Source organism: Ictalurus punctatus, chromosome 27 (genome assembly GCF_001660625.3).
Source record: "Ictalurus punctatus breed USDA103 chromosome 27, Coco_2.0, whole genome shotgun sequence".
NCBI lineage: Eukaryota > Metazoa > Chordata > Actinopteri > Siluriformes > Ictaluridae > Ictalurus > Ictalurus punctatus.
In genome coordinates, this window is record NC_030442.2 from 8,469,902 (window position 1) to 8,541,990 (window position 72,089).

At 40.1% G+C, this 72,089-nt stretch overlaps 2 protein-coding genes across 7 annotated transcripts in view; both read right to left on the reverse strand.

The window, feature by feature from the left end:
• Nucleotides 1–11,035: 11,035 nt before the first annotated feature.
• Nucleotides 11,036–50,055, reverse strand: cgnl1 (cingulin-like 1). The gene is made up of 19 exons (XM_017458778.3): nt 49,897–50,055; nt 42,878–44,472; nt 42,581–42,675; nt 40,956–41,061; nt 40,381–40,482; nt 39,990–40,138; nt 37,497–37,638; nt 36,907–37,119; nt 28,108–28,314; nt 26,532–26,636; nt 26,244–26,396; nt 24,717–24,887; nt 20,583–20,741; nt 19,779–19,868; nt 16,690–16,773; nt 16,166–16,290; nt 15,971–16,079; nt 15,663–15,826; nt 11,036–13,111 (listed from the first exon to the last, which is right to left on the reverse strand). The coding sequence occupies exons 2-19, from the start codon at nt 44,417–44,419 to the stop codon at nt 12,952–12,954; spliced, it is 3,876 nt and encodes a 1,291-aa protein (XP_017314267.1). The 5' UTR covers nt 44,420–44,472; nt 49,897–50,055; the 3' UTR covers nt 11,036–12,951.
• A 5,171-nt stretch (nt 50,056–55,226) lies between these two features.
• Nucleotides 55,227–72,089, reverse strand: part of tcf12 (transcription factor 12) — a 95,880-nt gene continuing 79,017 nt past the window's right edge. For 4 of the 6 annotated variants that reach the window (XM_017458280.3, XM_017458279.3, XM_017458282.3 and 1 more), the window contains 10 exons: nt 71,954–72,089; nt 71,598–71,668; nt 68,266–68,407; nt 64,842–64,915; nt 63,202–63,393; nt 59,865–60,003; nt 59,573–59,738; nt 59,170–59,402; nt 58,601–58,754; nt 55,227–58,318 (listed from right to left, as the gene is read on the reverse strand). The exon at nt 71,954–72,089 is cut by the window's right edge and continues 9 nt beyond it. In XM_017458280.3, coding sequence (XP_017313769.1) covers nt 58,612–58,754; nt 59,170–59,402; nt 59,573–59,738; nt 59,865–60,003; nt 63,202–63,393; nt 64,842–64,915; nt 68,266–68,407; nt 71,598–71,668; nt 71,954–72,089 — 1,296 coding nt within the window. In that variant the 3' untranslated portion in view covers nt 55,227–58,318; nt 58,601–58,611. 6 annotated transcript variants of the gene reach the window in all.

A 72,089-nucleotide genomic window follows, 5' to 3' on the forward strand; every position in this document is an offset into this window, starting at 1 on the left:
TGTCTTTTTACCATTTATTGTGTTAGCTAGTTTGCTATCAACCAACTGGCTGACAGGCTGACAAATAAGGTAGATTGCCAACAAACATTTCCAAAATGGTGTTTATAGGGGTCGATCCATCTCAAGTGGTCCAATAATTGCAAAGTTGGTTGCTCGACCGCTTTTACTTTTTCTTCATTTTTTTGAGTGATTATCTCTATGTATTGGTATTGCAAAACCCGCAGTTTAAAAAAATTATATTTTAACTATGATGGCCATCTTTGTGTCATGGCACAGAACAAATTTATACAATTGTTTACAGAAATCTCAATATCTTGGCTCAGGGTAGTCCTAGCTCTGGGGAGCAAAAACTGATCTCTATAGCACATTACAATGTATATGTACATATATAAACATTTTGAAAATTCATGTTCCTTAGACTTAGATTTTAAATACAATTGTAATGCTCAAATTACTCTTAGGGTCACTTTATAATGGGAAGGGTTGAGTCTCAGTTTTTTAGGGGTACCTAGGTAAGTATATTGTACATGAAGAACATTTCATGTCTGAGACTTTTATAAGGATGAAAAAGTGGGGTTCAATTCAGGCTGAATATCTCTGTTGGGGAACCAGATACAAACCAGAAATTTTCACAGAAATAATCTAATAATATGTATGTAATTTATATTAGCATTGTGCTGTATAAATTGTGAGTTTGAGATTAGAGGACTCTGCAGGACAATGGACCCTGAGGGCCAGATTTGAAGAACCAGCCTGATCTATCATATTGGTACACTGTTTCAAATGAACGGTGTCATAAACAGAGCTGTGTTGTTGTTTCTCCTGTGATAAAAGCAGTGAGTGACTAAAGCTCAGAAGTCACTTGCTGCTTTTTTAATCTACAAACCTGATCTACCTTTTAAAGCTTTTAAGTGAGATTTCCACTAGTGATGAGAAGTGTAATTGTGCTGGTTAATAATTATACAGCACCACAGTGTTCTGTTTAATGATTTAGTTAATGAGTAGCCATCTAGTGCGCAATGACATATCTTGCAAATCAACAAAAGTCAGTTAATCAGTTCAGTTCTCCTTTCCATGTATACTGAGTCTCCTGTATCCCTCAGAGTAGTTAGAGCCATGAGGTCAAGATAAGCACCAATCCTAGTTGCCTCACTGTTGATGATACCACAACATGAATCTCACAGGAAAGACTCTCAACTGTTTTCTCAACCGAAGTTGAAGTCTAACATGTGGTTTTGTTTGAGCTGGCACTTATACACACACACACACACACACACACACACACACACACACACACACACACAAACCCAGAAAGCTATTTTATGCATTGTAAAAAGATTTGTGGTTAATCCTACTAACCCACTGACTAACCTCACTAATAATCTGTTAATGCATATAGTGAAGACACTGACAAGGATAGAAATGATGATTTCTACCTGAAATAACAATTTAGTGCTTTAAACTTTGTTTTCATTAAAGAAACCTTTATTTGCAGCAATAACAGCCTTGCAGACCATTGGCATTCTAGCTGTCAGTTTCTTGAGATAATCTGCATCAATATCCCACTCTATGCTTCCTGAAGTACCTCCCACAAGTTGGACTGGCTTGATGAGCACTTTTTTCATACCATCTGGTCAAGTTGCTCCCATAACAGCTCAATAGGGTTGAGATCCAGTGGTTGCGCTGGAAAGTCCATTACACACAATACCATCTGTCTGCTTCTTCCCTAAAGTGGTTTTGCATAATTTGGAGCAGTGCTTTGGGTTATTGTCCTGTTGTAGGATGAACCTGACCCCATCAAGCGCCATCCACAGGGTATAATGTAGCATGGCTTTGCAAGAAAGAGTGATAGCCTTCCTTGTTCAAGATTCCTTAAATTTCCCACTTCACCAACACATCCCAGACCATCACTTTTCCTCCACTATGCTTGACAGATGGCATCAAGCACTACTCCAGCATCTTTTCATTTGTTCTGTGCCTTACAAATGTTCTTCCCTGTGATCCGCACACCTCAAACCTAAATTCGTCTGTTCATAACACTTTTTCCCAATCATCCTCTGTCCACTGTCTGTGTTCTTTTGCCCATTTTAACTTTTTATTGATCGGTCACAGATATGGCTTTTTTCTCAATTTTGCCTAGAAGGCCAGCATCCCAGAGTCGCCTCTTCACTGGGAAACTGGAAGATGAGACATTGTTTAGCGGGTATTATTTAATAAAGCTGCTAACTGAGGACCTGTGAAGCACTGTTTCTCAAACTAGAGGCTCTGATGTATTTATACCTCCTGCATAGTTGTGCACTGGGGCCTACTACTCCTTCTTCTAGTGGTTAGAGCCAATTTGCGCTGTTCTGTGAAGGGAGTAGGCCCCAGACATTTCTTGCCAATGTCAAGACATTGTCAAGATGGCCAATGTCAAGACATTGTCAAGTCATTGTCAAGACATTCTCAAGACATTTCTTGCCAATGTCTCATGGAATAACCTTCATTTCTCAATAGACAGACAGATTTCTGAAGAAAGCTCTTTCTTTCTGGTCATTGTGAGACCATAATAGAACCCCCAAATGCTTATGCTCCAGATACTCTAGTAGTCCAAAGATGGCCAGTTTTATTGCTTCCTTAAACAGCACAATAATTTTCAACAATGCTAACATAATTGCACAAGGGTATTGTAATGATGAATTAGCCTTTTAACATGATCATGTAAGATTAGCTAACACAATGTGCCACTGAAACACAGTGATGGTTGCTGAAAATGAAGAAAATATAGTACGGTTGCTAAAAATGGTTGTTCCATGTACATATAGGCATGTATTGCTAAGTATTGCCTTCCTTGGGAAGATCTACTAGCTAATACACCTTAATCTATTCTAATAATTCTAATAATTGTTATAATGGTACAAAGCAGCTGTGTCAAATTAATATAAAAGAGCGGTTAGACTCAGCAAATAATGCTTAGTTCATAGTGAAATCCTACTAACATACTGAGTAATTACCTAGTAGCTCCTAATAGTTAATAGGTGTAACGTAACTGTTAATATAGAACTATTCCTGCTTAGTTCCTGCATAGTTACCAATGAGTTATGGAATAGTATTGTATAGTGTTTTCCTATTGTGGTTACATTTCTGTTCTTTGGTGTAATATACTGTTTAGCATAAAATACTGGTGGTAATAATTATCTACAATCATTTTGCCATATTAGTTGAGCTAGTCAGTTAATTAAGTATTACCTTAATTACTATAGATGTGACATTTAGAAGCTATACATGTTTGCTCCCAAGATAACTAACACTAGGTAAACTACTGTACTTTGCATTTAATATCTGTAGCCAGGGTTGCTAGCAAACAAGCTAGTGGTGAGTAAATGGAGTGTAAAAAGTAGAGAAAATTACATTTATGTGAAAGTATGAGCTGTTGCAAATCAACATTTTACTCAGATAAACATGAAAACAGCTGAAAATTGACAATTAAAATGTGTTCACAATAAAATCCTGTCAAGTAGGCTTTACTGCCATTGCTCATATTACAGACAAATGTAATGTTAGGAATGAAATATAGTTCCCTCAGAATCCCACTGATACACATGAAGCAATATCTATCAAGAGGACAATGAGCACAGAGACAGACAGTAAAAAGTCATTAACTACAATTCAGACAATAGACTATACAATAAAGCACTGATCCTGGTTGCAAAGTAGCACTGACATTGTAAACACTGTTAGTAGTCCTTTGCAGCAGCATGAACATGTAAAGGAAATGGCTTGTAGGAAGTTAAACTACAGTGCTGTGAAAAGTATTTCTTCTATTATAGATTTCTTTAACTCAGTTATTGAATCTGTACTTGAATCAGCAAAGAAAGGCTGCCTCAATGCAACAGAGAGTATGCTATGCCTGCTGTATTAGCCATTGTATTTTAGCCATTAGTTACTAATTCCCCAAATGTATGACTAGACGCAACCAGGCCTGGTTACTGCAAACTTTGTTCAATGAAATCAACACTTAAATAAAACTTTCAACAGTATGAAGTTGGTTAAAAGGTCTTACCCAGTAATAGACTATGCTAAAATTGAAAGAAATTCCAGAAATGATGAGGAAAGAGATTGAAATGCATCAGTCTGGGAAGGGTTACAAAGCTATTTCAAAGGCTCTGGGACTCCAAAGAACCGCAGTGAGAGCCATTATCTCCAAATGGAAAAACTCAGCACAATAGTGAGCCTTCCCAGAAGTGGCCGACCTTCCAAACTTCTTCCAAGAGCACAGCAACTACTCTCCACTATCAGAAAAACATTGGCCAAAAATGACATGAAGAGTGGCGAGGCGAAAACCAATGCCAACCCAGAAAAACATTAAGGCTCATCTGAATTTTGAAGTATGGGGCATAGGTGCAGAGAACACTGCTTAAGATGGAAGGAACACAGCTTGATGGACTGATTAACGAACTGGTGGAGGAGCACTTTAGGAAGGAAAGTTGGATTGGACAGAGGACAACTCCGGTACCTTCTAACCTTCTAATAGGAAGTGTAGGAAGTGTCTCAGGGCTAGAAAAACTGCACACATCTCCAGCAGCTTGATGTGATCCATAGACCGCTCCGTTGACCATTCGCCACCGACACCCCTGTGGTTCCAAACTGCTCCCCAACCCTTGAGGGATGCATCAGTTATTACCACCTCCCAACAAGAGGGAACATTCCCCAACGCCTGCCGTCAAAAAGGCTGGTGAAGTCCACCGTCAGAGGGCACACACACAACTGTGAGTCACTACGATCCGCCGATGATGTTGATGGACTGGATCTAGCAGAAGGCTGTTGCTCCACACCTGCAGGGGCCACAGGTGAAGCAGTACCAGAGGAGGTGGGGGGGGGGGGGATTTCTGCTTAATGGCTGCTCACTTCCAGTGTAAATTTTTAGCATTGCAGAGATTACAGAGATTACAAACGGCAGTTTTGTCATCATTCTACACAAGAGACACAATCTTTACACACAGCACAAAATCTATGTGTTTTCCTGGCCTCTTTTGATTGACAGGATATAATCGGCCCTGACCATAAGTTGTTTTTAAACTACCGGCCGATAGCCGATAGCGGGGAAAAATAGCCTTTATCAGCAGATACTGATTATCGGTTAATACAGATTATCGGCCAATACATCGGTGTATCTCTACTAAAAAGTAAGGATTTTAATTTAAATTAGAAGTCATGGCATGTTCTTCTTTTGAACATGGTGTCACAATAGGGGTGGAGTTTGTGTTCATACATTTCTTATAGCTTCATCATGGAAAAACTGAATAAGGTAAACGAATAAGAGTACTGTATTAATATATATACTGTATGGATTTTTGATTACACTCAGGTAAATGCCAACCCTCTAAAACTATACTTAGGTATGGTCACAAAGTACAATTACTTAAGTTTTTTTTTTCTTCTCTGGTAAATTATTATATAAACTTCAAGCTCAGTAAGTACACTAACTTTTATATTGCTTTTATATTGCGTCATTGAATCCAGTAGCAATGTTCACTAGCAAGTTTAGAAACCTTTTGTGAACTATTGTAGGGATAATATCAATATTGCAACTGGATGATCAAATTTCATTTACGCTCCATTTTTGTCACTTAGCAAAATCAGGATACACATAAATACTGGCGTTCTCCCTCTCATATGGATGCTAGCAAGTCACAGCTAGTAACAGCTACAAAAGATTTTCGAGGAACAACACATGCACAATAATTTGCATTATAAATATATGCTTAAAGAAGATGCACAAAGTAACATTAACCCTGTGGCTGGATGGAGTTGCCCACCTTATAGGCCAACTGCACTTGGAAATTCTTACCTACTGCCAGCATGTTTACCATCTGTGTCATCACATTGTTTAAACTGGGGGTGGTTTATTTTTCCGTTCCCTTCACATACTGGAAGAGCAAGATTCCCAGAAACACAGCTCATAGACATCAGAGCTCAGCTATGAGACAGGCAAAACAGATGAACACTGCAAAAACTTCTTCAGCTGAGCACACCTTTGATCAACAACACCATTAATGTAACACTTATGTGATTCTCCTAGTCCTGTACACAGTAACAACTAAATACCAGTGGGGTAAATGCCAACACATAACATATTCAGCATCCTGTTTTCTTAAGGTTGTTGCCTGTATTGTCTCATCACATCTTCTCCATGTGGGAGCATGTGGAATTTGCTAGAAATGTTCACCTGCTGTTTTTACTAACTCTGTTTGTCCAGGTGTACATTCACAGTAGAGTTTTAGTGTTTAAATAATATGACAGTTCTTTTCTCTCTTGCCTCAAATGGGCTATGAAGTTTTCTTTTTTGGAGTGTCACACTGCTGGCTGTTTCATAGAAATACTGTACACACAGAGAGAGAAAAACACAGTTCCTTATGTGACGTTTGACCATGAAATTGCACACGGCCTTGAGGCATTCAGCAGGGTGCTACATCAAATGCTAGACATTCTTTCTTGTTGATAACAACTTTTTTTTTAAAAAAAAACTTCCTTCAATATTTCAGAAGGTCATTTTACTTCAGAGCTCAGTATAAATACTGTACACTGCCAGTCAAGTTTTGAACATTCATAATTGATCAGTTTTGGTTAAAACCCAGAAAAACTCATTTTAAAGCTCTTGCTGTATAATCCAGTTATGCTTGAGTTTCAACTTACGGACAAGACCAAACACTCTCCTTTAGGATTTTCTGGCAGAGAGCAGAATTCATGTTTCCCTCAATTATTGCAAATTGCCCAGGCCCTGAAGCAGCAAAGCATATCTACACCATCTCACTTCCACCACGTTTCTCTGTAGGTATGATGTTCTTTTTGTGGAATTCTGTGTTTAGTTTATGGCAGATGTAATGGAACACCTGTCTTCCAAACAGTTCCACTCTCGACTCATCAGTCCACAGAACATTCTCCCAAAAGGTTTAAGGATCATCAAGGTGTGTTTTGGCAAAATTCAGATAAGCCTTAATGTTCTTCTGGGTTAGCAGTGGTTTTCACCTCACCACTCTTCCATGGATGCCTTTTTTACAGAGTGTCTTTCTGATAGTGGAGCCATGAACAGGGGCCTTTATTGATGCACAAGAGCCCTGTAGTTCCTTTGATGTTGTCCTTGGCTCTTTTGTGACTTCCTGGATGAGTAGTTGCTGTGCTCTTGGAGGAATTTTGGAAGGTCGGCCACTTCTGGGAAGGTTCACAACTGTGCCGAGTTTTTCCATTTGGAGATAATGGCTCTCACTGTGGTTCTTTGGAGTCCAGAGCCTTTGAAATAGCTTTGTAGCCCTTCCCAGACTGACGTATTTCAATCACCTTCTTCCTCATCATTTCTGGAATTTCTTTCAATTTTGGCATAGTGTGTTACTCAGTAAGACCTTTTAATAAACTTCATGCTGTTGAGAAAGTTCTATTTAAGTGTTGGTTTGATTGAACAGGGTTTGCAGGAATCAGATCTGGTTGTGTCTGGTCAAGCTAGATTCATAGATTTGGGGAATTAGTAACTATGGGGGCAAATACATTTTCACACAGGCCCAGTTGGTATTAGATAACTTTTTTTGCTTCAATAAATAACATTATCAATTAAAACCTGTATTTTGTGTTTACTCAGGTTGCCTTTGTTTTATCTTAGATTTTGTTTTAATCTCTGAAACAGTTTAGTATGAGATGTACACAAAAACAGAAGAAATCAGGATGGGGCAAATACGTTTTCACAGCGCTGTATAATGAATATTGTAAAGTAAAAAGTACAAATAGAGTACAAATCAATCCTAACAAAAAACAAACAAACAAACAAACAACAAAGTCTCTTTACATGTAAACATTTACAGTTACAAAAAAAAAAACTTTTCCAAACCAGTGCAAATCTTTTCCATTTGTTCCATTCTTTTTACCCTCTAATATCTGACCCACTGGGTTTTTTTTGCTGGTATCGGCCTTATATTCATCCTGGGTCAGTGCCATCTCTAGTTTTAATGACAATTAGTGTATTAATAATAATAATTGATATTTCTGACTTTATATTTTGCTGGGAAATCACCAGACCTAAATCACTTTTATAGCACACAAGATTTTTTTGTACCTACAGTTGATGCTAGGACTGTTTATAAGTAAGTTCACCTGACTTTAAAAGAGTTAATAAGTTCAAGATTTCAGTCATTTGGTTAATATTTTTCCTTAAGTAATTGCTATTATGTAACTTTTCATTTGATCTAAGGTAGTAATCGTGATTCTGTAATACTGCAATACTGACTGACAGTTAATATTCAGTGTGAATAAATGTTAAAGAATTATGTGAGTGACATTTTTCCAGTAGCTCAACAGAGAAGGCAAGCGCAAATTCAGAAAAAACTTGGCACAAATAGCTACACCCTGTACTACATAAAGGTTAAGTAGTTATAAGGAAGCAAACATTCTCCTTTAGTAGAGTCAGATCAAGGACAATGGAAAATAAAGAGGAAATATGGAAAAAGAAAATGAAAAATAAAGAGGAAAAGTCTGAGGCAAATGTAGGCAGATGGGGAGGGTAAGCAAAGAGAGAGAGAGAGAGAGAGAGAGAGAGAGAGCTGAGACAGTGAGACAGGCAGAGAGACCGTCAGACAGTCCAAGAAAGGTGAAAATCCACAGTAAAAATTAAACAATTAAAAGAAGGAGAGGCATAAGACAGAGGTGAGGAGAAGGAGTCAAGACATCGTCATGGTGTTTCCTTCCTCATTGTGTCTGTCATGAAGCAGAGAAAGGGAACATAACTCACACTGAGAGCTGAGACACACTTCACACTCTGCCAGCAGTGAAATGAATAGCAGCTTTCAGACACAATGCATGGAAGACAGAAGAATAGTGATGTCCTGCAGTTCTGCTTTTCTCTTTCCATTCACACTGCTGACAGACAGATCAGCTCTAAAGCCCACATGTTTGGGGCCACTGCATTCCATCGAGATTCATTTGATTGTTCATCAGAAACATGTCCATGCACTGAGAGACACACTTTCTTTCATCAATGTGGCAATGAATCAGCTAGAGAGTTTTCTACTTAGTAGTAGGTCAAATAATAAAAACGGACAAAGTTTTACCATGTTGCTGAATGCTGTAACATGGAGGCAGCCATCTTGGACACCTAGAATCACTTATTTCCTTTTCATAGATTGTCAACATTCTGCTCAAGACACCTTTGGCCTTGGTGGTCATATTTATTGTATTTATGAGAGCCCCACCTCTTGCCATTGGCAGAATTGCAAGATGGAAGTTTAAAATAACATTCAAAAGCTCATATACTTAGTTTTGAACACACTTGGCAATAGCTATGTGAAAATTTGAGTGTTTTACAGAGATTTTGAGTGAGAAACACTCCCATTTACTTCTTAGCCACTTTAGTCTATTGCAAATTATCAAAAACCAAATATGTTTTGATTAATCAATCTGTTAGTGAAGTGCTATGCTACTAATTTTCAGCCAGAGGGCAGCAGAGAACTATATAATGACACCATATTGAAAGCTTAAAAAAACAGGAAACAATCTCACTGCTTCCAACTCTAGGAATGTATTGCAAATCTATTCAGATGCTTGCTTGCATTTCCTGATCAACAGAACCATCATGGTCGTTCGCTCTATATACATATATGTGTGAGAAGACTAGAATTTCAGAAGTGGGGGCATGCAGAAATGTAGGAAATGTTTTATCCACGTCAGCAGGGTTGTGAGTTTTGTTCGTATAAAATATCCACCACCCATGCTGCCCAGGCCTGAACAATAGCGTCGGAGCTTTTGTTGACTGGTTAAGAATGCCTTGTGTATCTGTCTGCTTTTCTTTTTCTCTTCTCAGCTGTAAAGCGTGAGAGAAAAGGATGAGACCAGAGTTCCTAAAGGCAGTCCCGCCTTACACACCCCCCTGCATTCCAGCATGTGGCTGAACATGAGGGGTTCATTTGGCCCTCCCTGATCCTTCCTCTATCTCTGTCTGTTTCAGGCCTCAGGCTCTCTGACCCAAAATATAGATCACACATGGAATATAAAGAATATTAGGACGCGGGGAAAAAAACACAGACTTTAAAGATGAAGCACTGTTTACACAGCTGCATAAAATGGGACAGAGGGAGAAAGACAGAACTGGTGGGAAGTGGATTGCAATAAAATTGCTCACATTGGTGTAAATATTATTACAGTTAAAAATCATTTTCTCAGATAATCTTAGATTGAAGATACACTTACATCGTATCTTCACTGATTGGCCATTTCTCAGCCTCTTCCCCATCCACCACTGACTAAATAATGTTTGGGTTGTGGTTCATTCTGAGCACAAAGCTGTGATATGAGTGCATCAGGTACAGCAGTTGTTTCGGTATTTGAAACACTGAAGGACTGTAGGATGATTGATACACACTGTGTGTGGAAAAAGTCAAGCTTCACTAACATTGCTGCACTTGATGCACATGAACCAGCACCACACACAATTCCACGTTACTGCCAGGTCAGTGTAACTGCTGTGTACGATCCACATATCTGGTCACTGGTGATGCTACACTGATCCCTTCTCACTGATGGGCCTGAAACACCAAAGTTCACCTGCAGGGTAGGTACACTGGTGCTTGAAAGGTTGTGAACCCTTTAGCAATTTCTATATATCTGCCTCAATGTGACCTAAAACATTACCAGATTTTCACACAAGTAGACGAGAACCCAATTAAACAAATAGGACAAAAATGTTATATGTGGTAATTTATTTATTGAGGGAAATGATCCAATTCACATACCTTTGCCACTCACATATATGTAATATTGGATCATTTTCCTCAATAAATAAATAGCCAAGTATAATATTTTTGTCTCATTTGTTTAACCCGCTTCTCATTGTGTACTTTTGTAAAATCTGATGATGTTTTAAGTAATTTATGCAGAAATATAGATCTAAAGGGTTCATAAACTCTCAAGCACCACTGTATAGTATATGGGTATTATGTACACTTATAATGTAAAAGAAGCAATAATTTGCCAGTGTGTGGCTTAATAAAACATCAAATATAACCAGACACAGAACTGTGATTAACTATTTGTAGATTTATTTCCTTTTTCCTGTTTTTAGTCTACAAATTATAAATGCATACATAGAGGTAGTGGCAGGATTCATTCCGTTTTCCTCCCCATTAAGACTAACAGTATTTTGTTCCATTAAACGATCATCATAGATGGTACAATTCAAACAAAATCTATTACATAAGATGTGATTCCTTGAATTCTTAACGTGGAGGAATGTGGCCAGCATTTATCACACTCTAATAGATGAGCAAGAATGAAATACTGGCCCCATACCTAACTGGCTTTATGCAAAGCAATGCTTTACAGAGTAAAAAAAGCAAGGTGTGAGTTACTCAACTCAACTACAGAGTGAAATGTATAGAGCGCTGGGCAAATTCCTTCACACAGAGGAGTCACAAATTAGGGATTTTACACAGAATGTTCCTTTAGGCCTCAGAAGTAAAAAATAAACGGCTTGATACAATGTACAGTGCAAATAATCAGTGTATTGCAAAAAAAAAAAAAAAAAAAAAAGCCGATTGTCAACACAGAAATATGTAATAAAACTGACAGAGGATGACTCCCATAATAAATCACGTTAGTGCTTTAGCAGTAGATATGTATAGTGGACCACAGTCAAGCCAGATCAAACAGAAGAATTTATACTGCTCAGGGATAAAGTTTGTTCAAGTTCATTCCAGTCCATCATTGTTTAAACCGGGAGTGTCAGACTCCAGTCCTACAGGGCCACAGCAATACTGAGGGTTGTGTTTTCTCTATTCCAACACCTACTCACCCCACAAAGACCTAAGAAGCTGAATGAACTAGTGGAGCTCTAGGCTAAATTAATAAATCACAGTGATTACTCATGAAGATGAAAACTACTCTGAGTCTCTGACATTCCTTCACTGTTCCAAACATAACAGCATTGTTCCCAGCTGCACACCCGAGCTATCAATCTGAGGCTTTCTGTTTGTTTCTCTTTCTCTCTGTTCTTGCTTATGAATAAGAGGTGGGTACTGTGCTTCATAATGTACAACCACTCCATAGTTTCATATTTATCACACATACCCCCCCCCCCCCCCCCCAACCACACACACACACGCGCGCGCGCACAACTAGCTTGACTGAGAAGGGGACTATCGTATCAGCTGTTTGAACTGACTTGATAAATGATTCAAACAAATAAATCACTAAACATATCCTCTGCTTTAACACAAATGTGGATTTTAAGCTCCCATAGATACAGATAAATACAAAAGGAGTCGAATATGAAAACCAACGTGTGAGATATGAGTCGAGATGTTTATATTACAGTCATAACACTGTTTTTTTTTTTTCAGCCTCAGGAACAAACCTGGTTCCCACTTCATAACACGATGTGTTGAAACCTCAGTTCACATCATGGGCTTTTATTATTTTACACTTTTCATGAGTGTGCACTGGAGATCAGAGGTTAAAGGGGAAATTAATAAGGAACAAAGCAAAAAAAAGGACAAAAGAGGCAGAGCAGCATAAGACATTTCCATTCAGAGAGAGAAGTAACATTAAAACTGTTTTATAAAAAAACAACAACAACAAAATATAGTTGTATAAGAACAAGGAACTGTCTGTTGGATACACTTGATATATGTATAAAAAGAGTAATATAAACCCATGTAGATTTAAAAGTTCAGTGGTATTTCAATTTCCTTCAATATTTCATTGCTTCATATTCCCACTGATTAATAAATTACAGAATTTCACACTTTAAATCATCCTTCTCATCATCATCATCATCATCATCATCCAACATTTGACCTTAACGTTGTTGATTTAATAGGCACAGCTTCAAAAGGATGCAGTTTGATATGGTATAAATGCACTTACATTACATTACATTACATTACATTACATTAAAAACACAGGAGCTGTAGAATAAACCTTCTCAGTCCTCACTCAGAGAGAGAATGTGTTGATGATAGCGTCCTGGCTGCTGGAGCGTTTATACCCTGACGACGAGCTGAAGTAGGTCTCTCCGTCAGTGCTGATGTCATCATCATCATCATCTTCATCCTCATCCATGTTGTTAATGAGGGGAGCCGAGCTGCTCTTTCGTCTTTGGGAGGAAACAGAGGCACTGCTAAGGTCAGCTTTCATGTTCTGCTAACTTTTTTTTTATCACGGGTAGCCATCTTTAACACTGTTACGGTTTACTTTCTCACCAAGCAGTGCTGTGTGCTGAAGCAGCATTTGTCATGAAGTACAGTTCTGTGAAAAAGTATTTGCCCCATCCTGATTTCTTCTAATTTTGTGTAGATCTCATATGAAATAGTTTTAGATCTTAAAGCGAAATACAACATAAAACAAAGGCAACCTGAGTAAACACAGAATACAGTTTTTATTTAGTTATTTTTTAATTGAAGCAAAAAAAGTTATCCAAGACCTATCACCAATGTGAAAAACTAATTGTCCCCTTAAACGTAAAATCTGCTTGTGCCAGCTTTAGCAGCAATAACTGCAACCGAACACTTCCGATAACTGTAGATCATTCTTTCACTTACTTCTAGGACTAGGATTTACTCCTGTGCTTTGGATCATTGTCTTGCTGCACAATCCAGTTATGCTTGAGTTTCAACTTACAGACTGAAGACCAGACATTCTCCTTTAGGATTTTCTGGTAGAGAGCATTCATGTTTCCCTCAATTATTGCAAATTGCCCAGGTCCTGAAGCAGCAAAGCATCCCCACACCATCACACTTCCACCACCATGCTTCACTGGAGGTATGATGTTCTTTTTGTGGAATTCTGGGTTTGGTTTACGCCAGATGTAACAGGACCCGTCTTCCAAATAGTTCCACTTTCAACTCATCTATCCACAGAACATTCTCCTAAAAGGTTTGAGGATCATCAAGGTGCGTTTTGGCAAAATTCAGATAAGTCTTAATGTTCTTCTGGGTTAGCAGTGGTTTTCACCTCACCACTCTTCCATGATGCCATTTTTGCTCAGTGTCTTTCTGATAGTGGAGTCATGAACAGTGACCTTTACTGATGGAAGAGAGGCCTGTAGGTCCTTTGATGTCCTTTGATGAAGGTCAGCCACTTCTGGGAAGGTTCACAACTGTGCCGAGTTTTTCCATTTGGAGATAACGGCTCTCACTGTGGTTCTTTGGAGTCCAGAGCCTTTGAAATAGCTTTGTAACCGTTCCCAGACTGACGTATTTCAATCACCTTCTTCCTCATAATTTCTGGAATTTCTTTCAATTTTGGCATAGTGTGTTACTCAGTAAGACCTTTTAACCAACTTCATGTTGTTGAGAAAGTTCTATTTAAGTGTTGGTTTGATTGAACAGGGTTTGCAGTAATCAGACCTGGTTGTGTCTGGTCAAGCTAGATTCATAGATTTGGGGAATTAGTAACTATGGGGGCAAATACATTTTCACACAGGCCCAGTTGGTATTAGATAACTTTTTTTGCTTCAATAAATAACATTATCAATTAAAACCTGTATTTTGTGTTTACTCAGGTTGCCTTTGTTTTATCTTAGATTTTGTTTTAATCTCTGAAACAGTTTAGTATGAGATGTACACAAAAACAGAAGAAATCAGGATGGGGCAAATACGTTTTCACAGCACTGTATAATGAATATTGTAAAGTAAAAAGTACAAATAGAATACAAATCAATCCTAACAAAAAACAAACAAACAACAAAGTTTCTTTACATGTAAACATTTACAGTTACAAAAAAAAAATTTTTTTCCATTTGTTCCATTCTTTTTCCCCTCTAATATCTGACCCACTGTTTTTTTTTTGTTGGTATCGGCTGGTAATGCTGGTATATTGCTCAGTCTCTTTCTGATAGTGGAGCCATGAACAGTGACCTTTACTGATGGAAGAGAGGCCTGTAGGTCCTTTGATGTCCTTTGATGAAGGTCAGCCATTTCTGGGAAGGTTCACTACTGTGCTGTGTTTTTCCATTTGGAAATAATGGCTCTCACTGTGGTTCTTTTGAGTTCCAGAGCCTTTGAAATAGCTTTGTAACCCTTTCCCAGACTGACGTATTTCAATCACCTTCTTCCTCATCATTCCTGGAATTTCTTTCAACTTTGTGTGTTACTCAGTAAGACCTTTTAACCAACTTCATGCTGTTGAAAAAGTTCTATTTAAGTGTTGATTTGATTGAACAGGGTTTGCAGTAATTAGGCCAACTCTTCTGCTTCAATAAATAACTATCATTGAAAACCTGTATTTTGTGTTTACTCAAGTTGCCTTTGTTTTATCTTGTATACGTATGTATGTATATGAGATATACACATAAACAGAAGAAATACTTTTCCACAGCACTGTACAAATGGCTTCATCTCATTGGTGTTTTAAATTGATCCAGGATCAGTGACAGTAGAAAATGTATTTAAAGTAAATTCATTTTTCCAGGAGCAACAGCAGGCCTGCTTCAGTTAACCTATCAGCTGGATGGGTTATACTGCTTCTACATATTCATCAGGAGATTATTACATTACATTGATTGAAATTTGTGTAATGTGGTTAAAGTACATCTCTGTCTTTGCAAATTTAGTCAAGTAAGATAAAAAAAAAATATCGTCCTTAAATCCACTTCTAAAAGTAGAGCTTATTTAAAAGCCACCTCTTTTCGATGCATTTCTGGTTACCTCATCTCATTGCGTAATGCTTTGAGCTGATTCTGGAGCTGCTCGTTGGCCTCCTGCTGCTCCTCCAGGTCCCTCTGTAGTTTCTTCTTGCTGTGCTCCAGTCGGTCGATCTCCTCCTCTGCCTCATCCATCTGCCTCTTCAGAGCCTTCAGACGCAGGTTCAGCTGCACACACAGTGCCACATAAGATCAACCCCTGTACACCACGACTGAATTAACCCTTCTCATGCACGCACACCCACTCAATCCTACAATAACAAAAGACTCCGAGAGACTGGTGTGATGCGAGGGTAGGTTTGTTGTCTTCACCTGATCCTTCTGATCCTGTAGCGAATGCTGCTCGTCATCCATCTGCATCACCATCTCCTTCACTTTACGCTCCAACCTACGGTTCACCAGCTGCAGGTTTGCACGGTCCCTGTCCAAATGAAAACATTACACAGGTAATTATACTGCATCCTGATTTTTTTCTATTGTTATAGCTATGATACTGTATCTTCCAACCTTTCTTCTGCTTCCAGTCTCTCCTCCAGTTCCTGGATACGGCTCTCTAGCTGGGCCACTAGCCCCTCTTTAGTAGACTTCTGTGAGCTCTCCAGATGAGATATTCTGCTCTTCAGGTCCTTATTCTAACAACAACAGTGTAAGGTCAGTACTCAGCAAAAGCTAACATCATGTTTATATCCATGCTAAGCGTTGTAAATTAAATCAGAGATAAAAGAAAAATCTATAAGTATATAGCAAAAAAAAAAAACTAGAATAATCATAATAAGATGATAAATAAAATATGACTTCCATTTCCATTTGTACAGAGATTTGATATGTTTGGTTAAGTGTGAAATTTTTTTCAACTCAAGTTTAGTCCAGGTACTGATCTCTGGAGAATCCTGTCGAATATTAAGTTTACCTATGTAAGAGTGCTCGGAAATTAACTCTCATATAACGCGAATGTAAAATGAATGGGGCTTTCTGTAACCCCCCTGGGAATCGCTGTGCTCTATAGCATGAAAGAGGCTTTTCATGTTTACCTGTCTGTCCAAGGCAAGCTTATCACACTCCAAGTCTTGTTTGCTGGCTCTCTCTTGCAGCAGCTCACTCCTCAAATGCTCCATCTGTCACACACCATCACACCACCATCAGACACACACCACAATCAAACACCGCAAACATATTGCACTGTAAACAAATGATACACAGGAAACATCTCAGGCAGTTGCACGTTGACACTTTAGAGCTGACGCCAGGGCGTATGTATTGTACAGTGCTGTGCAAAAGTTTTAGGCACCCTATCTGTTTTATTACAAACTTTGCTATAGATTTTTTTATTTTATGCCTTCTACATGATCGAGTCAGTACAAAAAGCATTTTAGATTTCCAAACAAAGTTTTCCAGCACAAAATGAAATGCTGCATGTCAGTAAAGAAAGCAGCGTATTATGTAATTATGTAAGAGACACTTTTCAGACAAAAAATATAATGAAGGCTGCTAGGATTCGCTGCAAAAATAAGAAGCATGTGAGACAGTCAAAATCTTGCAGAAGAACCGTGGCTGCTTCTGCAAGATGCTGAATAAAACTTACAGCTCATTTCCTTATAAAACTACACAAACTGCACTGGAGACTACTAATAATTTTTTTTAAAGCAAAGCGTCGTAAATAGCGGCTTTGTTTCTTTTATTACTTGTTACTGCTCTTTATAGTACTTTTTTTTAATGTAGAAACATTTTATTTAATTATATTTGAAGGCATCTTTGCTCTACAGCATTTCTTTGCATGTGCCTAAGACTACTGCACAGTACTGGATAATGACTGGAACATTCTCAGCAATTTTCATTTTTCAGTTGAAGAGAAAAGGTCAGGTTTCAACTGAACTGCTCTTAGAAATTCTTGCCAGGCTACATTCTGAAACACACTTCCCCTACGTGAACTTCCGTGAAACAGCCAAAGTGTCTGAAACGCCGATCGCCGGGATAACACTGTCTGCAGTGCTCTTACGCCTCCATCATTCCTCACCTGGATGGACCTCTCAAAGCATGAAGAGTAATCACTAAAGACTAACCCTTGGACTCTGTAGAGCTGAGTCACAGATCCCACAATGCTACTGCTTATTAAACTATAAATCACAATGATTACTTAAGCATATGTAGTATTTAAAAGAACGTCTAAAAGTGGAAGAATGGCTTAGATGGTTTGACGTCAGATTCACACTATTTTCTGATCAAGTTTACCTCACCCAAAATCTGTACATATCTGTATCACATCTGCTCACCCAGTTTATCAGTAATGTCACACAGATGTTCTGATGGATTCAGGACACAGTATGACTTAATGTAGTTTATAATCACAATTAAAACTTCACCACATTAAAGGAGCAGACATCTCTGATGAACAGAATCATCTTTTTGGCATCATCATGCCCATTATGGAGTTATGTGAATGATAATATAGCTCATTTTGAACTTGAAATTTGTCAATTTGGGCATGACATACAGTAGCTAAACAACGTTGTTAAGTATATGAACATTTGGGTATGCTTTAATGAAAAACATTTTAGGTGAGGCAGACTTCCAATTGTGTACATTTTACCAAATAATCAATTTTACGGCAAGTTCATTTTTATAGATGAGAAACGAAATCAGTAATTATATATAAATAAATATCCTGTACAAATATAAAATGAACCCTACAGCTGTGCTATATGATAAAGAGGAAACAGCCGTGCCTGTCCAGCTGAACAGTACAGGAGTGCAGTGAGTGATGCAGACAGAGGGAATAAAACATTATGAGAGGGAGATTGATAGGGAAACAACGAGAGGACGACTATCTGCTGGCATGAGGCAGTAATGGAGGATGATATTTTATGCCAATTAGTGTGTGACAGCAAGGCTCAGCGGTGAGCGATGGGGTGCGTGTATTGCCCTGCGCTGCGGGGCGCCGACTCAGCAGAGCACAGCACACTAATACACACACACACACACACATGTGGAAACTCATCAGAGGGAGGGAGAGAGAGAGAGAAGAGCAGGAGATTACTCTCATTTAGACATTCCCATTTTGCACCTGGTGCCATGGGTCTCAGGTGTGCTCATCCTGATGCCCCCCCCAACCCACCCCCACTGCCTCTTTAATGCCCCTCATTCCCTTAATCTACTTCCCTCTAAACCTTTACAGCGCTCCACCGTTTCCACGGAAACTCACCCTGGCCTCTCGGAGCACCATTGTGTCATTTTTTTGGGCTCCATTCTCTAATTCCAGACCATCTATGCTACTGCATTCCCTCATCTATTCATCATTAGCTCAACTCGGATCCAGATTTGGCACATCTTAGCCACAATAAATGCCTCTCTACAGGTGTGTAAGTGTCTATGGACCTGATTATGTCATGGGAAAAGGTGTTTCTCCAAAAACAATAAGCAAGAAAAACCATATGAGGCTGAAACAGGGCAAAAGTTTAGGGTGTAAACATGCCCTTCCCATGTGATGTATGAAGCTGAAAATAAACAGAACTTTCCTTGCACACACACACACACACACACACACACACACACACATTTTCTATGCTCCTAAAAGTACCAAGCTACCAAGTACTAAACTTCGAATGAATTTACATGACACTGTTCCAAAAAATCCTCAGCAGTTGAACTTTATCTGAATTTCAGATTCAAAAGAAGGAGAGTAGGTGGCGTGCAAACATTCAAACAATAAAACCTCTGCTCTGGGATTCCCGAATCCTCTGTCTCATAAATGGAGGTAGAGTGAAGCCTGAGAAGCCTGGCAACTCGGGTATTTTGGCTGAGGCACTGCATTAGAAAGAGCTCCTAACTGATGCAAGAAAATTGGACAGGCAATGTTACATGATGGGACAGCCTGCCTGAGCAGCCGATTACGCAAGATCCTCTTACAATACAACATCCCATCATCCAAATCCCTCTCACACACAGCGCTGGCAGAAAACAAGGCTGGACAGACCCATTCACAGAGCAGCCTGTGTGGTGTTTTAATGTGTTTACATGTTAAATTTGTGAGAGTATAACTGACTCTAATTCCCATTTTCAGTTCCTTCAGTAGTGTTAAACATCTGATACATTCTAAAAAAAACGTGTTGTCAGAAATGCTCACCTGTTCTCTAGTTCGATCAATTCTGTCCATCAGCAGGTCCCCATTCTGTCTTTCCTCATCCAGTTCCACCTCCAGACGAGATATCTGCTCCTGCAGGAACGTAGTACACTCATCATTATCACCATCATCTTACAGTACTGTTAAATGTAGTCATTTAAATCATTAAATCAATGAATGTTTCTAATGCCCCAGACACTAATGAGCCTAACAGCATCTCTGTATATTTACCCTAAGAATAACAAATGCCATCAGTGAATATGTACAAAAATGCTAATTGGAAATGCCCTCTCATTCAAATAGCTAACATCTAGAGTGTAGGGAAGCATAACGGGGACTTCAGAATAGTATTCTTGATTTGTATAGATTTGTCAAATCTGTAAAAATGAACTCTTATGACTCAATACAAAAACAAACCCCAGCAGAAACCTCTTCCTCAACGAGTTCTGATCTAAACACATTCTAGGACTTCTACTCAGAAATCATGGAGGATTCAGAGTTGAAGGACCGCTCCAATGCACTTTTCCGTATCGGGGGTGATCCAGGTACAATGGACTGCACAATTAGTCAAATGTGCTACTTAACATTGATGCTTTAACTAGTAGTTACTATTAGCTGTTTCTGTGCAAGGGAACTCTACAAATTTATAATTAAAGACTTATTAAGAGCCACAGAATGGACAACTAACAGACAACAGAGATATTATTATAAATACATAGGTCATGTTAAAGAAGTTTCTATTGATTATAAAGTTTAACATCTGAACTGGGCTGATTTGTGTGTACGTGAGTTTTTTTTTGTGTGTACCTCTAACAGTTTGATTTGTCTGGCTTTGTCGTTACTCTGCACTTTGGTGTCTGCATCCACTTCCAGCTCAAAGACCTTCTGTTGCAAAGCTGTCGCTCGCTCTTCTGCCTCATCTCTCTCTCTCTTACAAAGCTGCAGGTCTTCTTCCAACTGTCCCACCTACACACACACACACACACACATACAAAATACAAGTGCTTAGACAATCAGGCAATTATCCCTACCAATACTTGCAGCCCAAATAATATGGCTGCTAATATTGTTCTTATATATATATATATATATATATATATATATATATATATATATATATATATATATATATATGTGTGTGTGTGTGTGTGTGTGTGTGTGTGTGTGTGTGTGTATCCCTGTATAAACCTACAATCTCCTCCAAAAGTCCTGTAACAGCAAGGCCAATTCTTTTGTTTTTGCTACACACACACACACACACACACACACACACACACACACACACACACACACAAGACAATCGAGTTTGAGATCAAACGATGAATACGAGATGATAGATCAGAATTTCAGCTTTCATTTGCTGATATTTACATCTAGACATGTTAAACAGATTAGAACATGGCAACTTTGGTGTTAGACCACCCACTCTTTAGGTGTGCAAAAGTATTGGAACAGTTAGTCAACATAAATAACACTTTATATTTGGTTGCATATCACTTGCTTGGAAGAACTGCCAATGACACTTGACGGATGTTTTAGATCACGAGCAGATGCTTTTGTTCTCCCCTTTGGCCCTTCCATTACTTTGGTAAAGGTTAATCTTTGTTCCAGAACTTTCGTGGCTCATCTCTGTATTTCTTTGTGAAGTCCAGTCTGGCTTTCTGATTCTTACTGCTGATGGGTGGTTTGCATCTTGTTGTATGGCTTCTATATTTCTGCTCTCAAAGTCTTCTTTGAACAGTGGATTGTGCTACCTTCACCCCTTCCCTGTGGAAGTTGTTGATGATGTCACTGACTGTTATTTTGGGGTTTTTCTTCACTGCTCTCACAATGTTGCTGTCATCAGCTGCTGTTTTCCTTGGCCGACCCGTTCCATGTCTAGTTGTTAGTACACCAGGGGCTTCGTTTTTTTTTCCAAGACATTCCAAATTGTTGTATTGGCCATGCCCACTGTGTGTTCAATGCCTCTGATTGATTTTTTTCTCTTTTCTCAGCTTCAAAATAGCTTGTTTTTCCTTGCATAGACAGCTCTCTGGTCTTCATATTGGCTTATCCCTTTTAACAACAAATGCAGTCTTCACAGCGGAAGCGGAAGGGCTCAAAACAAGAGTAGACATTCAGAACTATTAATTGTTTAAACAATCAATTTAACAGCGCACGCCTGGGCAACAAGAAACACCTGTCAGTCACATGTTCCAATATTTTTAATCACTTGAAAAATGGGTGGGTTCAATCAAAGTCGTTTAACACATCTAGATGTAAATATCAGGAAATGAAAGCTGAAATTCTGATCTATCGTCTCATATTCATCTTTTGATCTCAAACTCAAATGTCTTCCTGGTCCGATACTTTTGGAGAGGACTGTATGTGTATACAACTATGCATGTGTGAGATTTGGGCAATTTCATGCAGTTTGCATGTTGCTAAACTGGTGGCTATAAGCTTTCCTTACATGTTGACAACATTAGTCTCTTGGCTGTAAACAAAAAACGTAGCAAATTTCAGATTATAAACATATCTTATATCTTGGATAACTACATTTGGGATAAGATGGAAACTTTATATAACAAATGAGTTACATTTTCAATAATATCGTAGTCTGGAGCACATACTGTACCACATGTTTCAACTTAACATTCTTGCACAACACACATTCCTGCCAAATAAGATCCTTCACAGATTCCTTCATCAAGAACACACACACTTGATCTTTCAATAGGAGGGAAAAAAAATTCTCAAAGGCTTCAAAAAGAGATGAAAAACCAAAAATAAAAACCCCAAAGCAAACAAGGGGCGTGTGTAACAGAAAGACAGCAGATAATACCAGTAGTCTAAACGTATTATGTGTAGTGGGAGTGTGTCTGGTGTAAGTATGTGTGCATGATAAAGGTTGTGTGTTTAGGGAGTAGAAGCAAAGTCGTATCAGAGCTGAGGATGCAGCTGCATGAACAACTTAGAAGTATGTGCATCAGAGCAAAGTCTGTGTGTGTGTGTGTGTGTGTGTGTGTGTGTATTATAGGGTCTCAGGGGATGAGGAGTCAGCAGGTCAACACTCGGACTCTCCCATCTCAGCAAAACACATCCTCCTCTTCCTACACACACAGCTGTGTACAGGGGAAGGGCCTGCATGTTACATCTCTTCTGTTTGTTTTTTTCTTCCTTTTCAACAGTCTCATGCAAACTAGCTTTAGAGTATACATACACACACACACACACACACACACACCTCACTCTCTAACACACACACACACAAACACACACACACATAGAACTGATTATGCGAAGTAGCTATCTCTCCACTTCAGTTTTGGGCACCTTGTTCCTCACAGCATGCTCGTTTGAAGAACTCACTATTACCATATCAAACAATAACATTCCACACATGCCAGAGTGCTGATGGGCTAACTGCATCCCATCAGCTGAGGTCAAGGGTCACTGGGTTTTTTGAGTGTGAAATGGGTTAGATCTTTGCTTTGTTGAAGAGCCTGAGCTTTTAAAGGAATACTTCAGCAGTATTCCTACCCCCCCCACCCCTCAAACTAATCTACTATATCTGTAGTGTATAAAGGATGATCATGGACAGGAATTTGGACACATTTCCCTATAACCGAGAAAAGAAAGCAAAAACCTGTTTACTCCAAACTCAATTATGCTGGAAACCTAGAGGGAGTCACTAAAGGTTTTTGCTAAATGTATTGTTGTTAAACATATTCATTAATTCTTCCGTTAACGGTGTTTGTAGATTGAACTCTAAATCTAAGTCCAAGAAAACATTTCAAAATTGTTCACAGTAACCACGCATACATTGATCGTACTATATCCACACATATATTGATACACACATATATTAATCGTAATCGCCAGAACTCTGGGCACAGAAACCAAAAGAATACAACACCCAAAGTAGAAGGTAAGGGAAGAAAATGAAAATATTTAACTTATGCAAAATATGTGTGGTCACGATATCAAGACTATGTGTTGTCACATGATACTTGAGTATTTATATTGAAATGTTACTTCTAAAGAACTCTTCTGCTCTTCCTGGTGGTGTGTTGTACGCTGTTATATACAGTAGTCTTGATAATAGGACGAACTTTTTGAAACGACAGTAAAAAAATGTCTCTAGATACACAGTATAGAAATAAGCTTGAGCCATTTTAACATAAACAACAAACTATACAAATTCTGACAAACTGTCAAGGATGGTATTACATTGTGTGTGTGTGTGTGTGTGTGTGTGTGTGTGTGTGTGTGTGTGTGTGTGTTATTCCAAGTCACCTCACATTTCAATAGATATGACCTTGCAAGCCAATTCAAGGCTTCTGAAGGGGAAAAGGGTTCACACACACACACACACACACACACGCACACACACACACGCACACACAAATGCACACACAAACGCACACACACACACATCTGCTATCCACATAGATGCTTCATATTTTATTTATATTTCCCATTTATTAGTTTTCTTCTAAATGCAAGATATCCTTGCGTTTGTCAGAACTTACAGTGTCCCCTGCCTTTTGCCCCGAGTCCCTGGGAGAGGCTCAGGACTCTCCGTGACACTGTGTAGGATAAGCCATATGGAATACGGATGGAAGACGGATGGATGGACTCACTCACTCACCCGTGTGTGCACACACATATATACAGGTGCGCAGACACGCACACACACACACAACCATGGAATCCACGCTGACCGAATAGCTTGTACTCCAGTCTATCTATTGCAGTAAGGTTTCAGTAATCTACTGTATGTGCAAACACTGCTCTCGATCATATAAATATCTCTGGTGTCTGTGGCTGGTATTTCTGAGAAACCGTCAAACTGCACAGCAAAACATGCAGGTTTCCAGGACCCTTCATATGACATTTGTTTACAGGTGAACTGGGGAGTTGTTAATGATGAGTAGTTGCGCGTCCCGCCCAACCAACCTCCTCCTGCAGAGACTTGGCAGTGATGCGAGATTTCTCCAGCTCCAGACCGCCGTCTCGCAGCTGCCTCTGGAGCTCAGCCAGCTCCCTCCTGTTCTTCTCTTTGTAGGTGTCGATCTGCTCCTGCAACTCCTGCGTGGAGCTCTGAGATGCCTCCACGATCTCACACATCTACACACACACACACACACACACACACAGTTAGTACAATATAGCTGGTGCTCAGGGTTGCATAGATATTCGACTGTTATATTCACTAGTGACCTTTGTAGGGAGGTTGACTAGAGAAGAGAAAAAACAGAGAGGCAGACGGTAAAGAACGCAGCTAAATCTACTACATTAATCTGAAAATATTTCAGACTAGATGAAGCCAATTCTACAGTCAACTGGGTTGGGAATTTTTAATATTTTTTTAATCATTTCCACATCACTTTTGCTGTTCAGTGCAGAGATGTTCTGACCAATCCCTTCCAATCCAGCAGTCATTTTTGTTGTTCTTTACAGCTAGATAATAATTTCATAAAAATCCTTGCATGATCCAATTCCCTCGGGCCACATTTGATACTGTAGCGTCATGCCTGGAAAAACTCCCAGCCAATACTGTAGATGTAGCATCCTCTATCCAAGGAAGGTCACTCACTGGGCTATAAGAAGGTTCTGCTGATGGACATGTACTGTACAATCTTAGTTCCAGAATCGACTGATTTCAGCTGAGCCACCACAGCATTTTAAGAATGGCTAGTGTGATATACTATGATATATGTAAAATATGATATACAATATTATAATATTATTTTGTGCATTAATTACACGGTGGTATTTATTTTGATTGTTAACAGTGTAGCGTAAAGCAGCATGGAAGCTGGAAATTTGTTGCCTGTGCATGGTTAACTGAAGTGCAGTATGAAGTGTTCTTTACTGTTGTTTATAATAAACTGCCTCAATGTCCTCAATCAGTTTTATCTTTAACTACGGAAAAGACGACTAGTAGATAAATTTTGTATTACTGGTTAACTAATAAATGTCGAGCAAGCCCTAGTTGGTATTTTATAGTCTATAGTTAAAAATCTATAATGTTTTATGTATAACGTATGTACAATTATGTATAACGGGTAACGGAAGCGATCATGACAATATTAATCCGAGCATTTCTGTATCACTAAAGTCTGACACTTAAAACAAACATCTTTTTATTACGAGAAATCATGCTCCCTGTGAAGGAGGTGTGGCCTACAACCCTTTAAAGCGAAAACTTTTTTTCCTGAAATGTTTGCATAATGCTGAATCCTATTGTGCATATTGTATTGTGCTGACAGAATTCTAAATTGTGTTATATGAAATCACTGGATGTTATCATATGACCACAGACCACATATGAAGATGCAGGTCATATCAACTCTTATGATGATGATGATGAAAAATGTTTAAGAATAAATTCCGTACTGTTTATAATGATAAAAAAAAAAACTGATTCTGAGAATTGTACTGACAAACTCCACAGTAAAGTACGTGTTCCTTGTGTCTCACCTCCCTCTGCAGCTTTTCCACAGTCCTGTCTAGCAGTCTCCGCTCCTCCTCAATCTCGTTCTTCGTGTTTTTAAACTGCTCCTTCTGAATCCTTTCCTCCTTCAGACGTTCCTCCAGGTCTCTGTGCTCCTGGGTCAGTTTGGTCAAGTTTCTCTGTGGAGAACAGACACTAAAATGTTAGGATATTTCTACAAACAAAACGTAAAGTGCAGGCTGTGCATCCTCTGACCAGGCACTTTAGTGTGAGGTATATCGACAGCGGATAATGTTGTAAGAAACGTGACCCACCTGCACGTCTTCCAAGCGTACGGTCAGAGCTCGATTTACACGGCTCATTTCTTGTTCTTCTTCCTTGACCTCGTTGAAAGACTCCTCGACTTGCCTCTTCTCTTTCTGCAGTGGCACATAAACAAATGACTTGTTTCAAAAGTCAGAGATGTTGTGGACCTGGTTTGCGTTTTCATTGCGCTGGAGGAATTGTGGCTAATGTAAAACAACAAGCGTGATAGAAACTTGGTGATGGATACGACATTTCAGCACAGCGACACAGCAAACATGGAGACAACCGAGACTGAAGAAGATTATATATGAATGGTCTACTTGCAATGTTTATCAGATTTTAATTTCGTTAACATTTTCTGAAGTTTATGAGCATGTACAATTTCTCAATATGGCAGAAACCATGTTCAATTAGTGACTGATGCCAAGTGCAACATCTGAGGGAAATGTTGATATTGGAGAAGGTTTTGTCTTATAGACAGTACATTGTCCTTATAAAGGACTTAATAGTTATATGCTAGCTAGCTAAACATTTAGTCTCAGTCATTGTGTTTTCACTATAACGTCTTGAATGACAAGTGTATCATGTGTTCGCCTTCACATGTTGCACCGTATAACAATAGTCGTACACTTTACTGTTTCGATTCATTGTGCGCATGTAGGTTTTTAAGCCCTAAGCAGCCATGCATTATTATTTAAAAATTTCTTTCTTGTTTTCATGACAAAAAACTTCTCACGACGTCATTTTATCACGAGAAAATGTTGCGCCTTGTGAATGGGACTGGTGTTTCATGCACGTTGACATCTTTGCCATCGCCATCATAAATTTAATAACTGTCCACTATAGAGATGGACTTTATCTCCGCATTAAGAGAGAGGGGTGTCCACTTCTCAAGTGTCAGACACTAACGAGGAAGTTATTAATCATGACAGACATAAAGCTACTTCAGCTTGTCCCTGATCAAAGTAAAAATGAATCTGCTCAACCATGCTGCTAAGCTTTTGCTGCCTCCAGAACAATAAAAACAAACATGTTATTTCGAGTACACAGAAATATTAAGTCGTGATCATGAGAAAACAACTATTTTGTTATGCAAAGATCACGAGAAAACAAGAAACAAGGAAAATAATAATACATGGCCACTTAGAACATCCGATGAGCACACATTAAGTGCAATTTCATGTTGCAAGACTTGTTTGACGTTTGTACAAAAGACACTGCTGAGACATATTTTGACTGGCCACAGAAGTAAGAACAGTGGTAACTAGAAATTATGCTTTGCCTGTTACGCTGTGTTGTCTCTTTAGTAATTGCTAGGTAGCTAAATGCAGGACTTTAAAATACCATGTTTGACCTGTTAGCAATGTTCAATACAGAAGCTACACCCCAGTAGTTCACAGTCTACAGGAAAGTACCTACTCTGGATCATTAATCTTGTCCGAAATTCCTCTGCTGGAAGACTGGGTACTTTCAGTTCCCAAAAAAGTTCCTGTGCTGGAAACGTGTACACTAACACATAGTCATTCTTTCTCCATGGCCAGTCCAATTTCCCATAATATCTGTGGTTTAGTGCGTGACTCTCACCTCCAGACGTCTGGCTTTCTCCTCTAGCTTGCTCTCCTGCAGCTTGGCCTCGTCGATGATGCGGTTGAGTTTGGCCACCTCGTTCTCCAGCTCTTGCACTCTCCTCCTCAGCCGCTCGACCTCCTGAGAGAGCCGACCTGCCTGACCCACTGCCGCCCCCTTTGCTGCCTCCACCTCTGACTTCTCTTTAGACACCGCTACATTACTCTGTACAGAGAGAGAGAGATGGAGAGAAAGAGGTTCATTAATAACCCTACAATATATTTACCAGGCTGAACTCAGGAGGTTTAAGCACTGATTTTATCCCAACACACAAAAAACAAATCTCCCAGGCTTTCAGTGACCACCTGAGCCCCTGCTTGAAGTGACGCTGGCCTACACAAAAGCACTGCTGCCAGGAACAGATCGAGGAGATTTAAGTGAGCGGTTCAATCCAGATAATCTGTCCAGTCCATTTAGAGTCACTTGAGCATGACCACTACAGTTTCTCAATGGCCCTGCATATGCTTTGTTAAAGACTGTTCTTGGCTCCTTAAGCTTGAGCACTTATTGCTTGTTAAGTGTTTGTCTGTAAACAAATTGGGCCAAGTTCCACTGGTGGATTCAAGGCAGAATTTAGGGTTTGAATTTGGGTTAACTCTAATCTATCCATGCCAACTTTTAAGAATGGAGGAACCTGTCTTTTCGGGTCTGCTGTATGAGTAATGCTTTCTGAAACTAAATGCTATATTCATGTGTGTTTATTAAAAGATTTCGCTTGGGGTGTTTACTAATTTGAAATTGTATCTAAATGTTCTGATAGCTCAGAGTCCAGGGGCTGTGATTAAATGTTGACGCTGCTCAATCCTTGACAATTGGTGAGAGATCAATTGTTAGTGCAATTACAGTGTAATTTTAGGCACATTGAGTATGCACATCTGATGGAAATGTTAATAGTCCAGACAGGTTTTTTTTAATTTCACAGGTATTTTTTATGTATCACCCTTGTGAAGACAAGACTTAATAGTTATATACTAGCTTGCTAAATTGTTAATTTTAGACATGTAGCTAGTTTCAGTGCTTGAGATCCATACATTCCAGTTGCCTAGCAACAGTCTTCTCACTAGTTTAACCACTTGTATGGTGAGTGTATTGTGTTCGCCTTCCTACGTCAAACCACACATGATCTTTCTGGTCTCCCAGTGACTTTGAATGACAATAGAATATTGCAAATCGACTTGAAGATGAGATTAAGCAATGCTCATCCTCTTTTTAGGGCACATCATGAGGAGCCAACAATGACACTTTATATGTCAAGCGAGAATCTGTTGGTATCCTGTCACTAACAGCAGGAAACTTATACATGGCACTGTTTGTTTTAGAACTAGAAGAACTGGTATAATGTTAGTTGCGTATCCAGTCATGTTAAACAACAGGTTTGGCAATCTACAGCAAGAAAACAAATCTTTTCACCAGACAACTTTGTGATGTTGTATATGTTGTGACCTGGATAATTTATAATCACAACCTCAAATCAAATCAAGATATTGTTGGCGAAACAATAATGAATATGCACATGGAAAAAAGAACCACACAAGCAGGCTTACAGTGTCTGGTCTGAGTTTTTATTTAAGATCTACATTGCTTTAGCCCTTTACCTATAATCTAAAATTAAAAACAGAAACGTGGCTCTACAATACAGGCAGGATTGCGGGTTTGTCAAAGCATTGTGTGCAGACATTCCTCTGGGGAAAAGATTAAGAGGCAACAGTGCTAATCAATGTTCTATTATACATATCTGGTAGACTTGGGCTGAAATGAGAATAGTCACACACACCCACTTACACAACCGTATAAAAGACTCAGGAACAGGAAAACAGGAAAACTATCTGCACCTACAAAACCTGAAATACGTCTGCCCTGTTGGAAGGAAACTGAAATTACAAACCCAACGATCCTATGTATGTTTGCATTTTGCAAGTCTGTGTTTGCCATTTCACAGCAAGTGTAACAGCTACTTATTAGCAAGATTTATGTCTGTTCTGTTTATAGTCCAAAGTCCTGAAGCCCCTTGTCCAGTTTGTTTGTTTCAGTGTGTTTGTGTGCGAGTTGTAAAAATCACACTGCAGACAGAAAGAGATAGATCATTAACGACCACACATCCCAATCTCACCTCTGAACTACACAGGTAGAAACAAGAAAGCTGGATAATACAGACATACCACCTACATGATATCAAGACTAAACAATGTGTGAAATCATGCTTTCGACAGGGAAGGCCATACAAATGTTAAATCTCTTGAGAACACTTTTGCTCGGACACCAATCATGATCGCTAGCTGATGACTGCTGCTAGCACATAGCTGCCAAAAAAAGTACAACCATAGTAAACACAGAAAGAAGACAAAACCAACAGGAATATCAACATTTCTCTCAGATATGTTGGTAAATTCCTAAGAAAGGACTCTGCGCTAATAGAAATACACTGAGATATCTTGCATCGACTGCAAACCAAACGCTCATGAGTTCCACTATACTGGGTCATTCATAGTGAAAATTCCTAAAATGCCCCCATTTAAACACATCAACAGCTAATTTGTAACCCGTTAAACTGTGCTGAGCTCTAGAGGGAACATTTAGTACACTCTAGAGCTCAGAGGCTGACACTGAAATCTTGAGTTATTTGGTATTACTTTAAATATAATATTTATTATGTATTTAAATATATAAAAATAATAAAATGGACATATTTTATGTTTACAAACATACTGTGAAGATATGATAACCATGATAACCAACAATTATACACCTGTACACACCTGTTGCTCCATTAAACCACAATTGTAACATATTGTAATAATAATATAACTACAATTATAGTCCAATATAATGTTCTTCCTTCGATTTCTTTTATTTTACATTACATTTTAGCTTATGTAATGCCGATTCATTATCTTATGTACAATGTATTATGACTAAAAAAAGCCTGCATTGTGTTTTTACGCGAGTGGGATAGTAGGGGGGGAGGGGGGGGGGCATACTTGCGTCCTTCGTGACCAGCCCTTATCAAAACCAAGCAATAAGGATATCTTATGCTGACACTTATCTCACCAATTTTCTACTCAGGTAGACTGGGGGAAAAAGTAAACACTGCCTCTGAATAAACGTTTGCCTATGACCTTTTGGTGGCCTGTAATGAATTCAGAATGAAGGACATTTTGTGCTAGTCTCAGTGAAGGCATGCCTCGCCTTTTCACTGATCACTCTGTGTCCGGACACAGTTTATCATCTCAAACAGCTAAGGACAATCTACAGAGAATGATTCAAACAACTTCTAAACAACTAAAATAAAGCTGTGTCTAACTATTACATAAAGGTAGAAAAAATAGAAGGCGACATTGTTTCCTGCAGTGGAGACCCTTTAGCATGACTGAGACAATGGGACAAAAAAAATCCACCCCAGGATGCATAGAGGGTGTTGGAGCCATTGTTGCAGTGATGAGGGATGTGGGGGATACAGCGGGAAGAGCTGGGACTCTGGACTCTTGCTCCATTTGATCAAGCTTTGCTTCCTACCCTTCATTCTTTTACACAAATCTTGACCTGGGCACATTAGAGCTTGCTTAGACTAGAAAAAAAATTGAATAAAGAGAGAAAGCAAGGAAGAAAGCTTAAAGAAATAGTAAATGACAAGGCTAAAAGACTGAGATAAGCAGGTAAGAGAGAGACAGTGAGAGAGAGAGAAGCAGAAAAAGACTGGGAGAGATTAATAAAAGAGAGGAAGGACAAAGATAGATAAAGACTGAGAAATAACCGAGTGGAGAACAATGAAAGTTATTCAGAAAGAGAAAACGTGTGTGAGAAAATTACAAAAAAATTTTTAAAAAAAGACAAAGAGAAAGAACAGAAAGTGAAAAAGTGACAAACTATAAGGGAGATCCCGATTCTGAGTGTTTTTTTATCGCCCCCAATTCAGAGAGGGAGTGAGAAGTGGTCCAGCTGAAGGACTCTCCAGTTTACACACCCTTTTATTCATAGTTGGATATTAACCAGCATTGTGAGAACTTTACAAAGCTGAGCACCAACAACACTGGAAGCCATGTGAGACTCAGTAAGTGTGCTTAATCAAAATCACAATGGTTTTCTGAAGGTTTTCTCCGGTCAGTAAAAAACACTCTACATTCCTGTCTAAATCGGATGCAGAGCCAAGAGTCTTAACAATAAAGTTTACAATAGTCCTAAATACATAGCAGGGACAATAAACCTGTCTACAGCAATCCACAACCAAAACACGCAGGGCTTAATTCTTCTGTGCTTTCACATTCACAATGCAAAATCTGCTTAATCCACTCTCAAATCATCAAAGCTGAAATGTAAAGAGCTGCAATCGGAGTGGAAAAATTTCCCAAAGCCATAGTGAACTGAGGACAAACGTATTTTAATCCTAGGTGTGTAATATAGTGAAGTCCTCTGAGGATTAGAGTCAGAGTCACTCTATCCATCTCACTGATGCTGTGTGTTTGTCCAGGAAACAAAAGCCAATGTCAAACACCATCCTGTTGCCTGAAGCTTCATATTCTGAACTGCTGTGATTAATTTCAACACACAAGCACATGACTTAATTATCAGTTACACAGCAGAATATAATGTTACGAGCAGGAGATAATGTTGCACAAAGTGCACATTCAACACTGAAAAACAGTCCAGCCATCTATGTTTGTCCAGTGTCCTTATATAAACATAGACAATGTTCAAGTGAACTGATAAAGCACAGGATCTTTCTGCACATTCCGCACACTCGAAGACATTGCTATGCAGGATCTGATGCGATTCATTAGTTAGGTCAAGGCACTACAGAGCTGTAGTGAGGAGCCAAAGACAATTCAATGACTCAACCTCAGGATGAGCATTTTGGCAGGATATCCTGCTGGTCTGTCCTCTCTTCAAGCTGTGTATTCCAGTCCCATTCACAGTTCCTGTGCATCACCCCAGGGCTGTCTATTCATATGCACATATAGAACTGTTCAAAGTTACCTCTCTTTCTCCAACAGATGGACGACAACAGAGCATGACTTCACGGCAAGATAAAGGTATAAACTCAAAAAGCAGGCCGCCCAAGGCTTTGGAAACTTTATCAGGCGCTCACAAAGTACTCTCTCTTTGACTGGGGCAGCAGTACCAAAGCCTGAGCTTCTCTCCAATTCTCAGAATAAGCCTTGGTCTGTTCCTTCATCCTGGCCGTATGCATTACAATAGGCCTCGCCTGGAACAAGAGCCTTACAGATGCAGAAGAGCAAGAGAGCAAGCAGGAGCAGAGGGCGGTGAAGAAGAACTGTGGAAATTAAAGGGCGCTGCTTGAGAGCCACTGGCTTCTTTCCAGTCAGGATAAGTCTCTTGGAATCGGTTCATGTGCATGGAGACATGAGAGGAGAAAGTCCTCCGATTGAGGAGTGGTATGTTGGGATTTAGAGTGAAGGGATTCAAAAGAGGCCCGAAAGGCCAACGTTTTCCACAAGTGAAGGGTCAAATGAAAAGAACGACTGCAACAAAATCTGGATATTTTGAGCCTTTTACACCACACACAAAGAACCAAAGCATATGGTACTTGGGGGCAGCACAGGTAGCAAGGTTCCTTCCATCAATTCTGCACCAACCTCATAGCAGGCTGAAAATGTTCGGTCAAAACCTTTGCTTGTAGCTGATTTTGATGCTCTGCTAAAAAATACACTTAGTCTCTTTAGTTCTAAGACCATTCTAATAGCCTAAGCACAGCGGACAAACTTCTTCACTTTTCAAAACGCAGATTTTCAAAACAGTTTCGAAATGAACTGACTGATATAATGTAATTCATTCCAGTCCAAGAAGCAGAAATATCACCACACTCCATCTGTGATATTAAGCCAAGCCAAGTCAAGCCAAGCCAAGCCAAGATACGACTGCCCAGTGCAGCACAGACATCACTGCTGCTTCAATTAGCAATTGCTATTAAAATGTCTGGCTTTTCTCCAAGCCCATCCAAAATACGCCTAGTTCTGCCAGGAAAGTCAATCTTGGTGGGAATCTAAGGGGAAATCCTCAGTTTTTAACCTCTAATCTTAATCCTTCAAAGTCTCAGACTAGATGCACAGAGCTCTGTGAGGGGTTACTGTGGAGAACCTCAGCCTTTGCACACAATTTAGTAGTAGGGGACCATGGATTCAATGGTCATACCAGACACTCATGGAGGAAAATAACGAGGAGAAAAATCCAGGCCAACAAATAAGCCTGTCCTTGACCTGCTTTAACCCCAAAACAGCCCATTTTGCATTAACCAGCTCACATCTCCAATAAAGCCAATAACAAATGACATAACAAACAAGTAATAGCAAAGACTGCTCCTATACTTGATAGAGAATACATATGCAAAGGTTATACTGAAAGAATCTCGAGATGAGCACTCATGCTCCAAAACAGGGCAGGTTTTTGATAGAACGCAGATGGAAGATCAGATTTGTGGATTCTGGCTGAGCTCCAATCAAAAAGATAACTGATTTTCATGTCCCTCATTCTTTCTCTCCCTTCTTCTGTTTATCTCACTCCCACCTTTCTCTCGCACCATGCTCATGATATTCGATTCTCATTCCACCTTTTCTGCTGTTCCCAAAGAAAGGACTGGAATAGCCCAAAACAACATGCTATCATTAGCTGAGGAAACACATGCCGTCCTGTGGGACTCCCCGTTCCCCAAACAGCAAAGTCACCTCAGTCACACTTCCGGAAATAAGACCGACACACAGACAGGCGGCTAACACAGAACCAAATCAAATCACATCATATATTCCCCTCAGGGAAAAGAGGATATATCTGAGACTGGGCTCCTATCCAGCCTACGGAGGAGACTGTGGAGCCTCTAATGTGAAGCCTCAGTCTCGGTATGGAGAACAAGGAGCCTTCTGCTGAAGCGGACACAGTGCCATGCCTCACTGCCCCCTGTGCCAGTGTTACTTAGATACAGCCAGTGTGACGTACTGGAGCCAAACCATAACATATTGTTTCATTTTCCACTTGCTTAGTAACCAGTTCCCTAGTTATCAGTGTTTCCTTATTTTCAAACTTCCCTTGATTTCAGTGTCACTTTAGTTCTTTGCTTCCCAATTTCCACACTTTCCTTATTCGATTGTTTCCAATATTCCCAAGTTTCCAATATCACCTCATTACCATGTTCTCTATGAATCTCTAATTCTCCACTACTTCCAATATCCAATATCGTTATCAGTGTTCCTTCTTTTTTTGTTGTTATCAAGTCTTTTCCAATGTTCCTTATTTTTCAATGTCCTATTGTTTTTTTGGTTTCTAATGTACTTTACTTGTTGGCTAGTTCCTAATGTTCTCTAGTTTCCTGTGTCCTTATTTTCACTGCTCCCTCATTTCCTAATTTCCTTGTTCTAATGTGGGTTTTTTTCAGTTTCCTTATTCTTTAGTTTCAAACGTGTCCATGTTTCCAGTGTCTGGTTTTTTTCTTATTTCCTATCTTCCAAATTTCCTTTGTGTCTACTGATCACACACACACAAAAAAACGCAAATGCATAATAAATTTTCTTCAAAAGCACCCATTTCAATTTCAACAAGTTAAACCTATGTACTGCCGTCCTATCCTCCTCTTTTTCAAGCCTGTGTAAATTGGCACTGCCCCACTTTTCATTTGTGTATATATGTCCCTTCACAGTAGGGCATTACAACTGAGTAAGAAGAGCAAGAGCAAGCAAGCAAAAGTGTACAAAGAAAAAAAAAAGAGTAATAAAGAAAAAGAGAGGCCCAGGGCAGTGAGTTTCCCCATCAGCACCTCATTATATTAGTGACGGCCTGCCACTGCAATTAAGCAGAAAAAGATGGCGTTCAAAGTGTTCCACTTTCCAGCATTGTTCTCGGCATGGGGCCGACTTGTCAACAATAACAAAGGCACATAAAGGAAGCACTCGCTAACAAAATAAAAATTCATCCAATCAGTCTGGTGGTTAGTGAATCTGTTTATAGCACTGCATCAACAAAAAAGCCACAGCTGAGCAATGCAGTCCAACATTCTGTATATTGCATAAACTACGATAAATGCATATGATTTTGTATGGCGAGTGTGTTTATCCTCCTAAAAGTGATCTGATTACAACTGAATCCTATGGACAGGAAGTGCTTTTGAACTGGAGAGGAAGTGAGCTCAGCATCGGGGGCCACAGTGAGAGGAAAGCCTTCATGTTCTCAGAGAGCTGAGAACATGAAGGAACCCCACCCTGCAGAAACAGGATGCTTACAGGCAAACAGACACGACCAACGGCTCCCCGCAGATCTCTCATTCGTCCCCTTCTCAGTATTTGGCTCGTCTTTGCAGTTGATGTTGTCACCTGTTGCTGTTTTCACGTTCTTTCCTTTGGTCTTGTCCATCGTCGGGTTCCTTATGACTTCTAAACATCTACGACTCATTATCACTTTGCAAAAGGTTAAACCATCAAGTTCCCTTTATCAGAGTGGATCTCCTGTCCATGCAAACATGGTGATAGTTCCCATGAAAAATGATGACGATGCTAATAAGCCGTCATCAGCCAGTAAACAAAAGAGAAAAATCATACAGAACTAAATATGAATGAAAGATGATTGTGAAAATATCTTTAAGATTCCTGCACACATTCCTTTAATACCTGAAGAAATAATAATGCTACTAATGCTTTGTGGGTTTCATGACAGGGATGTGAATGTGACACAACCACATTACAGATACTGAAACAGAGAGCAATAACACAAACAACAACAAAAACAACAAAAACTAAAAGGGGGATGGTGGTACATTACCTGCTTAACTTCCTCCAAGGTTGACTGCAGTTTACGGAGCTCTTTTTCATATTGCTCCTTTAGTTTATCCACCTCCTGGTCGTGAGTGGACACCTCATCCTTTAGCACCCCCTTTAGAGCAGTCAGCTCCCTCTCGCGCCTCCTCAGCAGGTCCTCTTGTTCCTCTTTCACCATCACCGCTTCCTGTAGATCCAACTTCAACTGCATGAGGTCCTAAGGAGGTGCAGAAAGCATTATGTTACATCACTACCAATGACTTAAATTCAATAATAATCTGAAAAACAGATGACCATGATGAAAAATATACATGAAAATATAAACTAATAATAAAACATAAATGATAATACAAATGCGTTAGGAAATACATAACATAGAAATATGTGAAAATAAAGTATGCTGTAAATATCATGTATTTATTCAGATCCATTTTCCTACAATAAGTAACGAGGGTCATTTGGCAAATTTTTTTTTTTTAAAGTCTAGGAAATGCGAGTTTCTACAGAAATTGTACATTAGGCTAACAAAAGATCTGAAACATTCAGCCCTTATGTGTATTAATAATATGATAGGCTAGTTTATGTGCAGTTCACCTCCATCATGGACTCTTTCTCTGCACTGTCTGATTGCAAGCATTTGGCTCCGTCTAGCTCATCATGCATCTCTGAGAGCTGGTCCTGCAGGTCCCGGATCTCTGTCTGATACTGTTCTCTCTCCATCTTCACTTGGAAAAGCCTGCAAAACACACACACACACACACACACACACACACACACACACACACACACACACACACACGCTGAACACCTGCACACTGTAATATCTCTGACTGCCTACTGACTGAGTATTTACAGCCTATTAAGCATTGACTGCGTCTGTATCACACACACACACCTGTACCCTCTTCCACCTGCCTGAGAAATTGCAGGTAAGACATCTGCAAGGGGCTCTGTAGTGAAATAGTACTCACTAAATGACTAAACAGACAGGCCATTATGGCAGAGAGACAAAAAAGGACTGTGAATGGGATAACTGCTCTTTGTATATACAGCAACTGGTTAGCACAATCCAACATCTGTTTCCTTAATACCAATAGTGATATGATTTTTAATCATATCAATTAATGTGATATGACTTTCTTTTCTCTCACAGGAACTAATTGAGGGCATTTTCACACTTGGCCTGAATACTCAAGCCAGTCTCTTTTGTGGGAGGGTGTCATCATTGCAAGTATAATTCGCTCCAAATTCTAGATTGATCGCACAATTCTTGTCATTTCTGTCAAACACACTGTTTTCAGACTATTGGCAGACTATAAGTACAAACAGACTTGTTTTTTGTTGACTGTCTCTATAAAGTGTGAATCTTTCCTTCGTACCTTCAGCAAAGGAAGTGTGGTTCTATGAGAATGACTTGGATACCTTCTACACATGCCGAGAGCTTCCAAGAAAATCACTAAGTTTCACAGTATTTACAATAAATACTGATGTCATATAGCCACTTTTCCCTGAAACCATCTCACGGAGTTCACACCTGCTCAGCGCTCGTTCCAGAGACAAGGAACCCTAGCGTTTACCCAGGGTTCAAAGAAGCACATGCATAACTAGTGTTCTAATTCTCCAGTCCTAACCACCAAGGGTGGTGAGAATCAACTGGATAACAATGTCATGAGCACCTGGACACAACTAGAAAAATGTTAGGAGATGACTGTTGCAGCCATGCCACTGGGAGGAACAATGCTAACTGTGTACAGCCTGGAGAAGGTGCACGGTGATGCCTCGGAAGCAAGCATGCTGCAGTGGCTCCCAAAAACATCTGTATTGATTCTTTACACATCTGCCAAACACATCTGTAGTGTAGGGACTTGCTGCTGACTAGCAGTCCCTGAAGAAAAAATAGTGCTTTTGGGAATTGGGAAATGCAGTTGATGAAGTAAACTCCACTGGTGGAACAGGTTCCACCGAACGGTAAACAAGGCCAGTACTATGGGCTCTTGCTGTCAATCCAAACACGTCTTTATAAATCTAAATAAAATCCTTGCATTGAGAATTCAGTTGCAGCCAGCATTGTGTGAAATATTGCATTCAGTGCTATCGCATGCGTAGCGCTATCAAACCCCACTCGACCTGCTGCCATTTTAAGAGTGGGAGCCGGGGAGCAGCGCTTGCAAGCTCACAGAGAACTACCCAGACCCAGTTTCATGCCTTGCCAAGGCTGGAATTGAATATGCCGGTTCAACTACTTCGTCATTATCAGCAGTGAATTAACTGCTAACTACTAATTTATCTAGCAGTTAACGTTTGTTAGCCAGCTAATGATTGCTATATTGCTGCAAAATAACTAAATAAGCCATTATCTGATATTCAGCTAATTATCAGTGACCGATACACCAACTTGTAGCTAGCGAATGTTAGGTAAGTTAGCTAGCTAGCTAACATTAATGTTAGATCAAAAATAAACTGCTGAGTTTCACAGAAAATTTTTAACAAAATACTAATTTAATATTAGTATTCCAGTGTGGGTTAGCTATTTAATGGTAGCTTGGTTAGTGTAATTCTATACTGACAAAAGCAATTTACAGCTGCCAAAGCAGGTAATCACTGGATTTTATTTTAAAAGAGCAATTAACCAGTCCCTCTAGTATTTCACAAGTTTGCTAACCCGTAAATGAACGCAAAATCAAGCAAACTGCGCAATATTCGGAGGAGCTTGCAAATTTTCAAAATTACCGCAGATTTTCCGATGATTTGGGCCAAGACGTGTCGTGTGATGTCATCACAACACTCATTCACTCAAAGCACTCTTCGATTCATGAGCATTGAATGCGAGTACAGCTAAACGATCTCATTAACCAACAAACATCACTGCAAAAGACTGTGGAAAACTATTTCATATACCAAATAATATATGCGTAGGCTAGCCAATGACGTGAAACGTGAATCAGGAAACAATGTGAAGGTTAGACCAGGTTATTTGACACCAAGTCTAAGGCTTGACAAAACCTACTGAACTTAGGGCAAGCAACTACTGCAAGCATGCAAACATTTACTTTAGTGCTTCACAAAGCCATTCAAAGTCAATCTTACTCTTCCAGCGTGGTGCGTAGATCAGCCTCCGCTTTGGCTAGGTTGTCCTGCAGTTTGTCGCATTCAGCTTGATTCAATTCCAGCTCTTTTTGCAGTTTCTTGACACCGGCTCCAGCCTTTTCCTGCATCTCACTCAACCCCTTTTGTTTCTGTTTAAAATGATTTAATATTAGATATAATGCATGCCTACAATATGCTATTTTGTTTACCCTGTATTATTCCTAATCCAGTATAATTGCTTAACGTGGTTATTCCCACCAGAAGAGATGATAACAGCAAGCTTTTAAATACACACGAAGAAATGCTAGTGTAAACAGACTAATTATGAGGACCAAAGTTGCAGCTGATGAATTTCAGATTTAGTGTATGAACTACTTCATGGTTAAAATACCTTGTTTTCATCCTCCAGTTGTTTTTTGAGACTTCCGACCTCTTTTTCCAGTTCCGCTTTCTGCTCCTGGAGGGCTTTGGCCTGGGCTGAAAGGTCTGGAGACTACCAGGGGAAAGTTTATATGTGACTAGCTAGTAACTTCGACATTACGTGATAAACAGGCTAGTGACTAGTATGCAAATTTGTGATCTACTATAATATGGGTTTATTACAGAACTAGAAGATGATTTTTGCACAACTGGTATGCATTCACATGCACGTTTATCTAACTTCAAATTAAAAAAAAAAAAATTCGTTTGCTGTTTAGCAATCCGATTAACAAAAAATAGCAGAATCATTTTTCTTGGCAAGAAGCAGAGGTTTGGATTTTGGCAGCGTGTTGCTACTCACAACAGTTGCACTCTAGAGCTTTCTCATTCAGCATGCACATGTTTAAACATTAGCCACGATCGCAGCGCTGCCTGGGTAAATACAGGCGGTCAGGTGAAAGCCTCTGTGAGTGGACAGCCTGTGATAAGTAGCTCATAGCTTTGTCTTGTTCTAAGCCCAATTACTGCAGTACAACAACGGCTTACTTTGTTGTCCCCTTGCGCGCTTCCTGTGGCCCGTGACTTCAGTGTCTGGATTTTTTCAAACACCAGGTTGACCTTCCTCTTGGTGGTGTCATCACTGTCACTGCTCCTAAGAAACACACAAGGACACATGGTGTTCTCATACACGTCACCACCACTATGAAAGATTCGCTGGCCTGCCCTGGGTGTGTGTGTGTGTGTGTGTGTGTGTCTGTGGACAGAAAGGATCAGAGTTTAATCCTTAACATTTCTTGGAAAAAAGGAATCTGGCTCACAGCCTGAGCAAAGGGCAAAATGCTTAGCTTTGATGTGCCACATTATGACCTGCCCACCTACCCACCCTCATTACCCCCCACTCGTCAGGCACATGGCTGCAAATATGTTTGAGAAGCAGAGAGTGAATGTTTCAGAGAATAGAGCACAATACTATGTTAGTCACAATGCTTAGGGTTTGCATTCATTTTACGTTGTGACCTTTTGTGTTTATGGTTACAGAGTGGCCTCGTACCTCTCCATGCACGCCTCGGTGAACAAGATTTAATGGCGTCACCTAATAGGGACTCAGATGCTCAACATCACTGAATAAAACATGGTTTGCCTGACGCAGGCAAGACACGTGCGCATGGATGCTCTCTAAGAAATTTGGAGTACCAGACACCTGAGCTTTCTATTAAACAGGAGACATCGGATCCATGTTCAGCCTCTTCGTTAAATGCACATCTATAATCGCTGCTTCATCTTTCGACAGCGAGCACATCAGGAATGCAAAGGGGGTGGAACTTTTGACACGAAGAACACGACATTGGGTGAGTGTACGGTTACAGACTTGTATTCACTAAGTATTACAGTACTATGGGACTCTTCTGCTGCACCTTCGATGCAGACCAACAATCGTACATAATTACACAGGAACAGGAAACAGGAAACAGGGAATTTTAGCCCCTTGTTAAGCAGGACAGAACAAATCTCCAGAACAGGTATTAGGAGATGCCTGGTTCCAAATCTGACTCCCTGGAACCCTCACACACACACACACACACATCCACCTCCCTTAATTCCAGAGAATGAGTCATGTAGGGAGTAGAATAATAATCAACATGGTATCTGCAGGAGGTGAAAAATGAATCATCTGGGGGAAAAAAATAACATCTTACATTTTTGTATACGGTGCCAAAATTTTTTTAAAAAAATAATCAGATAAGCCGAGATAACCAGAATTGTGCTGGTATGTGTCATGGACCACTGATTGGTCATACTGACCGTTCTGAAATATCAGGGAATTTTTGTACATCATGTTCTCAGAGTCAGAGACTCCGAAGCAGCATGTTTTGTGTGTGTGAGTGTGCGTGTACGAGCATTAAACAGCCGAGTCCGCTCTTTTGTTCTTTACTCGTTCCGGAGTTGAGCCGTCAGAAATCTTGTACATTGGAAACTTCTCTCTGATAAGAACATCTGGACATTTTAATAGGGACATTTTTATGTCTAAAACTTTAGAGGGTGTTGTGCTTAAACATTTCAGCATCATACCAATAAAGCATATAGTGCTACTGAGAGAGCAATGCCAAGCAAATAAACACACAAGACGTGTTTCACCTGTCAAAATAAAACGTGCCGTTTGAAAAACTCACCCATCTTTGAGGTAATTAAATAAGATCTGCTTAGCAGTCTCTTCATGCGTTTGTTGTGACAGCTCTTGTTGGCCTTTCAGAAGATCAGGTGTTGTCTGTTCCCGGATTTTAAAAAAAAGCAGAAAACATTAGTGCACAGCTGTTCACTGACATATTTTCTGCTTTAGACCACGAAATCCTATTTAAGTGAGCTGTTTAATCAACACACAAGCATTTATTCCACAAAGATTACTGCCACGGTGCAACCTGATAACGTCACATCGTTAGATGAAATGATGAGATAGAAATCTTACATACCTCAGCAACCATTTCATTTGTCTTCTTATTGTAGTTTGGAACAGCTCTAGACAAAGACGTTGTAGCCACACTGGTCACGGTCTTAGTGCTTTGTGTTATTTTTTTGGCCTCTGTTCCCTTGTTCTCCGCAGGCAGAATGGAGGGACGATTCGGTGGTTTCTTAAAGCCTAGGATGGAATCTGCAACACTTGGCATTGCTCCTTGTGGAGAGCCTGGCTCACTGCTGATCCGTGCCACATTTCTGTAGGTTGTTCTCCGTCCAACAGTGGAAAAGGGGGACTTATTCAGAAGTTGTGAGGGCCTGAGCACATGCTCGCTGGAACTTCCTCGGTTACGGCTCACCTCGTCCACATACTCGGAGTCTCCCTTCAGGCCAAAAGGCAAGGCACTGTCCACGCTACGGGAACGTTTGCGATCTTCTAGGTTGATACGGTTCCTCCGACCAGTGCGTCCTCGCCTCTGCTGGCCTTCTTTTCCATCAAACTTACTGATGAGCTCACCTACGCCTGGGATGGAGCCTGTGTCAATGTCTCGGCCTGTTCCAGGCAGGAAAGGGATATAGCGACGGTTCTCATGGCGATTAATGCTGTCCCCATATAGTGCCTCAAACAGCTCTTCCTTGGCAGTAGTGGTAGAGGATATGGAGGAATTACGCGAGCGTGATGACTGGAGCACAGGGCCGCTGGAGTCGGTTCTTCGTAAGGGAAGTATGTCTGGCTCTCTGTGACTTCGCTCCAGACTGGAGTTTGTGCTGCTTGTTGTGCTTGGAGTCCTGTAGGAGGACTGCTCACTGGGAACACTGGTGGTAGAAGATACCTGAGAAACCGAGGATTGTGCTTGGACTTGAGGTTTTGCTTGAGTCTGAGCTTGGCCTTTAGATAAATCTTTTTGAGGCTGCACTCTAGATGGGAATGTTTGAGGTAGGGCTTGTGGCTGAGCCCTTTTTTTCGTGTCCTGTGCTGGTGGATCTGTGTTTTTGGGTTGTTCTAGAATTAATGATTTGGAACCTGGGCAGGCTGTTCTTGGTAGAGAACCTGGATGTGTATTTCTACTCTCAGCAGCAGAAAGAGGCTGAGGTGAAATGCTGTGGAAGTTCCCAAGGGCATTGCGCTCTGGGTCATAGGGCTTGAGGATCTCTGGATGCTTCTGGAAGTTTAGCAGAGTGGACGGCTTCTTTGCCTGAGCGTCTCTGGACTCAGAGAGATCATTGTGAGGGTTGACATGTGGAGCCTGATGCTGGGCTCGGAATTCAGCAAAGGGGTTATCAGAGAGATTTTCACTGGTTACTCTGAAGTCATATTCCTGATAGTTATCAATAAAGGACCCTTCAGACTCATTGTATCCATTATTGTTGCTGGGGGCTGCATAAGGGTTGAACCTTCTGTCTTGATTATTCAGAACAACATATGGGTGTCCATCTATGCCTTGGACCCTGATACTGAGGCCATAGCTGCTGTTATTTTGGCCTGGTGCCCGTGCAGGGTGAGTGTAGCTCGACTGTAGTCCAGTATTTGGAAGGCCACTGACTTCATAGGACTCCATCAAGAATACTGAGGGAAGGATTTCAAATCCTGCTCTCTGGAAATGGCCCACGTCTGCAAACAAAGCCATAAGCTCATTATTGTCCAAAAACAGATACCTTCAAATCCAAATGACTTCTGTAAATGTTTTGAAATTCTAACCGGCCACTAATGAGATTTTAACGTCTGGTGACCTTTGATTTGTTCATTGAGTTTATTGGGTTGCAACAATGAATGGAGTGTGTGCAAGTGTAGCCTGTATTAAATCCCTTCCGCTGGGCATTGCAATTGACAAACCTAGCTGAATAAAAGTTGCTGAAAGACAACAGTTAAACAGTTATTAGCTAAACAATAATTACATAGCAAACACACCTGGCTCTGTACATTTACTCTTAAAGTGTCAGCAATGATTCTTTCAAGGTTTTCATAGGTACAGTACATTACATAAATCCGCTGGATTACAAGGGCATGGCAAATACACAGGCAGTGGTAAGTAACCAGAATTTCAGTTTTGTATAATTCTTAATGAAATTTTTTTTTCCTATCCCACATGTGTACCATAATGTCTGGCAGCCTGGAAAAACCTGTGGTATATTCCTATATTGCTAAATGGCTGTATTCCATTAATAAATGTATTTCAACAAAACATTATGTTGAAATTTTTTTCTTTACTTTTTAATCTTGCACAAGCTATCGTGTTGGACATAAGCATAATGAATTCAAATCATACTGGAACTTTCAAATGCAGTTATCTCCCGTTACCCTTGAGGTAAACATTTTTAAATTGCCATAACTGTAATGGTTGAGTGAAACATATTTCATTTCTGAGGAAAATCAGTTTTCAGAACTATATCTCAGAAATGTAAAGATTTCACCGTGTCTAGGATTTTTCCCAGGCCACTACACATATGCAATTTCCTTGGACAAAAAATTCTGATAGAATTTCTGAGAAAAGAAACGTGTTTACTCAAAGTCTAAGCATATCTGCTGTTGAGGTTTACACATGCAGAAACCTTTATGCATAACATATTTCATAGAAGCGTTCATAAGGTCCAATTCCATAGAATTAGTTTTTTTTAAATGCATTTCTGTAGTGTCTAAAACGAGATAAGAACAGCTTTGCGAAGACATTTTTCATGTGTCTCATAGTAAGACTGTTAAAGTGTAATGGAGGTTTTGAATTCCTGTTGTAAAGCATAAACATTTATTTGAACATTTATTCACAGAATTAAACGCTTTTGTTCCCAGAATTCAACAAGTGCCCTTAGAAAGTCAAAGACGTCCACCTCAGCGGAGCAATCCAGAGTAGACGGTATTATTCCAAGGGTATTTAAATGTTGTATAACCTATCTGCCCTACATGCCAACCATTCATGTATCAAATTACCCCTCTATCAGTCAAAAAAGGGCATTTTTAATACATGTGCTTGTTCCTGACACAAAGCAATATACATATCATCCCCAACCAGGCATCAGAGTGGCAAAATGCCTTTATCAGAGTGACTAAAGCCCTTTATTGTTTATGTTATCAGCAGACCCCAGTGATAACACAAACAAATAAACACATTTCGCACTGGTTCACCTCGGCCCACATCACACAGGCCTTTGACTGAAAGGTTTCCATGACGAAGAACCACACTGGCCACAACAAACAATCCTCACCTCCATATCTGCATATTAATACCCCGGCATACTCTCCTTACTCTGCTTCAAAACACAAATGCAAAACATGCAAAACAGCATGTAAGCAATTTTTTTCTGGTTTAATACATGATAAAACATGAAAATCCCAAATCTTCCAGCACTTCTTCCAGAGAAGAAAAGCACAGATCTTCCAGAAGAAAAGCCAGAACAATGAGCTGTGACGTGTCCACATGAGGAAAATGGGATACGCAATATGTTTCTTTTAGACTCAGGATCACGTTATTCAGCGCACAGGAACTTCAGGGTGATACCACAGCTTCTTTCCTTTCATTGTGTCCTCTGGAAGTGGTCAAGTTCTGGTTTCTGACAGGGAGGAAGGCCACATGGCCTGTGCCAGCTTACATTCACTCCCCATTAATCTCTCATCCAAAACACTTACACTTCACTAGTGTACACTTCTTTAGTATATACTTCTCTAAGTGGTGTATGCAGTCACTGATCATGCCAAAGCTTAACCATCAAACTTAAAACAATGACCAAAGCTTAACCTCACCCTAAATGAATCCTGAAACATCTGCAGGAAATTCCAGCATTAACAATGTGATATTTGAGCCTACACTGAGCTGCAAAGTGTCTCACTGCTTACACAGCAGCACTGGTGGAGTAATTGTACTTCGTTATTATATCTAAGTATTACTTATATATTACTTTGTTATTACCGAATTTGAGTAATTGTACTCTTACGTAGGTACATTTCCAAGAAAAAGAATACTTACTTTTTACTCCTTACATTTTTGTTTAGACCTTCATTACAACTAGTGAAGGTCTCTTCTCTCATCTAGCCAGTGACTGTACGCTATATATCAGTCGAATGGGCTCAGTTTATCATCCAATCATTTCCACTTTAGCATCCAATCAAGTTCATCAGTGTAGAAAAAAATCTAACAAGAATCATAAGTCATTATCTGCTGTAACCATGTCATGCTACGCAATGTGGAAAGAGCTATAACTATCTATGTGCATCTGAAGATAGATAAGTCACAGGACAGAAGTGTGAAACTTGAGAATGAGTACCTCTGGCCTTCCTTACCTCAACAACATTTCAATTTCCTTCTCTAAGCAAAGACGCATATACAATGAGATGTCACTTCTGTGTGCCTAGAAATCATTAACTCCAGCGTGAGTACGCTGTACATCTTTTTAATTCGCTAACGCTAACTGGATAGCCAAGTTAACGTGTTTTCTTTGCTAACACCAGGTTTGACTTGCGCCGTTTCCAGAAGCTAATAATCAGCTAGGGAGCAACTCACAAGCTAGTTAACAGTATATACAGGTTATTTACAGGACATTTTCAGATTCATTTAGTAGCAAACTACATAGCAATAGTTTTGCATATGGCAAGCAAACGTACAGAGATTGAATGATGCTTTCAGGCGTAAAGAGTGCAGCTGTTTTAAAAGGAAAATTATCTTCGAACAGTTTATTAAAAATAAAAATGACTAAAACTTAATTTATACATGAAAACATTAACTTAATTTCATCAGTTAAAACATTGATTTTTTACCTGTTAGTTAGTCTGTACAGGAATTTGGAGGGGTTTTTTTTGTGATTGTTGCAGCAAAAAAAGTTGATTTGTTTGCGGCTTTTTTCTAAATTTGCGATGCAATTTTGAGGAGATTTTTGTACTTTTATTTTGCGGAAAACTACTTTCGAATTTGCAATTGCAGGATATTGTTTTGCACAGTCTTTTCTTGGTAAATTAGACTTTTTAGCTGTAGTCATGTTTGACAAATGTGAATGGAAGAGGGCCTTGGCTGAATGTGCGTTGTGATGACATCACATGATGCGTCTTGGATCAAATCTGCGGAAAGTCTGCTGTAATTTCCAAAAAAAATCGCAAGCTCATGCGAATATTGCAGAGTTTCCTGATTAATACTGGAGTACAACTTATTTGTTTACTTACTTACTTAAAGTAGCAACTTATTTGCTTTTACTTGAGTACATTTATGGCTGGATACTTGCAATTCAAATTGAGATTTTTGACAAGTTATCTAAACTTTCACTTCAGAAGAATTTTCCAGTACTTTTTCCCCCCCATCCCTGAGCAGTAATGAGACAGGGTGTATATCCACTCAAGCGATCTTTCAGTGATAATGCAGACCAATAATCAAAAGCGGAACTATTTAGTGATAGAAAACACACACACACATATTTATAAAATAGAACTGACTGAATTCACACTTGTGTGTGAAACAGTATCCATGTATTTATCAGTGGAGGTGTCCGTGTCTAGTATCCGGCTCCCTAAAGGCTACTCTCAACACACTGAACACATCTCAAAGTGGTTAACTATGAGTATTCGTTCACTATTGACACCAAAGTGTGCACTAACAAGTATCAGGCATTTATAGCCTGCAGTCAACAAAACCGCATACAGACTCTTAAAACAACAAACTGGTACAGCAGCAACCGAGAGGAATATTACATATTACAGGTAAATAGCAGTTTATCGGCTAAATGTGATGTGAAGTCACACGGACAGTGTGGTTTGTGGTGTCTAGAAAACTGCATGAATTTTAAAGACTTTTGTAGATAACATGAATAGGCTTGAAAGAAAGAGGCTTTGAATACTATACAAAGCTGTGTAATTATGTGAAACAGATCTTACCGATCGCATGCTTCTTTAATAATTAGGGATGAACTAAGAATAAAGAGATTTCAGAGGCAATATAAAAGTGCTCACTAGTTTATGTTGTCATTACAGCTACGGCGGTTATTTATAGGAAACTGACCGTGTACAGCTCATGTCACTAATCTGATGCGGAGTAAAGTTTACACGCTGTATTCATATTAAACATTTCTGGATGATGAGAAGGTTGTTCATTTGACTTCATTTCTTTCAATTTCAATTGGAACAAAACTGAAGACCATCCATAAATACCGTAAACCCAGAGATCAAGACCTACCTGGTCAGGATGTCTTTTTTTTTTTTTTTTTTTTTTTGAAAGATAACTCTTTATAGGTTCACATCGGATTTGTGATGCTCTGTGAGTCATATCTGAATGATCAACAGTTTGAGATTCATAAACAAGACCATAGTTTACAAATTTTTCAACTGGGCAATACCTATCTAAGAGAAAGTTTGTACACATTTCCTCACCTAAAGACAGAAAGCTGAAGTATCTTGTAGGGGATCTTGATCAGTTAAGCAGAAGGTTCACATACAGCCAAGAGAAAATAAACCGGTATGTTCTGTTTCTTCAACAAAAAGCCCAGTGTAAAAGTTACTCTGTCTGTGTTACACCTGATGTTTTGAAGTAACTCTTTGACCTCTCTGAATCAACTTTAACTCTTAGGGTTTATACATCTTCTACTTACCTTTTATTTAACTCTTAGGGTTTATATATCTTCTACTTAGCTTTTACGTCCAGTTGGACTTAAATAAGCATTCTGTGGGAGATAAATAACTCTGGGGAGTTGTTGTTGTTGTTGTTGTTGTTATTGTTATGTACTATAATCCGGGCATGACTTTACTCAGAAAAGAGAAAGAGATTAACACTGATGCTTTCAAGAAAATGTGACCAGCTCCAAACTCCTACAAGATGTTGAAATGATAACAGGTGCTACTCGTGGTGCTTGAAGTACTCCGAGTACTGTTTCTAAATAACAAAAATCCTTAAAAGACATTCTTCACATACCCCAATTTGTGAGTTTCCACAGACTCTGACTAACCTGCCGAGTTTGTTGTAAAATAAATCTCCTGACTCGACTGCTGTCTAGTAAAGTTCCCACGCTCAGGTTCCTGAGAAACAAGTTCAAATAGAAGAAAAGCATTCAAAAGTAAGACCAAACTTACCGAGAGCAGATATTTAACACGCGGAACACGCACTTGTGGCTTTATCAGCTTGTGATAATAACCGCAAAGGAAAACACAAGCCCATGCTCCACTGAGTTTTTCAAAGTCAAACTTTAGTGCTTAGTCTTGGCGGTCGGGGGGCAGTTCCACTTAAAGCAACAGCTACGCACCGCGGCCCTAACCCCGCCCCTAAAACAGAGACACACCCCACCCACTTCAGGCCTAACCAGACACTCTGCCTTTACTGGTCCGCGTAACCACGCCCCATAATAAAACCCAGATGGGCTACTAACTTCTATCTGCAGTAAGATAAACACGACGCGCTAAGCCCCGCCTTCTCCACACCAAACTCCACCCACAACGAGACCATTCTTTAAGGATCTCCGGCCCTCCACACTTAACCCCGCCCACTGTGTCTACAGTCAGACTTGTGAGATTTCTGACAGGCTCGTCAGATAATGGCTCGCGCTTTATTGTTAGAATTGCAAATGACCTGAAACCAAGGCAACCACTTAACATGAAACAGGCGCGCGACTTTTTGCCTCTGAAAAATGTTTACAAACCTGTTTGTTTAAATGGTCATTGCGTCAACTGCGCTAGAATGGTGTTTAAATAAATATAGCCTATGTTAATCAATATAATAATAAAGAAATTTCGAGAATGGTTTGACGCCTGTGAAATTAATTGTTTCACATTAATTAATTACTTTCACAAGTAAAATGAGTTTCTTCTAATAATAATAATAATAATAATAATTATTATTATTATTATTATTATTATTATTATTATTATTATTATTATTATTATTATCTTGATTAACGCGTTTAGTTCGCACTAAATATTATACTAAAATGTCATCTTAGTACAGTTTATTACAGTTATATAACTATTTATATTAGTTATATGTTACTAAATACTACAGTACTATACTTTTTAGTAATATAAATGTAAAGACGTTCACTATTTTACACTATTACACTATTTAAAACCGACAGCTCCATCTAGTGGCCAAGTTTACACCAACGCATAGCCATGTAAATAAGTTTTGGGTTGTTTTTTGTTTTTTGTTTTTTTCAATGGAACTCAATTCTATTTCCATTCCATTTCTTTTTGCCCTCTTCATCATTGTGTGGTTGGTAGGTTCACGTAAAGTTGTAACTTCTTAGATAAGTAGCAAGATCCAAGCAGATCACAACAGATATCATCAATAATAGCACACTGTTTATTGGTGAATGCATAAAAATAGGCTGCATTTATTTCTCTCTCTAAACATTGACAGTTCCAACTCTAAACACTATATCTCAGGGTTGATGTTTTCAGGCCACACATGCAGTTTCTCAATCCATCAACTCCTGGCTTCGCTCAACAAGTCCTTGAGGTATGTGTTTGAAAAGTGATTTTTCTCCCATTTGAGACTTCAGTTGCTTCATGGCCCTGGATTCAAGGACATTGAGAAATATTAAAGGCTTTCTCGCCAACACATTGTGTAGAGATACAGCTGCCCCTCCCTTTGTTGTGGCTCAATGCTTTTTTCCCCCTGTGTGTGTGTGGGAGTGTGTATGGGAGTGGGAGGACAGTGTTGTGCTCTGAACTCTGGTGCTGGGGTCGAGTTACACAGCTACACAATAGACTCTCTGTTCAGGGCGGAAACCTTGTTCAGTTGTGCTCAGTTGTATTCAGTAGGGAGCGCTGTCTTTCTCCATTTGGAGTGAGGATTCACGAATCTGGTCCAGCTCATAAACTACTGACTCTGGTCAGGAAATGAACAGTTCAGCCAGAAAGAAAGCATACATAATTCCTCCCTTACCACAAATGTAGTCAAGCATCCAACATGCGTTTGTCATACAGTGCAAGTAAGTCTGTGCGAGATACTGAACAACTCAACACAGTTTGAGTTGATGCTAAACTCGTATCTATGTGTGTCCTTTACTTGTGAGCTACAAAAGTAAAGAAGCAAACTTCAGACGGCAAACATCTTTGGCTAATATATATATTACACACACACACACACACACACACACACACAAACACACATACGTTTGCCTTGCATGTCCAGGGTTGCTGGTTGGAATCTTGCCTCTGCCCTGTGTGCGTGGAGTTTGCATGTTCTACCCGTGCTTTGGGGGTTTCCTCCAGGTACTCTGGTTTCCTCCCCCAGTCAAAGAAATGCATTGTAGGCTGATTCGGCCCTGTCAGGTACCCTGAGTCCCCTGAGATACACTCCCAGCGGTACAGAAAATGGATGGATGGATCTATCTACTTTTTTTTTTTTTTCATAAAGGAAGTAATCCATCTCATTCTTTTTCATCAGACCTGCAACTGTATTTCACATTCACCTTGTCAGTGAAGCAAGCTGAAAATGAATGAATCTATACTTTGCGCTAGAAAGAAATCAGCCCCAGCTTCGCTTCTTCATATCCTTCTGTATATTTTTCTCACGACCAGTGATGGCCCGGTTGTGCTCCATTCCACAAAATATGTTAACAGAAAATAATCTGATATGGATGCTAAAAATCAATTTGAAGTCTTTTTATTTAACAGTGGCCCTGCTAGCCCATTTACACCAGCCACTCCCGGTTAATGTTGGATGACAACAAATATGACATATTTTTAACCAAAGGTTTCTGTATTTTTTTTCCAAGCATGATAATTTGCATCAATTTATTTGAAATATTCTTTTGTCATTTTTTCCCCATATGTTTTTAAGAGATAATATTATTAAAATTCTTCAGAGACTACTTTAAAAAAAAAAAAAAAAACTTAAAAAAAAATGAAACTTAAGTATGAACAACCATTATGTAGAGACATTAAGCTAATAAATTGGCTTGCAAGCCCTATTAGTCAGTGAAATTTGGAAAAGTAGTATGGTCTTAATCAGAAGACCATCATACACCGTGTTCCTTGGATTAATAGCCATGGCAGATATTTCACAATGAGAAAAAAAAGTGCTTGCAATATGTGTGCTGAAACTAATGATGCAGACACTCTGATGGTTTCAGTAACAGTGAGGGTTTTCTGTTGTTTTAACTGTCCATTGAACCGAATTAAGGCAAAACAATAAGTCATGGAAAAGTAATACATTCTAAATAATAATTTTAGTAAATAGTAATTGGAATAACTGCTGACTGCTGCAGTAAGACTCTGTACAAAGTGTCTTAAGCATTCGTTTTTGTTGAATGCATCCCAGTTCAAATCATCATTTTTATGGGATGAATTTGGCGTTAGAAGAGGGAAAACACAAAAATCAATACTGCGGCTTTCCAGGATCTGAGTTTGACACTCCTGACCTAGAACAATACAAGAAAACCCCTATTGGCCTTGACCTTGGTACCTGTTAAGGAAATCAGCTTCAAAGCGATACGATTCGAATTTGAAAGAATAGAATTTTTTCTATAATGAGTAATAATTTGCTTGACATGACGGGTCCATGAAAAAGGCAAAGAAGAAAGCACAAAATTGAACTGGTGACACTTTTACCCTCATGAAAAGAAACCAAACAGATTATACTGTATATTAAATAGGTAGTTTTGACTTTAAAATCCGATTGGCTGAGCCACATTCGAAGCCATAGCAAAATCCTTGAAACGCACACACACACACACACACACACACACCTGCAGCCACATAACAATAATTGAATTCCGTATTAATGCGGCATGTTTTCGAACCAATAAACTGTTACACAAAAGCTATTGTTCTGTCCATAGAATGCCTTAATGTTTGCCCATTATGTTGCTTAGCAACCTAAGACTATTGTTAACAGACTATGTTGCATGGCGGAAGAATTGTTTAGTGCAAATATTAAAAATTAATTTGATTTTTCATTGACACTGGATTTATCATATTGTTTTTGTCACCGTTTTATAAAAGCAATAAGCCACTTGAGGGTGTGTTACAGTGATTTTAGCACGGGTAATGGGGTTTTAGGTGCTCTGCTACACGTTGTGCCTAAGAACACCCTTCCCCATGATAGTCATATTCTCTCTCTCTCACACACACTCTCCTAGCTTATTGCTTTATTTTTATGAATAGGAAAACTGGAAAAATCCTCAAACCTAAATGACGTGCATGGTGTATATTTCTATATTAAAACACAACACATATTTTATGATCCTTTCTATCCTGTGACATCATGACTTTCCAATGACATTTCCCGCTCCTGAAAACAATGTTGTGGCCAAGTCTGTGCACTCAAATTTATTACGATTAAATCACATTTTAAAAGGTTTAGGGTGACTTTAAGGATATATTATGAAAGCAAATATTTAGCCACTAAGATGACATGGACTGGAAATCTGTTCATGGGTAGCCCAGTGGCTGAGGTGCTGTGCAGGTGACTGGATGGTTTAAATCTCGTCTTGACCGCTCAGGCTTGTGCTTGCATTGAAGTTGTTTTGGTTCAAAAGTCTCTGCCAAATATATAAATGTAAATGTCCAGCCAAGAGAAATAAACACCAAGTCAAACCGACTATCCAGCAAGGATATGCTCCTGCGCATGGCAGCGCATGATCACACAGCAGTAATGTGAGCCAAGATGGCTGTCTGGCTCGTCTTAGCCAAACACACCAGAGCTCTGGCCTGGTGGTCTGGCGCTCACAGAAAACATGCTATTTCACTAGGTGACCGCAAGTAAACACGTAAAGGCATGTTAAAGTCAGGAAGGAGCGCACACACAAAGCACAGAGAGGAAATGAGGCAAAGCGCTCCCACCCTCTCTGAGCCACAGATGAGGTGTCGCGCTGGAAGGACGACAGCACGAGCTTCCAGTCCAAGTTTTACTGACTTGGACATGCTGAGTCGCAGGACTCCAGTTTCAGAGACCCATCAACACGGCATGGACGCGATGAGAAACCATCTTGCACTCACATGTACAGAAAGTTAATGTGAGCCAGATGTGTTGGGCCTGTGAGACAACCAGTTTAGTCTTTTAATTGGACAGCCAGGACTGATGTCAGTGCACAAACACGCACTGATGAGACAGGGTCTGTGTAGTTCCTGTCCATGATACACCAGTGCACTAAGGAAAAATAAGAGGTGACAACTGAGGACATTGTGACCACCACTGAGCTTAAAGAACAGAGAACAATGAATGAAGATTAGATGAGATTCATCTTTTTATATTGTGTTCCAGTCCAACATGGAAGTGCTTGGGTGATAGTAAAGATGATGAAGTTAAAGACAGTTTCACATTCACACCTCACTTCAAAAAAAAATAAATAAATAATTGAAAAGCAAATGAACTGATTCAGTCTCTTCCAAAAAAATAATAAAAAGGATAAGAACTAGAACGTTGTGCGAGACAGACTTAAAAAAAAACATGGCACTCGATGCAGGCTTGCTGCTATCACACTTTATTAAAAATAGAAACATATGCTCCATAGTACTTCTTTTGATACAGACTACAATGGTCCACTGATATGCCTTCAAAAAAAAAATCAGTTACATAGTATAAAACATACTCTTGCATGGAGTTGCACAGAGTTCTTCATTTGGCCTAAATCCACTGTAGAAAAGTCTTCTAAAGAGGAGATGCTGTGGCAGGACTGTATACGTAAGAACCCTATCTTATGAATACATTTTTGTACACAAGCTCAACAAATATACATGAGGTTTCAATTAATAAATGAAAAGCACTGGAAGGTGAAACAGGAAAGAGTTTGTCAAGAGAAGGAAATAAAACGCACGTACAGTCTTGATAAAAAAGATGGCACATTTATTGCTACATAAATGTTATATACATATTGAGTTTTCTGTTACAGAGACAGAAAAGAAATTTACTTCTTGCTGCTGGTTTCTTTTAATCTTGATGTTCGACAATACCTTGGATTTGGACAGGGGTACAAATCTGTTAATCCACCAACAATGCAGACTAGAGCCAGAGATGAGAGCACATCCTATAGAACATCAAGCTCGTACAACACCCCATACACACTACACCTCGAGCTACAATCCTACTTTATGCTCTTAAGATGCTATTCATAAATTCTCAATAATAGTGGACAGGTTATTGTAAATAACCGTACTTTTTTTTTTTTTTTTTTTTACTATCTAATATAGTAAAATAAAGTAAGAAACTTTTTACTCAAAACTTTTGATTTCAAAAATCTAGAAAGAGTAATATTTAGAATTCAAGAAATGTTCTTACAATATTATTGTATAAAAGGCTAACTACAGTGAAAAATAAGCCAAATGTTGTTTTTTTCTTCTTTTTTTTTTTTTTTATCCTTTTCATATACTTTTTATGAGGGAAAGCATCAGGGCATACAGCAAAGTCTAACATATCCAACAGAGGAGCAAAGGAATAATAAAAAAAAAAAGCAGAAAAAAAAACACAGGAAAAAAAGGAAAACGGGACAACTAACAAAGATGACAGAACCTCGATCGACCTCAGCCAGCAATGACACTCTCTTCAATACTGAAATGTATAACAAGGCCACAAAGACGAATATAGATATCATGAAGATTTCGAAAAAGGGCGGAAAAAGAAAAGAAAACAAAGAGGAGGGGGGGCTGGAGGGAGAGTAAATAGAAATCAGATTTAAAATACTGAGATCCAGTCTAGATTTCTGCAATAGCGTTTTGTTCTTCAGACTTTGTCTTTCTGATGTGGCAGTTTTGTTTGAGGAGTTGAGCATGCATATGGAAGACAAGGGGGAGAGGGAAAGAAAGAATCTAAAGAGAAAGAATTAAGACCCAAAATATGTTCAATAAGAAAAAATACACTGGAAAAAAAAAAAAAAGACGATGTTGATTCTTGATATAAAAAAATGCTTTTGTTCATGGTTTCGCCTGGTTGCTGATTTTCTTGTCACAGCGATTGAATTTCGGGCATTGTGCGCGCACACACACACACACACACTCACACACACACCACTGTATCAAGTACTTCACTGCTTTGGGGGAGAGACAAATCCATCCTAAGTAACTTAGAATATCTTTCTTCTATTTTCACACAGGACAATATACGCTTTACTATGAAGCCTAGAAAGATGCTTTGTATACAATTACAAATAAACATATAACGTTGTGGTTACTTAGAGTAATGATTTTTTTTGTGGTTTTTGTCTTTTTTTTTTTTTTTTTTTTATATATATGTTACTGGTTTTAGACAGAAAGAAAATCAAGCAAAACTTCAATTCAGGCCAGGTGATGCTGTGGTCATCGTTTTGAGTCTACTCTGTCTGATATTAGCTATGTCTAATTTCTCAGCTTGAGGCTAAGGATAGAAGACCACTGCTGTTCAACTAAGCAGAGACCAAATAATGTAAGATCAGAAAAACCAACAAACTGCAATAAATGGAAATCTGCCATTTTCTTCCCATTTAACACTATATGGCTGAAGAACTCAAAGGAACTCGTGAGAAGTCCTTCTTTCCTTCGGTTAAGACACTATGAAGTATGCAGGGAATGCTAGGGTTTAGTAAATGGTCTGCTCTCTGTACTTGAACTACTTACTAATGACTATAAACATGTCAGCCTGTGGTTGACCTCTGACCTTTCAGTAAAGCTCCAGTTTGCCATCTGGGCCTTGCATCTGCAGGACAGAGGAAGGAGCAAAAAAAACACGCTCATCTCTCCACTACACTAAACAGTCTGCGTTCCTGGAGTCTCAACTAAACATGCATCATTAGGTAGTTTTGGTTTCTCATGCTGTTGTTCGTGGAATGAATCTATCATAAATATAAATAATATATTATTTCTTCTTCTTTTTTTTTTTCCTAGACAAACAAAGGGGAGGACATTTGAGACTTGGATCATTTCAAAAACGCCACAGACATGAGAGGCTCTTATCCTAGTTGGATGCTTTAAATCCGTGATGTGGCCCAGAGCATCATTTCCACAGTGTTGCTCCAGCAGAATCACTCAGAGCTCGGCAAACTGAAGATCTACTGAAATGCCAAACAGCTTCTTAAAGCAATGTCATAACTTTCCCTTTAAACATAGACTTTATAGTTCATAGTTCATTATAGTAACATAATAAATAGAAAAAAAAAAAAAAACAATAAAAAAAAACGAACAAAAAAAACAACAACAAAAAAAAAGAAAAACAATTGCTGTTACAATGCATTCGTCAATTCAGTTTAGGCACAATGCAACTTCCACATGGAGGGTGGAGGGGGACTGCGACAGTCTCTGATTGTACAGATGTGACACACTGCTTTGCAGACAGTGATATGTGCTGAAGGGCTTTCGGGTTTTTGTGAGAATGTTTCTCGTGGGCAGAAATTTGCTATACAATTTTGGACTTTGGAGGAAGTTCGGCGTTTGCCAGTTTTCTTCGAGCTCAGGGTCGCTTGACTGGAATTTAGCTTGGAGTGGTCTCTGTCTTTTCAAATTTGTGTCACAAGCTGTGAGTCCTGTCTGCCCTTGGATAGCAAGGTCACCAATGCAATCTTACACACTCCCTCTGCATCACTTTGATCTGAAAGTTCAAATGAAGAAATGATGAGTGGGATTAGATCAGTGTCAAACAAATTGTTTTACATGACCTTAGAATAAAAAAAAAATAAATAAAAAAATTGGCACTCTCAAATATGCGTTAGGTGAAGAGTAACAATACTTAAAAAAAGAAAAAAACAAAAAGAAAAAACAAAAAAACTCCATTTTCTTAATCATCATTCTTAATGTTACTCTATTCTACTCTCAACATATCGGCAATACTAAAGTGTTCATACTGCAAACACATCGCCATCACTGAGCTTACCTGCCTAGTGCTCACAAATGGCCCATGGGGTTAGATGTGTCTGTAAGCCCGGGGTGAACAGATGGATGAGTCTGCTGCGGTTCCCCCGAAACACCAGAAACCTTCTCCTCCTCTCTCCTCTTAAGGCAGGCTGCTTTGGGGTTAAGGTTCCGCTCTGGATGGGGGACATTAACACAACAAAATAAGCTTTACACTCTCTGTAAGATTTTGACTGATTTTAACTAAACCTCCTACTGTGGAGGAAGTGTCTCTAAAAGTTGCAATTAAAAAAATTTTTTTTAGTTCACTTAGAACAGATTGAGTTGCACTTTCAGCTCAACTGAATCTTAATTAACACTTTATTGAGCATTTATTTCACTGCACTATATATATTACAATAATCATTATATTGCAGCCTGACTCTACATCAGTCGAATTTTCCCATTATTTTGTGCATAGTGTAGCACTACTGTTAACATTCGCCGTCTGTGTTACTATGAAATTATAGCGTTAATATCTGATTGGGTATTAATCCAAACCCTATGAAAATCCAATACATGGATAGTAGTATAGGTATGAGAGTGACTGACCCCTGACTTGCTGCTCCAGGCTGAGGATGACTGCAACGGCCTGGTGCAGGATGAGCAGTTTGGTCTGGGGCTTCTCACTCTTCAAGTGCAGCTGGCACATGCGGCCCAGCTCCTTAAACGCCTCGTTGATGTCTCTCACTCTCAGCCGCTCTCGTGCGTTGTTGGCCATTCTCCTCTCACGTTCACGCTCCGCCTTCTGCTCCGGGTTCAGGTCCTCGTCCTCATTAATGCTGCTGTGGAGACAAACAGGAACACATGCTAGAGTCAGGCTGGTAGGAAACCACACAATAGTCAGCTGATTTTGGAAAGTGTATGCTTGTTTGTGATTATAAATCGGTAAGAATACATTAACTTACACAAGAAATGTAAAGGGAACTATGTGGGCTGCCTAGGTATAACATACCTTGTTCGAGTCCCTCCTCTAGGCGTCTTAATGTCCCTTTTATCACTCTCGTCATCAGACTTGATGTCATCAGATGAGTGGTTATCATGCATGTCGTCTTTGTCCTGATTCTCAATCTTAAGCTCCAGAGCTGAAGCCACCTGAGATGCCAGGCTACCAGAGAGGCCTGTGTTTAAAGCATGCATGCGCGCACACACACACAAACACCCCAATGTTATGATCTATACGCCACTTTACATACTGCAGGTAGCATACTAATGTTTGGTAAGAATAGGTTTATTAAAATGATTACATTTGAGAGCAAAAGACTGGGAACCTCTGAAAGTGTCAGCCTGGTGATTGAGCTCGGCGCTAGAGGCCGGCCCGGGGGTGCTCTGCAGCCCTGTGTGGTTCGCGTTCAGACTAGCTGTCTCTTCACGATGAGCAGGACCCTGTCAGGACACATCATCATAAGAACATGAGCCAGAGAACAGAACTTCAACATCAAGGGTCTTTCTGATCATAAAGTGATCATGAAGCAGAAGAGAAGAAACTTCATTTACATTCAAACTAAAGAGTTATGCACAGTGCCTGAGATTCCACATCAAAGAGCTGCAGCAGGCTTTCCTGTTCCTACTGTAGCGCATGACCTCGCCTCTGAAGAACCGATTGCTGCTCACAGCACAAAGAACGACCTTTACAGCCTAAACCACATGCTCCCAAAGACATGCAGTAGTTCCAGTCAACTACACAGGAAACATTACCACTAACACACGCACTGTCTTTTTATTAAGAGATGCTTCCTTTTCGGTCTTGCTCACTGTTTTGTGCTCTGCCCTTTTTTTCTACCCGTAGCCATCTCTTTCATAGAATGTTCGTTGGAAAATCGGTTTTCGCTTTCTTTCTCTGTTTGTACATTGTGAACACAAGTTAAACAGTAACATGACGTTGAACTGCGGTTACTGCCTGATTAAGATGTGGAAACTGAAGCGCCAGACTAATCCAATTGAAGAATGGATGGTGTACGTTCAGAAATCTCACCCACACATTAAAACAAGCACTTCCTCTGTTTCACAGTCATCAAAGACCAAATCCAGGAAACCATTTTTGTCAAACAGAACAGTAAGCGTCTTTAGTATTTCCATGTCCGCTGCAGATTACAGCAGGTTTTTACTAACATTGGTTTCTTGTGGGTCTGGATTTGATCAAGCTATTGGCAAGAGGGCCAGAGAGTGGCTGCTTCAGAGCACACTAAACCCAGAGCGATTTGCTGCCAGCTTTTCTGCTACTTGTCTCCTTCAGGGAGTCAGAAAGGCCACTTCGCTCCTGTATCTCCACCGCAGGGATCCACTCGCTCCCCCACAGATCCTGTTTCCCTTACGAGCAGCAACAGGAACAACATCGAGAGGAGTGGACGCAGAAGACGAAAGAGGTGGGGTGGCTCTTTCCCCTTCTTCCTTTAGGAATGTGATCCTAAATCACTGTTGGCCTCTGTTAACCCCGACAAAGCCCCCGTCCTCCCCCAGCAGCACGCACTAATCTCAGCTCCGCTCTCAACAGGTGGCCAAACAACTCTTTGTCTGGGCTGGAGGAGGAGGAGCCGAGGGGGCCGCCAGCCAAAGAAGGCAGCCATTTTCGGGTTTGATTACCATACAGCTGGAGACTTAGGTCACACACAAACACACACAGACACACACCCTCATCCGAGGTGTCAGATTTCCTGAGTTGTTAAGAAATAGGGCAAAGAGATAGACAGCACGGGGGAGTGTGTGAACTGTGTGTGTGAAGCCAGAATAAAAGCATGTGTATTAGCCATGCTGAATCAGGGTTTTGTCTTATAGTGAGTATTTCTGTGCGTGCGTGCGTGCGTGTGTGTTGGAGAGGGAGAGCCCTGTTGGTATATGTACACAGTTCATTGACAGCAGTTACACAGAGCCCTTCTTACAGGGACATAAACAGGTCATCGTAGCACTGATCCGTCTCTCAATCTCCGGTTCTAATACACACACTAAGCCACTAAGCCAGAGGCTTTGATACTGAAATCACATCCAGGCCTCAGATTTTCTCCTCGAAATGGAATTATGACATGGGTGAGATGAGAGCTTTGGTTCTGTTGGGATGAGGACGACATTATCGTTAGTGTGGAAAGTTTAATGGAGAACTGAAGCGGTCTGCTTTGCTCGGGAGGCTTTCTTTCGGGTTCACGCTGATTTCAATCGGTACACACATGCCACATGGACGTAGCTCTGAATATAACTGCATGTATGACTGGAAACTAAACAGCACATCAAGCCAATGTTACTAAAACTAAAGTCACCCAAATGCTGCACCTGTCTGAAACGACATAACTGTACTTGTAATAATAAAACAATTCAATTAAAGCCCCAGCATCTTAACCAAAAAACTTTTTGCCAAATTGCATATTACTGTACTATAAATTATGCTGTTATAGTAGTAAGTGTGTTAGTATGTGGACTTGAATGTAGCCTATAAAACTATCTATCGACCTTTTTCATACAACTACAGAACATGATTATTATGATAATTCAAACACAAACATTGCTGTAAAAGATTCCCTACATGATTTGCTGTCTTTATTTATTTTTTCCTCCTGCACTGATGCACTTGGCTAAAAAGCCAATCAGAGAACTTTTACTCCATCCGGGTCTGATTCTATTTCAATACTCTTAGTCAGCTCTAATGAGCATTGACGAGAGCTGAGTAACAGCGTGGGACACTCAGCAAAAACGATGAGTATAAGGGCTACATCCACTCAATCAAGTACGGAGCATACTTTTTTATGAATGACTGTAATACGTGATTAAAGTCTTACAGGCTAAATCTTACAAGCACATTTAATCCCAAAGGCACCAAGATTGATTTACTAATATAATAAATTGCTTTCACAAGGAATTTCATAGTGAGAATATTTCCCATCCTTCCAGAGACTAATGTGGACATTTTATAAGGAAAAGCACAAAGATGTGGCCTGGATTATATCCTTGAGCAGGGGGATTAATTTGAAAACATTAGTCTCCTCTGTTTCTTTCCCTACAGCTGTGCTCTCTGCTGCAGGGAATGCATGTGTGAAGATGAGGGAGGAGGGAGTGAGTTTATATGCTGTGTTTTAGCAAAACACACATTACTCCAGTCCCCACAGCCTGAGTTGCTGAACTGTTCCAGGGCAGTGCTAAACTCCAGCCCACCTCGCCTGCTTTTCCCATCCATCAGCACTGTGCTAAGCTTGAGGAGAGAGAGCGAGAGAGAGAGAGAGAGAGAGCGAGAGAGAGAGCGCCCTGGGCCAGCCATTACGCATATGGAAAGTATGTGGGTTTAAGTTAAATGGTCCTCTGTGGAAAATGGTTCCGTCTCAGCACATGACTGAGGCTTCATTTTAAACAGGTGGCTCTGCCTTGTTTATTAGCCTATTTGGAGAAGCACAATGAAAAAGCGCGTTCCTTTCTATGTCTGCAACTGACTCAAAAGCGGACATATTTTGCTGATTGGCTTAAATTTTGTTTAAACAACTGCCATTGATTGATGGGGGACTTTGAACTTAGCAGAAATTAAAAAAAAAAAAAAAGTTCAGAGAAAGCTCTGAAACAAATAGGTTATTGTTTTCCAGGCAGAATAAACACGGTGATTGTTACCATAGATGCTGTCCTGCTGGTGACCAATCCGGATGTGGGGAAGTTGGTGCCGATGGCTGTGATTGGTCCGTTGTGTGTCTGTCCCAGCAAACTGTGGATGTCACTGGGCAGAGAGGCGGTAGAACCTACGGCGTGGTTCCGGAGGACATGGATCGCATCATCTAGTCTGTCCAAACGATCCTCCATCCGAGACTGGAAAAGGACAGAGATGGAAACAAAGGGAGGGAGAGGATGGGAGGATGAGAGAGACAGAGAGAGAGAGAGAGAGAGAGAGAGAGAGATGAGAGCAGTGTCTAAATATATGGACATTATTAAAAAGAAATACTGCATTAAATTATACAGCAATGCAGAATAGAACTGAAAGTAATGAAATTTATGGAGAAAAAAAAAAACACTAAAAAATGAGATGTCTACCCATGTGAACCCAATGCAAGTCATACATGCACCCAGATGCCTTCAAAATGACAAACCAAAGATAAAACAGATTCTTCTAGCATATGATGGTAAGAATGCGTGTTTTTTGTTCTTTTTGCTCATTAAGACTAACACATGTGGCTATTACAAGCTAAAAGAAATCATGAATATAACAAAAATGAAATGATATGAGGTTTTAAAAAAAAAAAAAAAAAAAAAAACATGGTCAGACTGAATCATAGCAAGGCTGATGAGAAAGGAAAGAAACAGCACATAGTGAGGAGACAAGTGATGGACAATTACGGCAGCTAAAAAAGCAGGGATACCTCACAGACATCCTTTAAGAAGGACATGGCATCCTGGAGATGCTCATGCAGCTGCTGATGCACACGATTTTTCTAAAGTCAGATAGGAACGGGAGAGCAGTGAGACAGTTACAAACTGACACATGGACAAGCAGAGAGCGAGAAAGAGCGAGCGGTAGAGAGGCAAGAAGGGAGAAAGATACATACATATCTAAAGAAAGGGCGTGAAGCTACTTAAGTATAAACATCAGGAGTTCCTGTTTAAGGAACTGGTGATGATTAACAACCTTTTGGTCCAATCTTGGCCGTTTTCATTGTATTGTATTGCTACTGTCCGTAGTAACCCACACCACCAAATCAGACACTCGACAAAAATGTAGCACTGTGGCACTTAAAGTGCATGTGTAAATATTTGTCTTACACACCCCATGGTGTGAATGCATGATGTGGGAAGCAGGCGTGTGTGTGTGAGAGAGAGAGAGAGAGAAGTGACCCCCCCCCCCCTTGCCCCCCCGCAATCAAGGTTCTCCTCCCCAGTCAGCCCTGGAATCCAGAAGCACTACTCGCATGCAACAGCTGCCAATCACCATCTCTACCCCCCACCACCACTCTAAACACAGCCTAGCCAATCCTCACCCCCCTAAATCCTACACCCAATCCCCATGCTCCCCTACACACACCCTAGCCAATCCCCACTCAGCATTCTCCAGAGCAGACAGATGGCAGGAGACACGCCCCAAGGGATGAGTATTGTTCTGTATCACGCTCCCCCTCAAAACCATTCTGACATTTGTCATTCAGGAATGTGTATGTAATGCTACCCCCGACCCTCCAGCAGCCAGGCATCCACTCTTGCAGTGTCCATTAAATAGTGCTCATTGTGAGGGGGAGGGGAGGAAACGAGAGAGAAGGGGCTCATACCAGAGAGTGGAGAGAGTTCTCATAACTCGGGGAAGACGGGGTCTGTCCGGCTGCACGGGGCCACTGGGTAGTACCTGCAGAGGAAGAAAAAAGAAGAAAGAAAAGGAGACAGTGAGAAGTTATCGAATGTGGGATTTCCTAGTTTCCACACAGAGCCAAGAAATGGCTGAACGACACTTCAGGCCACTTCCCAACAGAGGCCAATGCTCATTTCCCCTTCCGTGCAATTCAGGCTATACTCCACGTGGGCTGTTTTCCTCTCAGGTCCAGATGCATCATTTCCTATGACTAAGCTACATCCTGCAACATGAGAGGGGTCGTGGGCTGTACCACCACCCACTGCAGCACTGAGGGACGTGCACTACTTCCGCTCATTAATGAAGTCATGGCTAAAAATGCTGTGAGAACAATGCAGGATGCAGATAAGAGCTTTGGCTCAGACCCTGTCTTACTTCCCCTGAGACTGATTGCAACGCCACTGCTTGGAAAAGACCAAGTTCTAGACCCAAAAGGATCTCACAGCTCAAAAGGTCTTTAGGTCATGAACACACGCAGACAAACACATGTAAAACAAACCAAAACACAAAATAAAAACGAAGGTGGTGTATTTTCGGTCATGCCTGTGTGTTATGCAAACGTGCGTGTGTGCCTGATTTGAGCATTGTAATGAGTTCTGTAACTCATCTGTAATGTAAATTACTGAGGTCTGCTGTTAGTCTAAGTGCAATGATTCTGACTGGCCATAAATCATCTTCTCTCTAAAGGAATCCACATCTGCTAATCACAAATCAAAAAGGAGGGGGTTATTTTCCCCTCTCGTCTTTCTTACTTTCAATTATGTATAATACTGCTCTCCAACTGGCAAACAAGCAGCTACAGGAAGTCATGCATCGCCCAAGGATTGTGCGCGTTTTTGAGTATCTAATAAAAAAAAAAGGTCAAACATCCCTAATGACGATGGACCTAAACACAACTCGCAGGTTATTTACTTTAGTGGTTGAGTGCCAATTACAGAGTGCCTGAGCTCTGGTCCAACCTGACTCCAGTCTCCATAGCAGGATCAAACCTAATCATGCTCTACGTGCACTACAAACTTCTGCTTGCATGCGGTTGTGGCTCACTCTTACATCTTGCCTTCTCAATCTCATATCTGCTTAGAGATATTCTTTAAAGAAAGCAAAAGGGATGAGCCATCATCACCCCACAGCACTAGGAGGACTTCTCCCTCACTCCCCTTGGTGGGAATGTTTAAGTAAGAACTTTCCAACCATACAATCTCTCAAAACTGCGAGCAGGGCCCCGTCTGGGGGCATCCTCTTCCTGAAAGCCCTGAGAAACAGACTTTCATTAATGGGCTATTAAAAATGACTTTGGGGCAGGAAATGACGAGGCTTGCTCTTTTTTCTCTTGTGCACATGAAGAGCACAGTGTTTAATAAGGCCCTCTCTCACCAATGACCACATAAGACAAATGAGTGTGCACGCACCGTATCCCACGTGTTCTAATTGGCTAGAAGCAGCAGCAGAGGAACAGGTCTGTGCTGCAGAGATGCGTAATACTTCAGTTAAAGAACTAATCCTGAAGAACAGATGTAGGTGTTTGTGCTTAATCATAACATCATGGTACATTCCGCAGCGCCGTCTAAGAATAGCTGCTCCACTGATAAAAATAAAAATAAAAAACCCTTCAAACGCACAACAAAGGACGCTTTGACTACATGCACAGAGGCGAAATTGACTTAATGGCACAAATTGGTGGTGATTTCAGGCCAACATGAATGAACTGCATTAGCTAAACACATACGTTACCAAAACAAACTTATACAGTCTTGTCTGGCGTTGTAATGTCTGGAGGTAAGAACACTACTGTGACAGAAAATGAGGTCAGGAGACCGTCTCTGTGACAGTTTGCTGTTTTAAGGGAGCAAAAGGTTGGCTAAGAGGGGAAAAGCATTCCCTCTATATGGACAACATCAGCTGAGTCATTCCTCTCCTCTTCATACGCTCATACCTCCCTCATGCTCCCTGCGCAGTCAGTCAGGCTAATAAACGAGGGGGTCTGTGGGTCGGGCTAAACGGGGGAACAGCTGTGTGAGGAGCAGGACAACAGCTGAGGCTGAGGAGAGGGACAGACACGGAGACAGCTGTCGCCACTACGCCAACACATGCACACATGCATGCATGCGTACTCACTCGCGTGCATGCTGGGATTATTATAATTAAAGAAATCAGGCTGAGAAAATTATACACTAACATTAAATTAAAAATAATGAATTTTTTTTTTTTTTAAATGTACGAGTGTAAATCAATTTCTTTTCAGGCTTTGTTTACTTTTTTCTAAATACAGTGACTGTTATATAACATTAAGCGATAACATCCTTCAAGTGTACACTTAAATTTCACATTTTACTGTTTCTTTATTTTATTGTTACTTTATTTTACTGCGTACTCATATTTCTGTTAGAGAAACATTAACGTCGTATAATATATATATATATATATATATATATATATATATATATATATATATAGTATTAAGGTAGTACAGTATAAATTGTCCTTAAACAATGTACTTTGACATTAATGATAATGAAACAAGTTTAACTTGGTTTGCTATATAATGTGTAGTGTGTGTTCCTGCATTCCAATCGAAGGATCAAAAACACAAAAAACAAACGTCAAAAACATGCCGGTGCCTACAAATAAAATGACTAAAACTGAAATCTAGAAATAAAAAGATATCAAAACATTGAAATCGAAGATAAACCAAGAAGCAATCTTAACTAGAAATGAACTAAATTTCAAACAAAAACAACCCCAGAAAATATAAAAGTCAAAGCTAGATGGAAATTGTCCAACTTGACATGGCTATAGAAATACCGATGAAGCTTGTGTAGTGTAGTTTTGCTCTACTGCAATGTATGAAAGGAAGTAAATTCAAGAAGTGTGCCATCTTCATTCTGTTCCTCAGTAGTAATCATAGTGAAAATCAGTAGTAATAAACATTCATTTAAGCCAGGTTTTTAAGAGCGTATGCAGTTTTTCACTATTCTGACATGAGTCTCATAGATGAGCAGCGCAGCAAAAGAACCCATCATAGAAGCAGATTGAATTACATGATCATGAGGAATAGCCTGGACCCCTTAGATCAATGCCTCGGCAGCTCAGATATGGAGCAAATAATAGCATGTTTGGTTAAATCCATTAGCGTGCCTCTATTCATGTGATTACAGTAAAGGATTGCTAATAGTTAATACAGGTGCTTGTTTATAAAGTGTGTAACAGAATAATAAGGAGCGTGTGAGCCGAGTACAGAGTGAATAAGATAAGAAGCACTGTGAGGGTTAGACGAGGTGGAGAAACACATGGTATGGAGACGATGGTGTGTTGTGTGTGAGCTCAGAGTGACAAGAATGACACTTTACCTGCCCTTCCAGGTGGGCCGCTCGCTGTCACCACTGTACCTGCTGAGGCGGCGCCCGCTTGGGCTGTGAGCGGAGAGGGTGAGCCCACCGGGGTTGACGGGTTCGAGGGGAAACTACTGCTGGTGTGGTCAGGAGAGTAAATCTGAGAGAGAGAGAGAGAAAGAGATAACCATCAATGAAACCTCACGGATGCACTCTGAGTGCCACCTGTCATTCCCCTCTCTGGCTTTATGGTCTCTGTTAGCGTCCCACAGACAGAATTGGCCCATCAATTCTAGTGATTTTACTGGCTGAAAGGCTGTAAAAACCCCACTGCATACATATGGGGGTTTAACATCCAACACTGCCTTTTCTAATGGCTGCAAAGAAAAATAAAACACCTTCTGTGCACAGGGCTTTGCAGAACACCTGCACACCACCCTTCTGGAGAACACAGACACAGGCTCACACAGCACCCGGCTGACATATGAGTCACACAAATAATATACAGTTATCAGGTCACTAGATGTTAGTAAGTCGCTTTAGAATACGGGTTAGAGTTCGATCCAATTTCCATTAATTTCTTATTATTTTGCATGATAGCACATAAAATAGAAAAGAGAGAACGCGAGAACCAGAAATACAGAGCAATGAGAGGGAGAGAGAGCGGACACTGTCATTAATCTCTCTTTGGGAGCTCATTAGAGTGAATGAGCCTGGCTCCGTGGCTGCGTGGCTGTGCGGCTCCTGCCGTGTCTCATCTCCAGTTATGGATGAGAGGTAATAAAGCAGCACCCTCGCCTCTCTGCCTGCCCAATAACCAGTGCCTGCCTGCATCAGGCACCGGCCAGCCACAGCACATTAAACTAGTGTGTGTGTGTGTGTGTGTGTGTGTGTGTGTGTGGGAGAGAGAGGCAGGGGGAGAGAAAGCTTTTCTGCCTCCATGTTTGATTGCTTGTCTCTCAGAACACTGCAGTGCATCCCTGATATGTTTGGGAAGAGAACACCACCATCTCCAGGGATACTCCAGTGTTGCTTAGTATTGTGATTACATATGCAATAAGACATTCATTTTGACACTTCTGTGCTTACTTCAACTTATTCATTTATTTTCATGAATTCTGTAGTGAATGGTATTTGACTACATTTTTCATATGACAATTCCAGTGTAGTTTTTTTGGAGATGATAGTACATGAGATGGTCTGTACAGTTACTTGTTTTTTTTTTTTTTTTTTACTATTGCTCCAGTGCTAGAAAGTCAAAGTTTTGGCCGTAACTCCCAAAAAAAATCCAAAAAACAAAAAAAACAACAACCCTGCTTACTTAAGACATCGCAAGATAAATGAAATAAAAAATAATCATTTCTATGTTGATTAAATTTACGTTTGAATTTTTTGACAACTGCCTTCTAATATAGACTTCTAGTACAAGTGCGCTAGGAGACGACAGATTTTCTTAGTACATGGAAACAGAATAGCACTGCAAAATGCCCTGCAGATGCTGTGGACAGCGATTAGGCAGAAATAAAAATGCTGCAATATTTCTTTAAAGTCTTAGAAACTTCCTTAGCAGATTTTGTTTTTGTTTAGACGAATGCAGATTAGAGCACATATTGAAGTCTTCTTCTTTGATAGCAACCTTTCGGGTTCCCGCTACGGAAAATATTCTGGGGCTAGTTGGAATACGTGATTAGATTCCCTCTAATTAGAAGGAACACGGTACAGATCTGGCAGGATTTGATTCTAAACGGGTCTAAAGTTTCAGGACCCATCTCACAGGGGATCACAGAGCTCATTTAAATTTCAAAAATGCTGGTACTATCATTATCATTATTAATCTTCTTATTAAATCCTAAATGCCACTTTTGTGTTTCAATCAATTCTGCAAATCCTGCCTGAGGCTTAGCAAGTGCTTCTCTCTCTTGGAGGAAACTGAGGAATGGAGGGAGGAAGAGTGAGGGGGGAGAGAGAGAGAGAGAGAGAGAGAGAGAGAGAGAGAGAGAGAGAGATGATGGGAGGACAAAGAGGGAGAGGGGGGAAAGGGTGACGAGAGTAATTTACCCCCCACATTGTCTCAAAGAGACAGAATCATTGTTCAGCCACACAGATGATAATCCCCAACTGAAACATACCCGTGCGAACTCAAATGCAGTTGAGAAGTTCAGGCTAAATGATACAACTCACAAGTAAGGAAGTACGAACTCAGATGAAGCTAAAATTGCCTTAAGAAGCTCACCCCAGTATTAGTGACAACAGTAGTAGTGCTCTGAACTAAAGTAGTAAAACAAACAAAGGCTCTGAGCCTCTCTGTCTGCTGCTGCTCAGTAGCTGTGACTCTTGACCCTGATTGGCCCAGGCAACTTCTGCTGCATTCACGCTCTAACACCGCTCATTTTACCAACAACAAACTCAGCCCCGCCCCCTCATCAGTCACGCTGCTCCCCGCCAGCGGGGGGCCAATAAGCACGTCCCGTCTAAAAGAAGCGCCAACAAAAGGGGCACAATGGGCAGCGCGGCGGGCCTCACCCAGGCCCCAGCGTGTCCGTTTCGCTGCTGCTTTGTCATGCTAATGGTATTGAGTTGCCGAATACAAAAAGACTTAATTTGTGATTATCGTTCAGGCCCGCAATTTTCTAGCTGTGTGTACGCAAGAGTCTGCACTTGTGGGCTTGGCCGTTTGTGCAGTTAGCCATTTATGAGCACTGTAAAATGTGCACTGGATGAATAGATCGACACTGTAACAGTCTGTGTGTATTAACTGTCAGTGGCAGAGACTCATAAGAGTGAAGAATGAGTCCAGATGTGCTTCGAGTCTAAGAGGAAAAAGAAAAAAAAAATACTGTAAGATTATTGTAAGCTGTCTAAAATGTGGCAGTTCCCCAGGATAAAAATAAGTGAGGGTGTTGTTTGCTTGAGTTTCAGAACCTAGCACAAACACGCCGAGGTCATTATCCAAAGCAACGTTTAATCCATTGGTTTCAGGATGGTTTTCATGTACTGCTTCTTCTCTTGTACACTGTGAGATTAAGAGCACAATTATCCTGGCTTATGTCTAACAAACATTCACAAACCCATCCGCTGACCTTATTCAGTCTCCCAGCTTTTCAGCACTGTCGCTCACTAAGCACACTAGTCTTCTATTCTAAAGACTTAACCATGCCATTATATTAGAAAGCTCAGTAATCTGTGGCTTCTCTCTGTCTCTCTCACACACACACCCCGCACTTTAACATGTTGATTACAAAAGCAGAGAACATGAAGCAAGTTTACACTTGGATCAGTTCTTAAAAAACATCATGATCATTATCTCCTGTATAGTTTAAGAGCATTTAGAGAGTGAGGCGAGGGTTTACCGAGGCGAGCGCTTTCCCCAGTGCATCTCCAGTCTGAGAACTTCCAGTTGCGTTACCTCTGTTGGCTGCAGCTGCAATGACACAATGCAGAATGAGCAACTGATCGGCCATAATGAAAGGGTAAGGCACACAGTATCATTTCATCTCTGGTATGAATTACACACATTCTGATTTTTACCAACAACTGGGATGATCCATGTGCTCAAAATATCTTGTGGTAAAGAAAGCCTGGATAAAGTCATCATGACCAAAAATAATCTTCCAAGCATCTGGCGGATTTTAGGAAGTGTGCACTCCAGCATATTTGGATTTCATATATTTGTTTTTCGTGGCAAGAGGGACATAGCATATCTTACCCATAACTCCCTCTGTGGTGTTGACGGGTGGGGTGTGTGATGCGGTGACGAAGGGCGAGCTGCTAGCGGTGCTGCGGTGGAAGCTGGACATAGGCGGCAGGCTGGCATTGATGTCTGTGGGGGACACCGAGTGTGG

Coding starts and splice junctions, on each gene's coding strand:
- cgnl1 (XM_017458778.3), bottom strand. CDS start 44,419: ATGGAGTCCTATGAAGTCAGTGGCCTTCCAAATACTGGACTACAGTCG. Junction 42,676..42,877: donor CAAATGAAATGGTTGCTGAG/GTATGTAAGATT, acceptor ATCCGGGAACAG/ACAACACCTGATCTTCTGAA. Junction 15,827..15,970: donor TACAGGATCAGAAGGATCAG/GTGAAGACAACA, acceptor CTGTGTGTGCAG/CTGAACCTGCGTCTGAAGGC.